Consider the following 70,139-nt stretch of genomic DNA (forward strand, 5'->3'; position numbering starts at 1 on the left):
CGAAGTATCGAAAACAATCTATATCCGACCGAAACCGCAATCGATATTACTCTGCTAATGACCGTTTAACGCCATGCCCAGTCAGTATAACTTGCTGTGAAATAACCGGGACAATAACTTTGGCAATAATCAAGTAATAGATCTATTAAATATCCCATAAAGTTGCTTCGAGACCCGAGGTTATAACATGGAAGTCGATAACACTTCCACGAGTATTGGAGATGTCATGAAAAAAGTTATGTCCTGAAGCGATAGATACTTATATTTTAAGTGCGTGAAGAAAACGTCCATAAAATTATTAGAGGAGCACAGGCAACACTAGAGATTTTTAGAGAGACGAGGTAGGCTGCATCAAAAACTGTCGAAAATATGCAGTGATATGCAGGGTGTCTGTAAACAAAGGCGTAAAGTACTTAGGAAGATGATTCCTCGATGAAAATAATCAGGGGTAGTTCCTATAAATTTTTTTCGAAATCGACCTCCCTTCCAAGATACAGCCTTTGGAAGGCAATGACGAGTTGACAGTTTTGAATTTTTTTTACGGGTTCTAAAAAACACTGCGTCATAAAACTATATACAGAGTGGGCCATTGAAAACGAAACAGACGAGATTACAGACGAAATAAATTTTTTCGATAGAAATGCTCGGACAGGTCGATTTCTGTTTCGAGGGGGACAACTTAAGATATAGGTTACGGACGCATAGCGCTTCAACCCTTGCTACTACAACCCTCACCCCCAATTTTTGAATAGGGAAGATGGGGTGAGTGATACCTCATTTGAAAGGTTTTTTTTTACTGATTTCAGCATAGTAATTGTTTTTTCATTTTATGCATTAGTTCTCGAAATATTCTTAACGAAGTATTTGAAAATGAAGTGGTGTTTTCATGGCACTTGTAGTGTTTTTTTGTGAAAAATCGACATTTTGAGCTTCAAAACAACCATGACTGTGGCTTCCTTCCTCCAATCCACTGACATAGAAATCTTTAATCAAGATGTCGAACAAACAAAGCGTATTGCGAAGGAGCTCAATCTTGCTGAAACTCAATCTAAATTATCTTCGATATAATTTGCAGTATTTCCAAAAACATGCGGTAACACTTGATCGATAGAAATCTCCAAAAAGTCCAAATACGTACATATCTCTAATCAGATTACCAGGTAAGAAAATCAAATCATTAATGATGCCACAGAAATATTCCAGTCCCAATTCGTGAAACGATTTCCGACTTAATTATGAAGTGTTTTCTCAGTTAATCAACAAAATGAAAACATTATTGAAGCCAACTGAGAAAACACTTCATAATTAAGTCGGAAATCGTTTCACGAATTGGGACTGGAATATTTCTGTGGCATCATTAATGATTTGATTCATTTAGATGTGAGATGTGAGAGACAAAGGTTTGTCTCCTCTACAGTTTACACATAACAAGAATAAAAGCAGAACGAAAAGATTGAAGAAATAAAAAACATCAATTTTAATCGAACTTTCAATTTGTTGTGCCAACACTGTTTAAATTTAAATACCTTCCTCGTCCATAATTTGGAAAATTGCAGGAGGTCCAACCAGTCGTCCGAAAAAACAAAAGGCGAGTACGTTCTGCGCAATTCGAAAATGCTAAAACTACAGTTTTAATTATTCAAATGTTCCCAGTAACAATGCGCAATTAATTTTAACATGTTGAACTGGAACGCATAAAACGCAGTACAGAACCGTGAAATACAACCGTAACAAGCGTGAAGATATAAATCCGAGCTCGTATGTCAAATACATATATTTCCATCGTAAACTATTGTACGGCAAAAAAAAATGGGGAAAATTCAATGCGGACAATAGTTATTCATTTGGACGGTAGGGCTTCCATCCGACATAAAAGCTCCAGTAATTCTGCTATTATAAAAGGAACGTTCTTACCAGCTCTACGGCTTCTGGTTAAATAACCTAAGGGGTGCCATAGATCACAGCTCCTTCAATGTTCAGGGTATCTAAAATGCATGCTTGATTTTGGTTGTTTCTGGTTCTTCCAGAATAGATAGGTGAAAACGTTGAAAGGAGTCATAAGCTCGATTTTCATGAAAAGTCCATTGGTGGAAACTGTTTCACGATATCTTCATTTGTCTTTCGACAACGTTTCTTGTAAAACTTCCGCTGATTGGAGCAGAAAGATGAAACCTGAACACGATATTGGGCATGTGACAAAGAGCTACTCGAAGTGAAGCAGCTCCTTGCTACAAGCACTATCAAAAATACGACAAGTCTCACATTCAATTAAGAAGAACCTCGCTCGGTGTTCGACTCCAACAAATACCTAATCAATCCGTATTGGGACCTTGCTTTCATTCCGTTGAAAACTCAGACCTCCTCCTTTTCTTCAGATTCACGGACTGAATGAGTCTCGACAGTCCTTTCAATCTTTCAATGTATATCCGCCTTTAGTCCTGCCATTATGAAGGAGTGAGTCCTTATCTATTCGGCATGTATCCTGCGTTGTGAGCACAATGACGCAGACGAAGATAAAGTGACAGTAAAGAGGGTAGATGTTTGAAGAAGTATAAGTGTGTCTCTCAGGAACATCTGGTATTCGTAGAGTCTTCATAAATAAGGACTTTGCGATAACATGACGCACTCTTTGCGTCAAATCTATCGGCGAGTGAGATCTGACTGGAAATTTCAGGAATATTTCTGGAAGAATGACGCTACATTACCTTGAAGAGAAATTTTGCGTCAAAGGCTATCTAAAGTAAGCAGCAAATGAAGTGGGACACCTGAAAAATTGCCAAGTTTGACTAGCTGAGATGTAAAATATTATCCCTTGTCTGTATGCCAATGCATAGGGGGCACAGGGTGTGAATGCAGTTTTTTGGCTAAGAATTTGGGAATAGTAGAGGGCCTTACAGAATTAGTTTTGGTGCCCAAAAAAAAAACAATTTAAGGCTGATTCTCAGCTATAAGAATGTAAATATTTTGCTTCCATATATTCACACCCTTTATAGAGGACGATCTTGAAAAAAAAATAACCTATTACCAGTTGCGTAAAGACTAAGAATTCTGCTTTGCATCACTGGCGAAAAATTCAACATCGTCGATGAAATGTCGAAGTTATAGCTAGAATTTCAAGAAAAATAGGTGATTTCAGAAAATGGCGACATTTCCGAGTATCGCATTGTACCCGAAAAACGCCAAAAAGGTTCCGAGGCGTTGAGCTAACAATCCACCCAACATGAAAAAAACTTTGTTAAGTCCTCTGCAATTCTCGAATTATTTGCCAAAAAAAGAAAATTTTTGACTGCCTTGCATTCACTCCCTGTACAACAAGAAGAGATTGAAAAAAAAACTACCCTGAGCCAGTGGCATACAGGCGAAATATTAGGATTTGCATCTCGGAGTTATAATCCAACATCATCGAAGTAATGTCGAAGTTACAACTGTTCAAACTTGGGCAATTTCTTAGTTGTCCCACTTCATTTGCTGCTCAGTTCATTCAAACGACATATTCGCACCTTCCTGGAAAAATGGGGGCAATGTTCGAATGTTTCATTGTTTTTGACTGCGTGAAACTCAATTTTCTGATAGGAAAATATAGAGAATTCATGATTTCAAGGTTTTCAAATAAAATTAAAAACTGAAAAATGAATAAGTGACCAGTAGCAAAGAATTGGGTATAAAACTCATATCAGCAATTGAAATATAAGAAATATTCAACCGTTATCCCTCAACCTATCCTGTAAATACTGCAGGTTACCGTATCTGGCGAAGCATGGATAATCTGAAGGATAAAAATATAAAAACAAACCCACAAACCAGCAGTTTTCTATGGTAGAGCCAAGACTGCGTTACCTGCGATCACGAACGAGCATAAAGTATTCCCACTGATAGTATATCAATCACATTTCTACATTAAAATTTCTTCCTGGATTATTTATTAAATTACATCCGGAGATAATGACAGAGATTGTCAAGTGAACACGTACGTTGCGTGACGTCTAGATAGGGGCTTTGATATAGGAGACTTCCCTTTCAAAACTATTTGGCATCAATTCATGTCATTAAAGCTCTTTCGAGTATAATAACACGGGTAACACGGGGCTCCAAAGGCTGAGGTATAATTTAAATTCCCCATTGAATATTCGGGGATACGTGCATCCTCTTTATACCAGCTAGTTTGATGCCTTGAATGCTGTGTGATTGCGTAGCATGCGATTTGATTCGGTTCAGAGCGGGACTGACTGCTTCATGCTGGGAACCCGTGGCTCTGACGATTCTGATTGGAATCGTTTATTATCTGATAAGAAGAGCGGTCTGGGGGAAGGGAAAAACATGGAGGAGATCAGGTCCGCAATTTCTCTCAAAATGAAATTCTACGACCCACAAAAAAAGGTCTTTTGGTGTGCTATTTCAGGTAGGAGATAGGAAATGGAATGATAGTCCTCAGCAGATAGGGCTCTTCGAAGTCAACTCGAAAATGGAAAGTGGAAAAACAAAAAAAATTATTTTCTCGTAAACTGGGCCAGATATTTGAAATTTTGGTGTGAAAATATACGTTTTCGAACACGCTGAATCTATTGCGAGTATTTTCGAAAGCCTATCTCCCTTCGTTTAGATTTACATCTCGGAAATGGCATTTTTTCAAAAATTGCAATTTTCAATCTGCGATATCTCCTGTTATATTCGTCTGATCAAATTGAGATTTTCAGTTACATAATCAACGTTGCCTAGGCTTCCACCCTAGCACAAAAACTCGATTTTGAAAATCTCGATTTTTTTGGGTCAAAAATGAGCAAGGGGTTAGACCCCCCTAAAATCACCTATTTGCTACTCTGCCTGAAAAACAGGAAGTTCTATTACTGTCTTAGGATATGGAGTGCATAGAATTTGTTTTGAAGATTCTATAAAACCAAACAGTTGATGATTCAATAGAGAATTGCACTCCAGAGAGCTCTTCGAAGTCAACTCGAAAATGGAAAGTGGAAAAACAAAAAAACTTATTTTCTCCTAAACTGGGCCAGATATTTGAAATTTTGGTATGAAAATATAGGTTTTCGAACACGCTGAATCTATTGCGAGCAATTTCGAAAGCCTATCTCCCTTCGTTTAGATTTTCATCTCTGAAATGGCATTTTTTCAAAAATTGCAATTTTCAATCTGCGATATCTCCTGTTATATTCGTCTGATCCAAATGGGATTTTTAGTTATATAATCAGCGTTGCCTAGGCTTCCACCCTAGCACAAAAACTCGATTTTGAAAATCTCGATTTTTTGGGTCAAAAATGAGCAAGGGGTTAGACCCCCCTGAAATCACCTATTTGCTACTCTGCCTGAAAAACAGGTAGTTCTATTACTGTCTTAGGATATGGAGTGCATAGAATTTGTTTTGAAGATTCTATAAAACCAAACAGTTGATGATTCAATAGAGAATTGCACTCCAGAGAGTTCTTCGAAGTCAACTCGGAAATGAAAAGTGCAAAAACAAAAAAAATTATTTTCTCCTAAACTGGGCCAGATATTTGAAATTTTGGGATGAAAATATAGGTTTTCGAACACGCTGAATCTATTGCGAGCAATTTCGAAAGCCTATCTCCCTTCGTTTAGATTTTCATCTCTGAAATGGCATTTTTTCAAAAATTGCAATTTTCAATCTGCGATATCTCCTGTTATATTCGTCAGATCCAAATGGGATTTTTAGTTATATAATCAGCGTTGCCTAGGCTTCCACCCTAGCACAAAAACTCGATTTTGAAAATCTCGATTTTTTGGGTCAAAAATGAGCAAGGGGTTAGACCCCCCTGAAATCACCTATTTGCTACTCTGCCTGAAAAACAGGTAGTTCTATTACTGTCTTGGGATATGGAGTGCATAGAATTTGTTTTGAAGATTCTATAAAACCAAACAGTTGATGATTCAATAGAGAATTGCACTCCAGAGAGTTCTTCGAAGTCAACTCGGAAATGAAAAGTGCAAAAACAAAAAAAATTATTTTCTCCTAAACTGGGCCAGATATTTGAAATTTTGGTATGAAAATATAGGTTTTCGAACACGCTGAATCTATTGCGAGCAATTTCGAAAGCCTATCTCCCTTCGTTTAGATTTTCATCTCTGAAATGGCATTTTTTCAAAAATTGCAATTTTCAATCTGCGATATCTCCTGTTATATTCGTCAGATCCAATTGGCATTTTCAGTTATATAATCAGCGTTGCCTAGGCTTCCACCCTAGCAAAAAAACTCGATTTCGAAAATCTCGATTTTTTGGGTCAAAAATGAGCAAGGGGTTAGACCCCCCTAAAATCACCTATTTGCTACTCTGCCTGAAAAACAGGAAGTTCAATTACTGTCTTAGGATATGGAGTGCATAGAATTTGTTTTGAAGATTCTATAAAACCAAACAGTTGATGATTCAAAAGAGAATTGCACTCCAGAGAGCTCTTCGAAGTCAACTCGAAAATGAAAAGTGGAAAAACAAAAAAACTTATTTTCTCCTAAACTGGGCCAGATATTTGAAATTTTGGTATGAAAATATAGGTTTTCGAACACGCTGAATCTATTGCGAGCAATTTCGAAAGCCTATCTCCCTTCGTTTAGATTTTCATCTCTGAAATGGCATTTTTTCAAAAATTGCAATTTTCAATCTGCGATATCTCCTGTTATATTCGTCTGATCCAAATGGGATTTTTAGTTATATAATCAGCGTTGCCTAGGCTTCCACCCTAGCACAAAAACTCGATTTTGAAAATCTCGATTTTTTGGGTCAAAAATGAGCAAGGGGTTAGACCCCCCTGAAATCACCTATTTGCTACTCTGCCTGAAAAACAGGTAGTTCTATTACTGTCTTAGGATATGGAGTGCATAGAATTTGTTTTGAAGATTCTATAAAACCAAACAGTTGATGATTCAATAGAGAATTGCACTCCAGAGAGTTCTTCGAAGTCAACTCGGAAATGAAAAGTGGAAAAACAAAAAAACTTATTTTCTCCTAAACTGGGCCAGATATTTGAAATTTTGGTATGAAAATATAGGTTTTCGAACACGCTGAATCTATTGCGAGCAATTTCGAAAGCCTATCTCCCTTCGTTTAGATTTTCATCTCTGAAATGGCATTTTTTCAAAAATTGCAATTTTCAATCTGCGATATCTCCTGTTATATTCGTCTGATCCAAATGGGATTTTTAGTTATATAATCAGCGTTGCCTAGGCTTCCACCCTAGCACAAAAACTCGATTTTGAAAATCTCGATTTTTTGGGTCAAAAATGAGCAAGGGGTTAGACCCCCCTGAAATCACCTATTTGCTACTCTGCCTGAAAAACAGGTAGTTCTATTACTGTCTTAGGATATGGAGTGCATAGAATTTGTTTTGAAGATTCTATAAAACCAAACAGTTGATGATTCAATAGAGAATTGCACTCCAGAGAGTTCTTCGAAGTCAACTCGGAAATGAAAAGTGCAAAAACAAAAAAAATTATTTTCTCCTAAACTGGGCCAGATATTTGAAATTTTGGTATGAAAATATAGGTTTTCGAACACGCTGAATCTATTGCGAGCAATTTCGAAAGCCTATCTCCCTTCGTTTAGATTTTCATCTCTGAAATGGCATTTTTTCAAAAATTGCAATTTTCAATCTGCGATATCTCCTGTTATATTCGTCTGATCTAATTGGGATTTTCAGTTATATATAATCAGCGTTGCCTAGGCTTCCACTCTAGCAAAAAAACTCGATTTCGAAAATCTCGATTTTTTGGGTCAAAAATGAGCAAGGGGTTAGACCCCCCTGAAATCACCTATTTGCTACTCTGCCTGAAAAACAGGAAGTTCTATTACTGTCTTAGGATATGGAGTGCATAGAATTTGTTTTGAAGATTCTATAAAACCAAACAGTTGATGATTCAAAAGAGAACTGCACTCCAGAGAGCTCTTCGAAGTCAACTCGAAAATGAAAAGTGGAAAAACAAAAAAACTTATTTTCTCCTAAACTGGGCCAGATATTTGAAATTTTGGTATGAAAATATAGGTTTTCGAACACGCTGAATCTATTGCGAGCAATTTCGAAAGCCTATCTCCCTTCGTTTAGATTTTCATCTCTGAAATGGCATTTTTTTAAAAATTGCAATTTTCAATCTGCGATATCTTCTGTTATATTCGTCAGATCCAATTGGGATTTTCAGTTATATAATCAGCGTTGCCTAGGCTTCCACCCTAGCAAAAAAACTCGATTTTGAAAATCTCGATTTTTTGGGTCAAAATGAGCAAGGGGTTAGACCCCCCTAAAATCACCTATTTGCTACTCTGCCTGAAAAACAGGAAGTTCTATTACTGTCTTAGGATATGGAGTGCATAGAATTTGTTTTGAAGATTCTATAAAACCAAACAGTTGATGATTTAACAGAGAATTGCACCCCAGAGAGCTCTTCGAAGTCAACTCGAAAATGAAAAGTGCAAAAACAAAAAAAATCATTTTCTCCTAAACTGAGCCAGATATTTGAAATTTTGGTATGAAAATATAGGTTTTCGAACACGCTGAATCTATTGCGAGCAATTTCGAGAGCCTATCTCCCTTCGTTTAGATTTTCATCTCTGAAATGGCATTTTTTCAAAAATTGCAATTTTCAATCTGCGATATCTCCTGTTATATTCGTCTGATCCAAATGGGATTTTTAGTTATATAATCAGCGTTGCCTAGGCTTCCACCCTAGCACAAAAACTCGATTTTGAAAATCTCGATTTTTTGGGTCAAAAATGAGCAAGGGGTTAGACCCCCCTGAAATCACCTATTTGCTACTCTGCCTGAAAAACAGGAAGTTCTATTACTGTCTTAGGATATGGAGTGCATAGAATTTGTTTTGAAGATTCTATAAAACTAAACAGTTGATGATTCAATAGAGAATTGCACTCCAGAGAGCTCTTCGAAGTCAACTCGGAAATGAAAAGTGCAAAAACAAAAAAATTATTTTCTCCTAAACTGGGCCAGATATTTGAAATTTTGGTATGAAAATATAGGTTTTCGAACACGCTGAATCTATTGCGAGCAATTTCGAAAGCCTATCTCCATTCGTTTAGATTTTCATCTCTGAAATGGCATTTTTTCAAAAATTGCAATTTTCAATCTGCGATATCTCCTGTTATATTCGTCAGATCCAATTGGGATTTTCAGTTATATAATCAGCGTTGCCTAGGCTTCCACCCTAGCAAAAAAACTCGATTTCGAAAATGTCGATTTTTTGGGTCAAAAATGAGCAAGGGGTTAGACCCCCCTGAAATCACCTATTTGCTACTCTGCCTGAAAAACAGGAAGTTCAATTACTGTCTCAGGATATGGAATGCATAGAATTTGTTTTGAAGATTCTATAAAACCAAACAGTTGATGATTCAATAGAGAATTGCACTCCAGAGAGCTCTTCGAAGTCAACTCGAAAATGAAAAGTGCAAAAACAAAAAAAATTATTTTCTCCTAAACTGAGCCAGATATTTGAAATTTTGGTATGAAAATATAGGTTTTCGAACACGCTGAATCTATTGCGAGCAATTTCGAAAGCCTATCTCCCTTCGTTTAGATTTTCATCTCTGAAATGGCATTTTTTCAAAAATTGCAATTTTCAATCTGCGATATCTCCTGTTATATTCGTCAGATCCAATTGGGATTTTCAGTTATATAATCAGCGTTGCCTAGGCTTCCACCCTAGCAAAAAAACTCGATTTCGAAAATGTCGATTTTTTGGGTCAAAAATGAGCAAGGGGTTAGACCCCCCTAAAATCACCTATTTGCTACTCTGCCTGAAAAACAGGAAGTTCAATTACTGTCTCAGGATATGGAATGCATAGAATTTGTTTTGAAGATTCTATAAAACCAAACAGTTGATGATTCAATAGAGAATTGCACTCCAGAGAGCTCTTCGAAGTCAACTCGAAAATGAAAAGTGCAAAAACAAAAAAAATTATTTTCTCCTAAACTGAGCCAGATATTTGAAATTTTGGTATGAAAATATAGGTTTTCGAACACGCTGAATCTACTGCGAGCAATTTCGAAAGCCTATCTCCCTTCGTTTAGATTTTCATCTCTGAAATGGCATTTTTTCAAAAATTGCAATTTTCAATCTGCGATATCTCCTGTTATATTCGTCTGATCCAAATGGGATTTTTAGTTATATAATCAGCGTTGCCTAGGCTTCCACCCTAGCATAAAAACTCGATTTTGAAAATGTCGATTTTTTGGGTCAAAAATGAGCAAGGGGTTAGACCCCCCTGAAATCACCTATTTGCTACTCTGCCTGAAAAACAGGAAGTTCTATTACTGTCTTAGGATATGGAGTGCATAGAATTTGTTTTGAAGATTCTATAAAACCAAACAGTTGATGATTCAAAAGAGAATTGCACTCCAGAGAGCTCTTCGAAGTCAACTCGAAAATGAAAAGTGGAAAAACAAAAAAACTTATTTTCTCCTAAACTGGGCCAGATATTTGAAATTTTGGTATGAAAATATAGGTTTTCGAACACGCTGAATCTATTGCGAGCAATTTCGAAAGCCTATCTCCCTTCGTTTAGATTTTCATCTCTGAAATGGCATTTTTTCAAAAATTGCAATTTTCAATCTGCGATATCTCCTGTTATATTCGTCAGATCCAATTGGGATTTTCAGTTATATAATCAGCGTTGCCTAGGCTTCCACCCTAGCAAAAAAACTCGATTTTGAAAATCTCGATTTTTTGGGTCAAAATGAGCAAGGGGTTAGACCCCCCTAAAATCACCTATTTGCTACTCTGCCTGAAAAACAGGAAGTTCTATTACTGTCTTAGGATATGGAGTGCATAGAATTTGTTTTGAAGATTCTATAAAACCAAACAGTTGATGATTTAACAGAGAATTGCACCCCAGAGAGCTCTTCGAAGTCAACTCGAAAATGAAAAGTGCAAAAACAAAAAAAATTATTTTCTCCTAAACTGAGCCAGATATTTGAAATTTTGGTATGAAAATATAGGTTTTCGAACACGCTGAATCTATTGCGAGCAATTTCGAGAGCCTATCTCCCTTCGTTTAGATTTTCATCTCTGAAATCCCATTTTTTCAAAAATTGCAATTTTCAATCTGCGATATCTCCTGTTATATTCGTCTGATCCAAATGGGATTTTTAGTTATATAATCAGCGTTGCCTAGGCTTCCACCCTAGCACAAAAACTCGATTTTGAAAATCTCGATTTTTTGGGTCAAAAATGAGCAAGGGGTTAGACCCCCCTGAAATCACCTATTTGCTACTCTGCCTGAAAAACAGGAAGTTCTATTACTGTCTTAGGATATGGAGTGCATAGAATTTGTTTTGAAGATTCTATAAAACTAAACAGTTGATAATTCAATAGAGAATTGCACTCCAGAGAGCTCTTCGAAGTCAACTCGGAAATGAAAAGTGCAAAAACAAAAAAATTATTTTCTCCTAAACTGGGCCAGATATTTGAAATTTTGGTATGAAAATATAGGTTTTCGAACACGCTGAATCTATTGCGAGCAATTTCGAAAGCCTATCTCCCTTCGTTTAGATATTCATCTCTGAAATGGCATTTTTTCAAAAATTGCAATTTTCAATCTGCGATATCTTCTGTTATATTCGTCAGATACAATTGGGATTTTCAGTTATATAATCAGCCTTGCCTAGGCTTCCACCCTAGCAAAAAAATTCGATTTCGAAAATCTCGATTTTTTGGGTCAAAAATGAGCAAGGGGTTAGACCCCCCTAAAATCACCTATTTGCTACTCTGCCTGAAAAACAGGAAGTTCAATTACTGTCTTAGGATATGGAGTGCATAGAATTTGTTTTGAAGATTCTATAAAACCAAACAGTTGATGATTCAAAAGAGAATTGCACTCCAGAGAGCTCTTCGAAGTCAACTCGAAAATGAAAAGTGGAAAAACAAAAAAACTTATTTTCTCCTAAACTGGGCCAGATATTTGAAATTTTGGTATGAAAATATAGGTTTTCGAACACGCTGAATCTATTGCGAGCAATTTCGAAAGCCTATCTCCCTTCGTTTAGATTTTCATCTCTGAAATGGCATTTTTTCAAAAATTGCAATTTTCAATCTGCGATATCTCCTGTTATATTCGTCAGATCCAATTGGGATTTTCAGTTATATAATCAGCGTTGCCTAGGCTTCCACCCTAGCAAAAAAACTCGATTTCGAAAATGTCGATTTTTTGGGTCAAAAATGAGCAAGGGGTTAGACCCCCCTGAAATCACCTATTTGCTACTCTGCCTGAAAAACAGGAAGTTCAATTACTGTCTCAGGATATGGAATGCATAGAATTTGTTTTGAAGATTCTATAAAACCAAACAGTTGATGATTCAATAGAGAATTGCACTCCAGAGAGCTCTTCGAAGTCAACTCGAAAATGAAAAGTGCAAAAACAAAAAAAATTATTTTCTCCTAAACTGAGCCAGATATTTGAAATTTTGGTATGAAAATATAGGTTTTCGAACACGCTGAATCTATTGCGAGCAATTTCGAAAGCCTATCTCCCTTCGTTTAGATTTTCATCTCTGAAATGGCATTTTTTCAAAAATTGCAATTTTCAATCTGCGATATCTCCTGTTATATTCGTCAGATCCAATTGGGATTTTCAGTTATATAATCAGCGTTGCCTAGGCTTCCACCCTAGCAAAAAAACTCGATTTCGAAAATGTCGATTTTTTGGGTCAAAAATGAGCAAGGGGTTAGACCCCCCTAAAATCACCTATTTGCTACTCTGCCTGAAAAACAGGAAGTTCAATTACTGTCTCAGGATATGGAATGCATAGAATTTGTTTTGAAGATTCTATAAAACCAAACAGTTGATGATTCAATAGAGAATTGCACTCCAGAGAGCTCTTCGAAGTCAACTCGAAAATGAAAAGTGCAAAAACAAAAAAAATTATTTTCTCCTAAACTGAGCCAGATATTTGAAATTTTGGTATGAAAATATAGGTTTTCGAACACGCTGAATCTACTGCGAGCAATTTCGAAAGCCTATCTCCCTTCGTTTAGATTTTCATCTCTGAAATGGCATTTTTTCAAAAATTGCAATTTTCAATCTGCGATATCTCCTGTTATATTCGTCTGATCCAAATGGGATTTTTAGTTATATAATCAGCGTTGCCTAGGCTTCCACCCTAGCATAAAAACTCGATTTTGAAAATGTCGATTTTTTGGGTCAAAAATGAGCAAGGGGTTAGACCCCCCTGAAATCACCTATTTGCTACTCTGCCTGAAAAACAGGAAGTTCTATTACTGTCTTAGGATATGGAGTGCATAGAATTTGTTTTGAAGATTCTATAAAACCAAACAGTTGATGATTTAACAGAGAATTGCACCCCAGAGAGCTCTTCGAAGTCAACTCGAAAATGAAAAGTGCAAAAACAAAAAAAATTATTTTCTCCTAAACTGAGCCAGATATTTGAAATTTTGGTATGAAAATATAGGTTTTCGAACACGCTGAATCTATTGCGAGCAATTTCGAGAGCCTATCTCCCTTCGTTTAGATTTTCATCTCTGAAATGGCATTTTTTCAAAAATTGCAATTTTCAATCTGCGATATCTCCTGTTATATTCGTCTGATCCAAATGGGATTTTTAGTTATATAATCAGCGTTGCCTAGGCTTCCACCCTAGCACAAAAACTCGATTTTGAAAATCTCGATTTTTTGGGTCAAAAATGAGCAAGGGGTTAGACCCCCCTGAAATCACCTATTTGCTACTCTGCCTGAAAAACAGGAAGTTCTATTACTGTCTTAGGATATGGAGTGCATAGAATTTGTTTTGAAGATTCTATAAAACTAAACAGTTGATAATTCAATAGAGAATTGCACTCCAGAGAGCTCTTCGAAGTCAACTCGGAAATGAAAAGTGCAAAAACAAAAAAATTATTTTCTCCTAAACTGGGCCAGATATTTGAAATTTTGGTATGAAAATATAGGTTTTCGAACACGCTGAATCTATTGCGAGCAATTTCGAAAGCCTATCTCCCTTCGTTTAGATATTCATCTCTGAAATGGCATTTTTTCAAAAATTGCAATTTTCAATCTGCGATATCTCCTGTTATATTCGTCAGATACAATTGGGATTTTCAGTTATATAATCAGCCTTGCCTAGGCTTCCACCCTAGCAAAAAAATTCGATTTCGAAAATCTCGATTTTTTGGGTCAAAAATGAGCAAGGGGTTAGACCCCCCTAAAATCACCTATTTGCTACTCTGCCTGAAAAACAGGAAGTTCAATTACTGTCTTAGGATATGGAGTGCATAGAATTTGTTTTGAAGATTCTATAAAACCAAACAGTTGATGATTCAAAAGAGAATTGCACTCCAGAGAGCTCTTCGAAGTCAACTCGAAAATGAAAAGTGGAAAAACAAAAAAACTTATTTTCTCCTAAACTGGGCCAGATATTTGAAATTTTGGTATGAAAATATAGGTTTTCGAACACGCTGAATCTATTGCGAGCAATTTCGAAAGCCTATCTCCCTTCGTTTAGATTTTCATCTCTGAAATGGCATTTTTTCAAAAATTGCAATTTTCAATCTGCGATATCTCCTGTTATATTCGTCAGATCTAATTGGGATTTTCAGTTATATAATCAGCGTTGCCTAGGCTTCCACCCTAGCAAAAAAACTCGATTTCGAAAATGTCGATTTTTTGGGTCAAAAATGAGCAAGGGGTTAGACCCCCCTAAAATCACCTATTTGCTACTCTGCCTGAAAAACAGGAAGTTCAATTACTGTCTCAGGATATGGAGTGCATAGAATTTGTTTTGAAGATTCTATAAAACCAAACAGTTGATGATTTAATAGAGATTGCACTCCAGAGAGCTCTTCGATGTCAACTCGAAAATGAAAAGTGCAAAAACAAAAAAAATTATTTTCTCCTAAACTGGGCCAGATATTTGAAATTTTGGTATGAAAATATAGGTTTTCGAACACGCTGAATCTATTGCGAGCAATTTCGAAAGCCTATCTCCCTTCGTTTAGATTTTCATCTCTGAAATGGCATTTTTTCAAAAATTGCAATTTTCAATCTGCGATATCTCCTGTTATATTCGTCAGATACAATTGGGATTTTCAGTTATATAATCAGTCTTGCCTAGGCTTCCACCCTAGCAAAAAAAGTCGATTTCGAAAATCTCGATTTTTTGGGTCAAAAATGAGCAAGGGGTTAGACCCCCCAAAAATCACCTATTTGCTACTCTGCCTGAAAAACAGGAAGTTCAATTACTGTCTTAGGATATGGAGTGCATAGAATTTGTTTTGAAGATTCTATAAAACCAAACAGTTGATGATTCAAAAGAGAATTGCACTCCAGAGAGCTCTTCGAAGTCAACTTGAAAATGAAAAGTGGAAAAACAAAAAAACTTATTTTCTCCTAAACTGGGCCAGATATTTGAAATTTTGGTATGAAAATATAGGTTTTCGAACACGCTGAATCTATTGCGAGCAATTTCGAAAGCCTATCTCCCTTCGTTTAGATTTTCATCTCTGAAATGGCATTTTTTCAAAAATTGCAATTTTCAATCTGCGATATCTCCTGTTATATTCGTCAGATCCAATTGGGATTTTCAGTTATATAATCAGCGTTGCCTAGGCTTCCACCCTATCAAAAAAACTCGATTTCGAAAATCTCGATTTTTTGGGTCAAAAATGAGCAAGGGGTTAGACCCCCCTAAAATCACCCATTTGCTACTCTGCCTGAAAAACAGGAAATTCTATTACTGTCTTAGGATATGGAGTGCATAGAATTTGTTTTGAAGATTCTATAAAACCAAACAGTTGATGATTCAAAAGAGAATTGCACTCCAGAGAGCTCTTCGAAGTCAACTCGAAAATGAAAAGTGGAAAAACAACAAAAATTATTTTCTCCTAAACTGGGCCAGATATTCGAAATTTTGGTATGAAAATATAGGTTTTCGAACACGCTGAATCTATTGCGAGCATTTTCGAAAGCCTATCTCCCTTCGTTTAGATTTTCATCTCTGAAATGGCATTTTTTCAAAAATTGCAATTTTCAATCTGCGATATCTCCTGTTATATTCGTCAGAGCCAATTGGGATTTTCAGTTATATAATTAGCGTTGCCTAGGCTTCCACCCTAGCAAAAAAACTCGATTTTGAAAATCTCGATTTTTTGGGTCAAAAATGAGCAAGGGGTTAGACCCCCCTGAAATCACCTATTTGCTACTATGCCTGAAAAACAGGAAGTTCTATTACTGTCTTAGGATATGGAGTGCATAGAATTTGTTTTGAAGATTCTATAAAACCAAACAGTTGATGATTCAATAGAGAATTGCACTCCAGAGAGCTCTTCGAAGTCAACTCTGAAATGAAAAGGGCAAAAGAAAAAAAAATTATTTTCTCCTAAACTGGGCCAGATATTTGAAATTTTGGTATGAAAATATAGGTTTTCGAACACGCTGAATCTATTGCGAGCAATTTCGAAAGCCTATCTCCCTTCGTTTAGATTTTCATCTCTGAAATGGCATTTTTTCAAAAATTGCAATTTTCAATCTGCGATATCTCCTATTATATTCGTCTGATCCAAATGGGATTTTTAGTTATATAATCAGCGTTGGCTAGGCTTTCACCCTAGCAAAAAAACTCGATTTCGAAAATCTCGATTTTTTGGGTCAAAAATGAGCAAGGGGTTAGACCCCCCTAAAATCACCTATTTGCTACTCTGCCTGAAAAACAGGAAGTTCTATTACTGTCTTAGGATATGGAGTGCATGAAATTTGTTTTGAAGATTCTATAAAACCGAACAGTTGATGATTCAAAAGAGAATTGCACTCCAGAGAGCTCTTCGAAGTCAACTCGAAAATGAAAAGTGGAAAAACAAAAAAACTTATTTTCTCCTAAACTGGGCCAGATATTTGAAATTTTGGTATGAAAATATAGGTTTTCGAACACGCTGAATCTATTGCGAGCAATTTCGAAAGCCTTTCTCCCTTCGTTTAGATTTTCATGTCTGAAATGGCATTTTTTCAAAAATTGCAATTTTCAATCTGCGATATCTCCTGTTATATTCGTCAGATCCAATTGGGATTTTCAGTTATATAATCAGCGTTGCCTAGGCTTCCACCCTAGCAAAAAAACTCGATCTCGAAAATGTCGATTTTTTGGGTCAAAAATGAGCAAGGGGTTAGACCCCCCTAAAATCACCTATTTGCTACTCTGCCTGAAAAACAGGGAGTTCTATTACTGTCTTAGGATATGGAGTGCATAGAATTTGTTTTGAAGATTCTATAAAACCAAACAGTTGATGATTCAATAGAGAATTGCACTCCAGAGAGCTCTTCGAAGTCAACTCGAAAATGAAAAGTGCAAAAACAAAAAAAATTATTTTCTCCTAAACTGGGCCTGATATTTGAAATTTTGGTATGAAAATGTAGGTTTTTGAACACGCTGAATCTATTGCGAGCAATTTCGAAAGCCTATCTCGCTTTGTTGAGATTTTCAACTAGGAAATCGGATTTTTCAAAAATTGCGAATTTCACCTAAGAATTCGTCAAGACCGAACGGTTATGCCCAGATGGATGAAATTTGTTACTAGAGGATTTGCTCTTTCAGGATATATATCACGTTTAGATCTACGATCATTTTCCTGGCAGATAAATTACTCTAAAGGTGACCTTCGAAAAATTCCCAAAAAGTTAAAACTTCCTTAAGATCGAATGGTTGCGCCGGGGTGGATGAAATGTCGAGATTTATCATTAGAAAGGTTGCTTTTTCAGATTATGCATCATACTGCAATTTCCACTCTGACCGTTAGGAAAGTGAAGTGAGATGGTTTCCTCGTTTCCTGTCAAATGTCGCAAAAGTGTAGTCCTACATCTTATGCACTACTGATATCGAATAAAGAGCCGTGGACCCTCAATACATTCCATTTCCGTTTGGCTATGAGTTGTGTTGCTCTGACGAGATCAAATGAGATCGAAACCATAGTCAGCATGTAAAAAATTTTACAATATTATCACTAGCGTTTACTTACAAGCACGTATTCAGAACTATATGCTATAGGCCACGGGCGTAGCCAGGGGGAGGGTTTTGGGGGTTCAAACCCCCCCCGAAATAATATAGTTACATAATATTAGTTTCAAAAAGTCTCAATTTATATGTCAAAATCAGAAAAATTTCATTTAAAAACCCCCCCCGAAACTCAACCCTGGCTACGCCTATGCTATAGGCTTCAACTTTTCTTCGGGAAATGATTTTTCTGCCTCTCAACTGCAAATTACTCTTGGAAATTACATTCTAGCGATCCCTCACGTAGACGAGGGTCCGTTTTTACCAACATGCAACGTGCTTCTATCGCATGGTGTCAGACCATCCTTATTCTCTTTGTTTAGGCCTTTTGCACCTTGACGCATATTGTATAGGGAATATTCGACCTCTCAAGAAACAACAAATCGATTCATTCTTAGAACAAAGGGGACCATCATCCTAGAAGAAAATGGCTTTCGGTTAAATTTACTCAAGGTTTTATCGTTAATTTACAGTTGTCTCGAAAAGCGGCGGCTCCAGGCATTTCTGTGCGCGGGTGCGAAAAATACATCAAAATTTTTCCAAATCAGAACGTCGATCCAAGAGCAGAAATCTCAACGGATTCCTCCGTTTCTAGTTCCTAGAAAGTTAAACAATGGAGCGAACAATAGGGCCCTAATTAATATTCATTCTACGCTATCGTGCCACCACATAATACAATATAACTTCTTCACGCTCGCGCAGATAAACCAAACAAACTCCACAAAGTTGCGGTTATGAATAGACATGAAAATGAAACACAAAGGTCATCTGTGCTCCAAAGATGCAACTTTCCTCGGCGTACGCGTCGTTACTTTTCAAAGAACGAAACCCGAGACGACCCGCTGTTATTTTAATGAATCCACTCTGGAAATATAAAAGGGTCCACCTTTGCGCGTTTCAGGAATGCCTAATCTTTTCGTGGTCTTCAGTTGGAAGTAATTCCATGCTACATAAACATGCGGGCTGGCTGCTTTCTACACTGTGCGTAATGACATGTCAACCGACCTGTTTGGCGGGAAAATGCCGAAATTAATTTCACGGATGGTGGGAAATATCGGACGTTGATGCTGCGTGGGTCTTTTGGTCTTTCAAAAGTTCAGGTTCAGACAACACTTTCGGTGTGATACAAATTACTCATACAAAAAAGGGAATTCACTCTGCAGACAACGTAACACTGGAAAGAGTACAAGAAAAATGTTAATATTTACATCATATACGAGGTTGTATTGATATCTAGTTAGCCTAGACCAGTTCCATGCATAAAAAAAATATTGCGTTACCATAGCAACGAACAATAACTCATTAGAAATGTCAGTGTGAAGTTTGAGGTCAAATAAGTAAACCAGAGTTACGCAATAAATTAAAAGAAAGAAGATGTCCAACGAAATTGTAAAAATCGAAAAATTGGAGTATCGAGCCATCATCAAGTACCTGTATTTAAAAGGGTTAAGAGGTAAGCAGATTCACGAAGATATGCTTAATATCCTTAGTGATCAATGTCCTTCGTATGCGACTGTGAAAAATTGGACTGCAAGTTTCAAAAGTGGTAAATTTTCCATTGAAGATGATGACCGATCGGTAAGGCCAGTTTCTGTGTCAGTCCCCGAAAATATCGATGCAGTTCATGACATGATTTTATCAGACCGTCGAATTGGGCTAAAACGGATATCTGCACTGAATATTTCATACGAACGCTTTCATCATATAGTTTACGTCAATTTGGACATGAAAAAATTGCTGCAAAATGGATCATCAAATGTTTGAATTTTGACCAAAAGCGTGCAAGTGTAGAAGCATCGCGTTTGATCTGTGCTCGATTTGAAAACGATTTAGACTTCTTAAACCGAATTGTTACTATGGATGAGACTTGGGTACATTTCTACGATCCAGAAACAAAGCAACAATCGATGGAATGGCGATACTCTGGTTCTCCAAGACCTAAGAAGTTTCGTGTCCAAAAATCTGCTGGAAAAGTTCTTTCTTCAGTTTTTTGGAATTGCCATGGAGTAATCATGATTGATTCTTTGGATAAGGGTACAACAAGAACCGGAGATTTCTATTCAACATTACTGACCACTTTACGGGAAAAAGTTAAGGAAAAAAGACGCGGAAAGCTATCCAAAGGTGTTTTGTTTTTGCGGGACAATACCCCTGCACACAAATCTCATGTAGCCATGCGAAAAATTCGAAATTTAGTGTTTGAATTAGTAGAACACGCCCCTTATTCACCAGATTTGGCTCCATCCGACTATCATCTCTTACCTCAACTGAAAAAAAGGTTAAAAGCTCGTAAATTTTCTTCCAACGAGCAGGTAATAAAAGCTGTGAAGGTTTGGTTTGCAGAGCAAGAAGAAACAATTTTTTTTAAAAGGTCTAGAGACGTTGCAAATTCGCAACGTCAGTGGTGCTAAGACCGGACCTGGTTTCTTTTTTCGTAATTCATCCTAAACTTTCTCGCTTCCTTCATTTCTATTTCACACAAATGTTCATAAAGTGCAACGGCTTCCGAAGAAAAACGGTTCTGTCGGTTCTTAAGTTCATATCTCGAATAAGGAAACGAGAATTTAGTTGTGGCTGTACATTACCAATTATAATAACGCGAACGAAGATGTGGCGTGCAAAAACAAGCTTCACAATTTAAAAGTTTCCAAGTCTAAGACTGTCATTACACAGATAGCGAATCAAGACGACGTTTTATATAAGCACCCTGTTGAAGTAGAAGCCTCGAACCAATGAGTAAACTCAGTATCGATGTCGTTACTACCCTATATAACCGATAACGTGAGCAATAATCGTAAATATTTTGATAACGACAAATGGAATTGACTTCCACGAATCCAAATGGCGTTTTGGTTTTTCATGACTTCAGAGATAGGCTCGCGCCTACGGTTTGCAACTCTGGGGTTTCACATTGAAATTAAGGTTCAGTAGCTGTGAACTGATCGAAAGACGTATAGAACGATATTTTACATTAATTTCCAAGTCAGTTTTCCAAGAAACGACGTAATTGGAAAATACATACCATAAAAAACGAATAGCTTATTTGGGGTTTCCGCTAGGTTCGAAAATACGATGCCATCAGAATTTTATGTTAAAATATTCAGATGGAGATTGTGATATCGTAAGTTGGAGATACGGTAACAAAAAATATCCATGGAGTATCAGCATCACACCGATACATAAGTTTTTTGGTGCCAAAAGTCAATTAGTATGCTCCTCCCAAAATATCTTTTTTCTGAAACTGTTTGAGAATGGTTACGTCAGCAACGATAACATTTACCAATAAGGAATACTCCTTCTGACGAAAATTATGTATTTTTTATGAAATATCTTTGAAACATCACATTTTTAAATAACCATTTCAACCGTTTCCCAAAAAAATTATTTCAAGCACTTTAAAGTTTAAAGCGATTTGTGAGAATTGCACAAGCTGGCAACATCGACTGAAATATGCCTTGATAATAAAGGACAACAAATGCATTATTATAGATGGCTGCGACGAACGAGGAAGGTCGTAAAATTTTATGGGATTTTTATGGCCGGTTGCAGTTGAAGATGGCCAGTAAGTACGCACCTGTAGGTCAACAGCTGTTATTTTATAAACTTATCGGACATTGTTCTTTTCATTGTCTTGTAGACGCTGTTGCCAAATCGTAAACTTGGAACCAAGCGATTTAAATTTTAAAACCCCATATTTGAAGGATGATTTTGAATAGTTTCCGCGGTGAATTTGAAAAAATCATGAATGAAACTCATAATTATTCAGTTTAAACTTGCATATGTACCCAGTTTCAAATACAGAATCGGTAGGCGGTCACCGTTCGATCTTGGATTAAAAATTTTCAATAACCTAAATGAGGATATAAAAAGTTCTTGTAACATAAAAGTTTTCAAAAACAAATTAAAGCAGTATCTACTGGAAATATTTTATTATAAGGTTGAGGATATTTTTTTGTAGTTCTCTTTGTAGTGTACTTTTTTGTATTTTTTCTTTTTTTCAAATTGATTCATTCACCTGTGCCTATTGTAATTCTACTTTTGTAGTTCTCTTTGTAATGTACTTTTTTGTATTTTTTCTTTTTTTCAAATTGATTCATTCACCTGTGCCTATTGTAATTCTACTGACCTTTTCTATAATGATGTGATCATTCGAATGGAAATAAAGTATTTTGTTCTTGTTTGTTGTTGTTGTTGTTATATGCAGTGATAACCCAAATTGAGGAGAACCCCATTCTGGTGGTGTTCCGAACATCGAAATATCATCATGACTATCCATTTCAAACAATTTTGGAAGATTAGTTGATATTGAAGCTTTGAGTTTATAATCGAAAATCATCCCAAAAAACGATCCAAGATCAAAAAAATTTCTTTTAACATAACGAGTTTTACTTTTTTCTTTGTTTTGTTTCCTTTGTCGCGTCCAACAATCGCTCCAATTATTCATTCAATAATGGGACTTGAGAAAACTGGCGTAGAAGACCTAAAGGAATGTGGGATGTTTGAAGAAGAAAACACAAAAACGGCAGAAGGCGGACTTTATCATTCGTAACATAATAAACGAAGCTCGAAAACTGGAACCCCAGCTCTCATAACTTATTCAATTCCGTTTGCACAGAACCGAGTCTGAGGCAAACAATATAAACTGGGAAATGGGGAGCAGTAAATAAGCTACATTGTCAGTAAATTTGAAAAGAATCGGAAAGAAAACTTTATCCGTCCCACATTTTATTGGAAATGCCCGTTCGAGCCAGTCGACACGGGTACCATTATCGTGCGAGTATTGAACTTTTAGAATATTATTTACCATTCATTGTACCTTATCATGGAAACCCGGGGAATAAATAATGATTACAGATAGCCCGATCCGTGGGAAGGAGGTAACATATGGGGCAATAAAATAAAAATGGATCTAGCCTTTATTCTAATCATTCGCCTGAATTGTTTCATTGCCGCTTCATGCGACAATTCAACAATGAAAAACATCATTTTCATTCGTTGTAAATTGCGGCCATTGTTCTTTCGTGCACGTCAGAGTTACATCCATTGAATGGGAAGCGACCTGGTATTGAGGCAACACATGCAAATGAATTGTATATCTTTATGCGATGACAAACCCATTTCTCTCTAATTGTGTATGGAACGCAGCAATTTGTGAGTTTCCACCACGATGGATGTGAATTCGTTTTGTGGGAATCTCTTCTCAGAAAAAATTCATTTCCACAATGTTGATCGAATAACGAGGGAATAAGTGATCTCCCTATCAGATCACCCCCACAACTGCTTCACTAACAAAGGAAGTAGCACTGTAAAGGATCCTTGACTGGGCCAAATACTTGGTAGACCTCCCTGACAATCTGTGACACAAAAATCCCATACCAAAGGCTACAAGAGAATTAGACACTACTGCAGAAAAGCTCTGCAGTGGTCCATGATCTCAGCCTATCATAGCAGTTGCAAGCCCTAGTTTCGTGGACAGTATCAGACGAAATTAATGGTGGACACTTGAGCTGAGTGATTCCAGACTCACTAGTAGGCATCTCTTCAACCAGGTGATGTTGAAAAGATACAAAAGAAAAGCCAACCGGATAAGGAGGATATTCTCTTCGCCAGTGGACTACTTAGAACTTCAAACTGGGCTTGATTGAACATTATCAGAGGAAGAATGCTTGGAACATCTCCTTACTCCTTAGAACAACAACAGGAAGGATGAGTACCAACGACATATATGGTAGGTACACGAGAAGATTGAGAAGGTGGTTTCACAAGTGGTAACACTGTCGAATATCAACGGATTCGAGCCCTACAAGGCGGCTGGTGAGGACGGTATTGTTCCGACACTCCTAATTGAGAGGCTGGACGTGTTGTCCTCCCCATTGCTTCACATAGTCCGAGGAATTCTAGCTCTGGGACACATGCCGTTGCCATGGACTGCGTGCTGTTTTCATATCCAAACCTGGCAAACCATGGCATACAATATAGCGAACGATTTTCGTCTAATAAGCTTCTCTTCATTCCTAGTTAAAACAATAGAGGGATTGGTAGAAAGACACATAAGGGATGGTGCCAAATGCACCCTTGATAGAATGTATACCAGCTAGGCAAATCAATAAATTCTGTCCTTCACTCGATGTTTTACTGTATTGAGGATGGACTACACCACAAAGAATGAACAATGGCTATTTTTCGAGATAGAGAAAGTGCATTTAACAACACAGAAGCCTTTTGAGTTCGACATCCATTTAGTCTTTTTCGAGTTTGAGAAATTTGCCGGAATTTCAGGTTCATTTTGGAGATTTTTGCTCGTCTAGAATGGGGTAGTTTGGGAGTAATAGGTAGATTTCCTTCATTTAGATAACTCAATACTCTGCGCCACCTGGTGTCAACTTTGTGGCTGGACTGGAGTAAGCTTGTTCAGATCGAGAAACGAAAAGACTTTTGGTGTTTTAATAATGATGGATTCATGAAGAGTTGTTAAGAACTAAGAAATCATAAATTTATCGCGGCTTCTGGGAGGAGAACCTAAGAAATTGACCCTTCAGAGTTTTCATAAACTCATGAAGCGCCTCGTTTCTGGGTCTTGTGAATCCTCTGGGTCAAAGCCATTGTATTAAATCTACCAAACTTCTGGTTCCAACTCCGAAAGATCTTTCAATCTTTTTTTCAAGAGACAAAAATAAGGAATCCTGATAAGTTCCCCGACCTGGGATATTGGGTCACATGACAATGGACCAGCTTCTTACACGCAGACACCAACATTGAAATAAAACACCATATGATTTGGTAAAATAATATTCAATAAACAATATACATGCCGTAAGTTGGGAAAATGTACATTCTTAAGGTTCTTTAAAGAATAAACAAAGATTTAAAAATTGAAAAAAAAAAAAGAATACAACCAACGCGTTTACATTTCAGGAAGTCCTCCTACTTGTGTAGAAATTCATAACGAAGAGTATTATTTGACTTTGATATAATTGTAAAATGTACAAATCGAACTAACAAAAGATATGGGATAACAACTGGTGGTAACAATAAAATCATTCTTATCGCGAAATGAAATGTTCAACAAATAAATAATCCCCTCCGGCAAAATCCCTCACAAAATTGATCTTCAAGTATTTTCCCAGAAGTTTAAGCCAACTTGAGGTTCTTTCAACAGGCAGTCGATAATACATAATTGAATCTTAAATAATCATTAAGTGGAGCATTAACTTAACACAGAATAAATTTGGAAGGAAATAAATTAAAACGTAGCCAAGAATGTCTTGGAATTGGAAGAATTTCTTCCCTAACTCAATGAATGGTGCTTATCATTTTTGAAGTGAGCTCCTTCACGATGAATTACTTTTTTCACTTAAAGACCAGCTAAGATAATACGAGGATCTTCCACAGCATCCTTGATTTTACGAAGGAAGAGAACAGCCTCGCGGCCGTCAATAAGTCGATGATCGTAGGTTAACGCTACATACATCATTGGCCTGACTACAACCTGAAAATAGAATAAATCATTATTCAGTATAAAGTTCGGAGTGTACAATGAAAAATTACCTGTCCTTTAACAACAACCGGTCTCTCCTGTGTTTTGTGCATACCCAAGATGGCAGACTGAGGAGGATTTATGATAGGGGTACCCATCAATGAACCAAAAACTCCACCATTGCTGACAGTAAAAGTTCCACCATCCATATCTTCAACTGCCAAATTTCCTATAAAAAAAATATTACATAATCAAATTCATTATTATAACTGAAGTATTTAATTATGAAGAGAAAATCATAAATTCACACCTTTTCTAGCCTTTTCACTCATAGCATTCAGAGCCAATTCGATATCGGCATAAGACATTCTTTCGACATTCCTGATGATGGGGACAACCAAACCTTTCGGGGTGGCAACAGCAACAGATATATCAACGTAATCCCTGTATAGAATGTCAGTACCATCGATAACTGCATTGACAACAGGTTGATCTTGAAGGGCGTACGCCGAAGCCTTGAGGAAGAAAGACATGAAGCCTAGTTTGATGCCATATTTCTTCTGGAAAGCCTCCTTATTCGTATTACGAAAATCAATGATATTTCTGCAAATAAACAAAAGGATACAATAAAAATTCAGTCTTTGTTTCTCAAATTTTCACTAAAACTATTGGAAAGATAGTAAATATCCAGAAAAAAAAAAATACTAAAAAACCCCAAAACTTACGACATGTCTATTTCATTGATGGTTGTCAGCATGGCATTGGTGTTTTGTGCCTGCTTCAATCTTTCCGCGATCTTCAGCCTCATCCTGCTCATCTTTATCCGTTGTTCTGTCCTAGTGCCTGTTATCTCTTTGGTGGGGTCCTGTGGGGGTAACTTCACAGTAGCAGCTTCAATTGCTTGAGCGTGCCTGATGGCAGCTACTGGAATTGAAGTCATGGGGGCCGATGGTCTTGGAGCAGCTGCAGCTGGTGGGGGTTTGGGGGCCGCTGCAGGTGGAGCGGCGGCCGGTGGTGGTGCAGCTTTGGGAGCTGAAGCAAATCAAATCAAAAATAGAGGATCAAACTTTGTGGATTTTCTCAGCTGTTAGTATTTGGTTATGTCCAATAGATTAAAATGTCTCTGTATACTCAATAATAAATTCAGAAATAAGCGATACTGGAAACTTTCATTTGTGGCCTTATATACAGAAAAAATATGATGTATTGACTCTGTCTTCACTGAAAATTCTTTTGAACCAGAATACAGCTTCTCCTGAGTCATAACAAAAAATATTCAAAAGCTGAATTTATACGAATTATTAGAAAGCCCCTGAAATTATTCTTGATAATTTCATGATAACAAAAACATTTGACCTTGATGATGAATAAAGAATTATCTCCAATATTGACTGAATTTTGATACCACCAGCACCAACCATTCAAAACAATAATAAATAATATCTCTCACGAATATGATTGATTTTTGACTAACTTTCGATTTCAATGTTTATAGTATAATACATCTCATACCTCCAATATTAAGACCAGGAATGATGTTCAAAATTTTACTGAGTTTTCCTTTCTCCACAGCATCATCAGCTGCATGCATAAAAAAATGAAACTATTGAGAAGTACTATGCAAGTAAAAATTTACCCTTTCAGATATTTATGGTTCAGCAAAATGTGTTTTGTGTCACCTTCAACTCATCCTATCGGTAATGATATCTAATGAAGCAAATTAAAAAATATGTTCGCCTAGCTTACCTGCAGCTGGTGGTGGGGGTGCAGCAGCAGCTGGAGGTGGAGCAGCAGCAGCTGGTTGTGGAGCAGATTTTGTAGGTGCCTGACCAGTGACATCAATACTGAAAAGATCTTGACCGGCCTTAACAGTGGCACCATTTTCCACAAAAGTATCTACTATAGTACCACTGCCAGGGGCCGGTACAGGTACTGAAGTTTTATCAGTTTCAATTTCTAAAACTACTTCATCCTCTGCCACTTGGTCTCCCTTCTTTTTCTCCCACCTAAACGAAATAAAATTGTTACCATTACGTTAGAACTTTATTCAAAAACCATTACCTCACATCACCTTCAGAAACAGAATCAGCAAATGGTGGTACTTTAACAACCCTCACATCGAAAAGAGTAACAGAGGCTCTAAAATACCTTTCAGTGCAAGTGCAAATATTTTTGGACCTAAAATGCAAATGTATGAAAATATTTTATTCTCAAGTCGTATTCATTATGCGATTGTTCATTATAGAGTTAAAAATGAAAATTAACTGAATTTTTGGTAAGCCGAATTTTCACTAACTTAAGATTCAAAGCGCAGCCTTCATTGGATAAAATGGATAAATTCCTGGAAAACACCCCTCCTGCATGTTTCAATGGAATCTGAAAAGAGAGAAAATGTTACATAACTAACTGTTTGAAAGCTAAACCAAAAATAGTATAATTGCATAATAGCCAGAATTTTCATACTCTATTTAAGAAAATATTTGGTCATTTAAACTCACTTCAGTTGCACCCACTTCCAAATGTTTCAATATTCTTATACATTGCGGTATTCGACGAGAATATATTTTGAGAATACCAGACATCCTTAGCAACTTAGATTTTCTATGCAGTTCGTTTTATCAGTCGCTCAATTAAAAAACCAGAATTCACTAGAACATTGGCTGCAATTACCAAAATTAATTGCCTTCCACAAGACCCAAAAGGCACAAGGCACGTCAAGCAAAAACAACTAGAGCAAATTTGCCAAATTTTCCTGGTGAGATCATAGAAAGTGAAACTTAAGTCAACAATCTACGCTAAAACTTCCAGGAAATTTCAGCTGGAAAAAATTGCTGGACACTGGAAATCTTGAATGATACTTTTTTTCATTAAGAATGTTTCTCTGTGTGATAACTGCGATATGATTACAAACCTAAATTTTCCTGAAAATCGCTAGGAAAATTTTAAGATCTATGAATCTCACTTGACTTGACAAGTTCTCTTAACCTGTTCTTTTCCACCTTCTCATTATTCAGTCTGTTTCTGTTATCTGTGTCATTAATTACTATTTATATTGAATAATATTGCGTATTCAGAAATGTTATAATATGGCTGCTGCTACTGGTTGTTTCAAAAGAATTCTGCAAGTGTTAGAAAAATGGCCAATTGATGAGACCAAGGCAGGAAGGTTAATTTTCTGATTTTAAAAATAATAAGCGAATAAACTCATGATTCTTTTAGGGATCTGGGACAATTCCTGAGGGAGAAAGTTAACAAGGCTTATAAAACGAATCAATTCGAAGCTGACATAAAGCACTGGGATAAGCAATATTTATCGTTACAGAAATTAGTGAATAACGAGTACTGTAGGAGATATCCTAGAAGTGCAACATCTTCTGCTACAGGATTAACTAGGGAACAGTGCCAAATAGCATTATCGAATGAATTTTTAGAAGAGATCAACGAAGAAAAAGGCAGTTTTTTGCGTCGGTTATTCTCTTTCAAATCTAATGAAAAAAACTAAAATGACCCTATTATCAAGCAAAAGGATTTTCAATAACCTCTTTCTTAGAAGAATGTGCAGTGTGTGTGCAGGTTCCAGAGACCCCCATATTCCAGTTATGTTAAATGAAGCAGTTGAATACCTAAAACCAGGTGAAAAACAAACTATCTTAGATATGACGTTTGGAGCAGGAGGTCACAGTCGAAAACTGCTTGAATCAGCACCACAAATAAAAATTTTAGCATTAGACCGAGACCCCACTGCATATAATTACGCACTTACTCTATCCAAAGAATATCCCGATCAAGTTATACCATTGCTGGGAAAATTTTCAGATTTACCAAAACTTTTGAATACACATAAATTTGGTAAAAATTCAATTGATGGAATTTTAATGGATTGTGGTTGCTCTTCAATGCAATTTGATAATGAAGAGCGGGGATTTTCCATTTCTAAAAATGGTCCTCTTGATATGAGGATGGACTCAAATAGATGTGAAAATGTACCAACTGCTGCTGATGTTCTAGCTAAGGCAAGTGAAGGTGACTTATATAAAATTTTGAAAATATACGGGGAAGAGAAACAAGCAAAAAAAATTGCTAGGACTATAGTAGAAGCTAGGTACCTCTTTAAGAAACTCCAAACCACTGAAGAATTAGCAGATTTGGTTGATTCTTGTTTCACTTCTGAATATCGATTAGATAAGCTACAGAGGCGCAGTCATAATGCCACAAAAACCTTTCAAGCTATCAGGATATTCGTCAACAATGAGTTGAATGAATTAAATTATGGTATGATATTAGCTCATCACTATTTGAAACTAGGCGGTAGACTTATAACCATAACGTTTCATTCCTTGGAAGACACTATTGTAAAGAGACATCTCATGGGCAATTTAGTAGAAAATACAGCTAATCCCATTCCCCTCAAATTCTGCAGCCACATGGTCAATGCAGGAGAAGAAATGATGAAACAACTGATGGAAAAAAACTGGAAAATGCTGCATAAACACGTACTTACACCCACTATGGAAGAAGTTGAGAAAAATCCTAGAAGTCGTTCTGCCAAGCTTCGAGCAGCCGCTAAAATTAATTAGCTCCAAGTAAGTTGAACTATAGTCAGTTTTTTTGTTCACAAATAATGAACAACAAGAATAGTATTATGAAAATGGTGAAATAACTAAATAAATTTTTTTTTGTTCCTTCCAATATTTTTTTCTTTTGTTCCTTTGTTTTCATGAAAATAGATTAGTAGAACATTCTTGTCATTCTTTTGTTTTTCATGTTTAGTATTTTGGAGGTTTTTTTGGGAATAGCATTATTATCATGTCATATGTTCAATTGGGAAGAATGAAAAACAATGTCTTAAAAAAATATGTTTCATATCAACAGGATAAACAATTCATATTTCAAAATAGTCCTTCTACTACCCCACTTTCTGTATCTAAATCGATATCATAGATGGATGGTCTTGTTGGCAATCCAGGCATGGTGGAAATCTGAAATAATGAAGAAGTAATATATGAACATAGTTTTAAGGTTAGGAATTACCTCTCCGGATATCGGGATTATGAATCCTGCACCGACAGATACAGTGATATCGTGTATGTCCAAAGTAAAACCAGTGGGTGCTCCTTTGATATTAGGGTTTCCAGTAAGGGAGTTGGAAGTCTTGGCCATACAAATAGGCAAGGTACCAAAGCCCTAAAAAACAAGTTTTCACTAACTGTGTATCTGGACAAAATATTCCAAATTACCTGTTTTTCATATTGCTCAATTTTCTTCGAAACATTGTCAGAATATGAAACATCTCCAGCTCCATACATCTCTCTGGCAATAGTGGATATTTTGGTTTTAATAGGCATCTCAAGACTGTACAGAAATTCAAATTTGCTTTGTTCTTTGGAAGCTTTCACAACAGCATCTGCTAGCTTCACACAACCAGCCCCACCGTCTGACCAGTTAGTAGAAACAACTGCGTCATATGCTCCATTTTCCACAGCTGTTTTACGAACCAGCTCCAGCTCAGCTTCTGTGTCGGTTCTAAAAGGCAACTTATTGGAAATGCGAGGGTTCAGAAAGAATGAAAGTGAATTTTTTTGTAGAATGTATCACTACTAGCAGTCTAAAAATGAAGTTTTCATAACCAATATGTATTCACTTACGAATGTCTGTTGATGGATACTACTACAGGCACTCCAAATCTTCTTCCATTGCTGATATGTTTGATCAAGTTGCATAAACCTTTCTGGACTAATTCTAAGTTTTCTTGGTAATATTCTGGCTTCAATGTAGCTCCTGGAGTAACGGGTGGTCCTCCCCCATGCATTTTCAAAGCTCTTACTGTACATACCAAAACTACCACATTCGGTACATCTCCAGAAGCTCTGCATTTTATATCGAAGAATTTCTCCATACCTTCAATAAAATGAAAGTTGAGGAGTGTTTAAGCTAATTTCTAGAAGTGTTGTTACCTATGTCAGAACCGAAACCTGCTTCTGTTACAACATATCCTTCTTCCCCGACTAGTTTAAGACCAATTTTATCAGCGATTATCGATGATGCACCATGAGCAATATTGGCGAAAGGACCAGCATGCACCAACACTGGACTCCCTTCCAAAGTTTGCATCAAAGTGGGTTCTATGCTTTCTTTGAGCAACACCAGTAAAGCTCCAGTAGCACCCAGGTCATCGGCTGTCACAGGATTTCCCTGTTTGTCAAAAGCAACAACCATGTTGGCTAATCGCTGTTTAAAATCTGACATGTTTTTGGCCAACGCCAATATAGCCATTATTTCGCTAGCTACGCTGATTGTGAAACTTGTTTCTCTAGTATGTCCCTTTTCGGTTGGTGATTGTCCAACTGTTATTTTACGTAAATACCTATCGTTTATATCCACAACTGCAATTGAAAAAGTTTACACTTTGAATAAATCAAAGAAGTATGGAAATCTCACCTCTCTTCCAAACTATGTTATTGGGGTCGATGTTGAGCCTGGCGAATTTTTCTTCTTCTTCCGGTGTTAAAGTGTTAGGATCAGTTTTGTTGATTCCAAGTTTCTCAAGTCTCCTCAGTTGAATGTTACTGAATTGCCTCACGCCCTTTTTAGTTGGTACCAGCCTGTTATAAAGTGCTTTAGTTTCTTGGGTAGCTTCATGGAACATCCTAGCGTCCAGTTGTGCAGCCAGTAGGTTGTTGGCAGCAGATACGGCATGTATGTCCCCTGTTAAATGAAGGTTGAAGTCTTCCATTGGAATAACTTGGGAGTAACCTCCACCAGCGGCGCCTCCTTTGATACCAAACGTTGGACCTTGAGATGGCTGTCTCAAGGTAGCAAAAGCATTCAGATTTTTATGGGCTGTTAATGCCTGGACAAGACCTACAAGGGTTGTACTTTTTCCTTCTCCTAAAGGTGTCGGGGTCATTCTGAAAATCCATATTGATTGATAATGAAAACTTCAGACCTGTATGGTCTTACCCTACGACAACCACATATTTTCCATTTTTTCTTGAATGTAATCTGTTGAGGACAGAAAGGGAAATTTTTGCTTTCTTTGTTCCATATTGTGAAACTTCATTTGGACATAGACCAATTTCTTGAGCCAATTGAGAGATGTTCTTTGGTTCTTGAGCCCTAGCTATCTCGATATCACTGAAATAATATCAATGTAGCAAAAAGTATTTGAGTGAATGGCGAAAAATAAGTATTGTATCTCATACCTTGGTACGGGCCGTTTCAGATCCAAAGGAAGTGGCCTTAAATTCCATGATGTTTTCAACAAACGCTCGGCAGCTTTTTGGGCGCTTTGAACTGTATTTTTCATCAACATAGCAACTGTCATCGGACCTACTCCTCCAGGTACTGGTGTTATGTATGAAGCGTTCTTCGCTGCTTCTATGTATTCAACGTCACCAACCAATCTCTGACCAGTTTTTTTTGTTGGATCTGAATTATTATATTTGTTAATACATAATTACAAGTGTCAAAGATTAAATTAACACTTCAGTTTGAATGGGGACTACCATAAATATCGTTAGATGTTAGAACACTTTATCTTGAACTATTTTTCAACAGTTAATCAGAAATCCATTGTTCTTGACCTTATCAAATGTTTAATAATGATATGTACCTGGAATGGCATTGATTCCGCAATCTATAACTACTGCTCCTGGTTTTACCCAATCGCCTTTCACAAGTTCAGGTTGACCGATGGCCACAACTAAAATATCGGCTTTCTGGCACTGGAAGGAAGAATATTCAGTTTGAGCAGTTTCAAAAATTTGATATCTCTTTAAAATTGAAAACTTGTTGTGAACAGAAATTTCATCTAGAGTAGACCGATGTTATATCTCACTTTTTCTTTTAAATCTTTGGTTTTCGAATGGCAAACTGTAACTGTAGCATGATTCCATTTCAATAATTCCGATACCGGAGTCCCCACTATTTTACTTCTGCCTAGGACAACTGCTTCTGCCCCAGCCAGCTTGATCCCAGATCGCTTTGCAAGTTCTATGACTCCGTTCGGGGTGCATGGGATGAAAGCTGATAAGTCACCAACAGCCACCCTCCCTTCGTTGATAGTATTCAACCTGAAATTCAAGAATGATTGAAAAAAAATTTGTTCATTCATATTTGCTCAAATTATCCTTGAAGAAAATGGAATAAAAAAAAGAGAAGATACTCAAGCACCTCTTTTCTGGTGCTGGTTAAGATTTTGATAAATATCCTTACCCATCCACATCTTTTTCAGGGGATACTGAATCTGTTATGAGATGAGAATTTATATCATTTTCTGAATCCAGTGGCATTTGCACTATAATACCATGGACATTGGGATCATTATTCAGTTGTTCTAGTTTGGAAAGTAGCTAAAAAAAAATTATTACCGAAATTAATTTCTTTTTTTTTCAATAGATAATAATAAAGTGTACCTGACTTTCTGTTGTGTTTCTTGGTAACTTGACATGTTCCGAGTTGATGCCTATTTCACTAGCAGCCTTTATTTTCATTCGGATATATACATTTGAGTCTTCCCTTCCTCCCACTTGAACAATAGCTAATCCTGGCTTGAAGTCGGGAAGTAAATTCTTCAATTTGCTCACATCTTGCTTCAGATTTTCACGAATTTCTCTGAAAATTTATACTGAATAATTAAAACAATCAATGTGTCCTGATAAATTTTGATTTACCGTGCAATATCTGTGCCTGATAGAATTTGGCCCCTTGTTGTTGTCATGTTGAATGCAAGATCTGAAGTAATGAATTAATTCCTTCTATTAGGAGATAAATGAGATGGGTCAGAAGTTATCGTGCATATGATAAGTCTAAGGCAGTTATTCTATAATCATCATAACAAGTTAATATACCTTCAATTATCTTCAAGGCTTGGGTATTTCTTGCATTAGGTATTACAATTCAGTGAATGGCATTTCATTTGAGAGCCAGTAATATCAAAAAGGTATCAAATGGTAGATTGACTTTAGATTGAGATATAATAAGTTTTGAATTCATTATGAAAATTCTTTCTTGATCGTTTCACTTATTCTATATAATTGCTTATTCATCAAATTCTTCGCGAATACTATTTTAGAAGAACATTTGAATTCTAGCAACAAGAAGAATGCTTGAAATGCAAAAAAAATAATAATTATCATCCTTAGTCATTTCATTGTTCAGGATTGCAATTTGCTTGTTATGTGCAAAGGGGAAAAATTTGTTTAAAAATAAGTTTTTTTCAGTTTCTCAGGCTGGTAGGTACCCCCCATAGCGAACCACCATATCCCTGAAGACGCCAAGCGAATATTAGCCGAAACGTCAGAAATACCTAAACACGGAGATAAATCGCCCAAATAACAATCTATTAAATATTCCATAAAAAAAATCATAAAATCGTTTGAAACCGGATGGAATGCATGCCATGCATGGGTCTTTCATGTCTGTTCTTAAATTGTTGAAAAAATAATGATAGGTAGTCATAAAGATCTACAGCAATTCGAAAGCGATTCTAGTTTTATATATTGTCATATGGTATTTTTATTTTTAGAACAAAAATACAATTACCCTTGCCAAAACATTTTAGCGGCAAATATTTTTCCAGATACAATCTCAAAATACGCACAAATTCATTATGAAAAAGGTAATATATAAAGAAACTCCTAATGTCACTGAACATTTCTATAATAAAAATGCGTTTTCAAATAAATTTTATTATACTTTGAAAAAGTTCTCGAAAGGTTCGAACAGTACTTATTAGGTTAGATTGCGCGGGAAAAATGCTACAGAATATTCGCATCTTCGCAATTTCACGGACTTCGGGAAATGAAATCTAGCTCAAATATTTCCTATTCAGAATCAATTCTCGAATAGAAATGGATAATTTCAAAGCAAGAAGGTAATTTCACTATCTTTAGACAATAAAAAATATTCTCAACAAATAATACTTTAATAATATTGGAAATACTTGAAAAAAATCATATCATTTTAATATGGCACTCACTTCTAATCAATACCACCTCGGTTGAACTTAGCATTCGGCCACAACCATATAGTACAGTAAACATTATTGTTTTCCATGTGCTAGAATCAATTTTATTTGATATGTGCGTTATCGACTAATACATATTGTTTTGAACTAGAATCTTTCCAACCATATTGGAATAATGAGAAAAATTTTTCAACTCTGCTAGGGGCCTTATGTAATCTCTAGTTGACCATATAGGTTATCGTTGGGGAAAACAATTTTGAAATCTTCCTGCGTCCAACTTATTATTTGTCCCCACAACTGATGCTTCTTTCCCAATCATTTCGAAACCTTATTGAATAAATATCAATGAAGGGTCATTTGAATTTATTTTCTGTTTCATATGAATACGCGATAATTCTCAAAATTTTTTATTATGTTACAGAAAAATGCTATTAATTCGTTCATAAATTAAAAAAAGACAATAACTTCCATTCCTTTATTGATACCCATAAATATATGAGGAACAATTCAACAAAATTCGAAAAAATTAAAAATTAGCATCATTAATATTATACTATATATACAAGTATCTTTATACATATATGTAGGTACAACTTTATATCAAATCATGTTAATATTATTATGCGAATTATGCAATGTGAAAACAACTTGCTTAATGCCTTTTTTACGAACTCGGGCCTAAAGCGTTATCATTTTTGCCAAAAAAAATGTCTACTATTTGCAAATTCTGGGCCGATAATGTTTTCGTTTCAAACAATTGGGCTGAACTAAACTGATGAAGGATCCGTGTTCCAGTTCAAATTTGTCGCGCATCCCGTAAATATTTTAGCTTCCGAAAAAAAGGCCAGAGACTTGAGATTTTTAGGATAGGTTTAGTAAACACTAGTGAAAAGTTACTAGTTCACTGGAATTAATATATGACTAGATGACTTTATTGTATGGTTCTCAGTAGTATTTCTTATTGAATGAGGGGGTCGAAGCAGAGAATGGTTGGAGCTTTCAGGAAAAGCGATAGGATTCTAAAGGTAGCCCCTAATCTCCCATTAATAAATAGTAGTCATAAGCTGCTTTCGTTTTTAAAAACCCCACAAAATTTAAAATTTCGGTGCTCTAGAATCACGGTAGATAATTATTCCATTTCTATGAGAGAGTGCTTATCCCACAGAACATCATATATATCCAAGTTGCCTGTCAGTGTCAGTGGGCTGCCAGCTGTCACAGGTTAGCAGCTGTCGAATTCGAATGTCAGTCAATTCTACAAAATTATATAAGAAGTGGGATTGATCGAACGGAAAAGGTAACTTTACCAAAATTATTGAACTATTTGAATACAACATAAAAATCCACTAAATTGTCTCACTTATTCTTCAAAAACTGAATATCTTTCGGGGACGGGTTACCCAACTTTTGAAATTCTAAAAAACCCATTTTTCAACTTCCTCAGCTCCTCGAGCGATTTCTTATAACAAGAAATACATAATTATTTAAACCCTTAGTTGCAGAAATGGCAGACAAACCACCAAGTAGACCAATGAAATACCCTTACACAACTGCTGCTCAAATAGCCCAATTTCCATTAAAATTCCATGTGAAGAACCAATGGATTTGGAAGTACTACTTCGTATCACTAGTAGTCTGCTTTCCAGTTTTCTACAAAATCAACAGTCTAGGTATTTCTTATTGCTTTTCATTGTGAATGCGACTCTACTGGTTCATATTTTCAGTGAACTCTCCTGGTAACGTAGAGAAATGGGAAGCGGCTAAGAAGAAGGAACGGGAGGAAGCTGCCCACGGACACCACTAGTTCAGCTGGGTTAGAGGAATACAATATGAATGATAGATTCTAGCTTATTATTTAAGTCCAAGTGAATAAATTGTCGTGGGCCAATTTAGTTGTATTTTCTTTCTAATGCACAAATTCTTACTATATATATTTGGGGCTGTCCTAGCCGGAAGTAGCATTTCAGAATTTCAAATCCTATATTTTGTACTGAAAAACAATATCTGAGGAAAAATCCATAGTCTCTGAATTGGAAACAAATAATAATTGCAAATTTGGCAGTTCTAGTATGGAATTTATTCATAAAAGTTTTGTAAATTCGATTATGGTACATAAAAATAACGTTTCGTGAGCACAATATGTCGTGGTAATTTTCACTGGGAAATTCAGCGAGTTTTTCGACTGTGTGTATGATCGATCACGTTTAGAGAGGTGTTGGCGAAAGCCGGCAGGCTACAGAACAGGTTATGGTAATGTTTGTTGCCTATCTCTGTTCAAGGTTTCCTCTTCCAAGAAATCAAAAAGGCTCGAAATTCACAACGCGATGATTGTTGTTCGTTGTTCCATTCCACTCAGATTTCCTTGAGAAACACAGGTTCCATTCATTTACCTGAAAAAATAAAGTTCTAGTCTATGTTAACTCCATAATTTCCGCCAATATCAGCTTCTTCCCACTCAAGAAAACCAGCATCTCGCGAGGAGAAAGTATGAAAACGCGCACGTGAAGAAAATATTCAAATTGCAACAAATACACTTAGTATTACTCATTCGCTGTTGCCTCACCTTTGCCGTGAATCGCTAGTAGGCAGACGGTCACTTAAATTACAGGTGCTAGGACTATGTAAGCAATGACGTAAACAGGGATTTTGGAAAAGGCAGTTTCCATAAGGCGCGATAGTGATTCCTATACGAATAATATTTTACACGTTGGTGGTGAAAATGTGAACCAAAATGTAGATTTTCAAATAGCCATGGCTTTAGTGAATTCGTGTTTTTGCTGTGGTGTGCCTATAGCTGCTGGATTTTTCACTGTTTACCTTTTGGTGAGTTTGAAAAAAATTTTTAAGCTGTAGTTAAATTCGATAACATTCAAAGCCGTCTATAGGGTACTTTTAGGTGGCTGTGTAACAATAGATGGAAAGAATATTTTTGCATCAAAATTTATTTGTTTCTTATTTTATTATACTCTCCGCACAAAAGTTGCACGAAAGTCTTCAAGTTATTAATTGCTGAAAATTTGAGGAAACACATTGGTTTTGTATGGCGCTGGTCGCTGTTTGAGCGCTTTTTTTAGAGCCATATAAATAACATCAGAGTATAAGATTTCAGCTTTGGAAGTATACTCCTCTAATCAACTTGAGGATTTTCAGGTACTCATTCAAATTATTCAAAAGCAGGCATATAACTGCTATAGGGCAGTTGCATGTTCGCTACCCCAACTTTGCCATTTCAAACCATATATTGTCGAGACAAGAGCGTTCCTCCTAGGCTGAATTATTTAAAAAATAGAATTGGTTGTAGTTCTCTAGGGGTGGGGTAAATTACCCCCTTTACCCGCCGTAGGACCGCCCTTGTGTCGAGAAATGGAAAACAAGAAAAGAAAATTCATGAAGTGGGTTTTTCATTCTTATATCGGATATCGGGTAGTTATTCAAGATTTTAAAACCTTGTTGTGTAGAAACTAGTAAAAATACTTAATCATTGAAGATTAAAATCAGATATATTGAATGGAATCTTAAAAAGCTATTGTAAAGCGCAACACGTGGAAAAAACTCAATCTAGCTAGAAAAAGTAATTCAGTCTCTTTATTTTTTAATATTACAATAATCAGTATGACTCAACCAAAAATGAATGAAAACGTTATGGACTTATTGTCAGGTATTCAATAAAGTTCTTTCATGTATTTCAGTCTATTGCTATGTTTACTAAAGTTCTACAAGGAATTCGGATTGGGTAACTGAAACTGTTCTTTTGAAACCACTAATTAACGGTGGTTGTTCTTGAAGAACTATTTAATGCATACACGATGTAGGGGATATTTTAATTGGCAGGAGAATTGTCCTGAATAAAAATCAGCATATCGAACAACGTTTTAAAAATCAATTAACTATTGAAAAAAATAACAATAACCGTAAATAGAGGAGGTTTCTCTTTGAAATGATGACCTAAAGTAAAGTAGGTATTCAGTTACATAATAACAAGAGTTATTTATTTATACACTTATGATGAAGTCTGAACTAAGTGAGAACTTTGACTGGAATAGAATGTTTCATATCTTTCATTTGTTGATCATTATTGACTTCCTAAGTAACCCCAATTAATACACATATATCAATATGATTATACGTCATGCATCATTCTAATAGTTTGTTTTGTTGGATCCATACGATTAGCCATAACTTGGCAATAAATATTGATTTCATTAATGTCAAGATCGATGCCATCGAACATTTTCGAAAATTTAAGAATATAAATTTCAGAATTTCTAGCTGTTCTTCTTATTTTTGTGTTTGGGCAGCAGAGGAAGCAAATTTTGTTGAGCTGAACAGACTATGACGAATCTGAAAAAAATTGCTGCTCAACTCAACTACCATATATCATATTTATCATATTCATAAGGATATATAGAGGAAGTTTTCATTATCACAGGAACGAAATATTCGCCAATTAACAGTTTGAGAATGCGGACAAGAAGTAAACTCCGAAATAATCAATAAAACATATAGTGAAAACGAAATCGCAGTTATTCTTTTGTATTCTCTTTCGAACGAACAACTACCTGCTCATTACATCGTTAGACCATATTTTGAAACGGTAGTATGTAGTCTATTGCCTTTTCAGTCAATAACAAACAACTGGAATTTCTTTGTCTTCAAATCACTTCAAAATGACAGGGCAATACAATGAAAATTTTTTCAGAAACTTTCACTAGTTACGAAATATTGTTTGGGTAATAATTCATAAATGATATTATTGTTGATTCAAGGCTGGGGAAACTGAATAGGTGTAAATTGTTAAACTACTTCTATTGTCTCCAGAGATTCGTAGTGCAATTCTCAATTGGTCCAAAGAATTGGCGTGGGAATCGTGGAAAACATTAGGCAATCATCATGTAGGTAATTTGCAAGGATTGGTTCCATTTTCATAAATGTTTGGCGTAGGTATTGGAAACTATGCGATTTTACCCATTTGTTGTTGTTTTCATTTTATTCAGTTAGTATACGAAACAGTCAGAACAGTCTTCATACTATCAACTAGGTATACAATTTGTTTAAATTATATCACCATCTAATTATTGCGCTTATAACTTAGAGCAGCAAAAATTGTCCAAATAACTAAAATATGTGAGTCGTGGGTTTTCTTATATTCTTTGGTATGAATATTAAGAATAATTTTGTTTAGGTGTGGTCGACAATAGATCAAGGAGATCAAGGAGCTACCTAAGAAATACTAATTTGATAATGATGTCTAATATTTTGTCAACTGAGGGAGTAAAATTACTGTTAAGTTGTTTGAAATTCTGAGATTTTTATATCTGCTCTACTTTACAATTCATATAACATTTTTGTATGGGATTTCTTGTTGAATTTAAGGAATCTCTTCAGCGGTTTGTAGCTTGTTTTCGCGATTGTTTCATATGGGTGATTGAAAGAATAGCTGTTGAACAATTCACGCTCTAACCTTGGTTTTATCAATGAGAAGCAGGTTTCATACCAAGAACCCATGTTGACTCATAACGTTATTGTATACCATATCAATATCATAATTTACATTTATGAGAAATGACTAATTTTTACCATTATGGAAGGTTATTTTAAAAGTTGCTCATATGGAATTCATGAGTTTATTCGAGAAAAATAAATAACCAGTAAACAGTTCTTTGAATTGGCGAAGAAAAAAAAACGAATAGTAAATCAGTATTGTTTTTGCATCTCTTTATTGCATTAATAATAAGAAATTAATGATAAAAGCTCATAGGGGCTCACGAAAATAACACTGAAAGTATATAGAATAAATGTATAGGTATACCTTTTTCAACATTGGGTCCAGAAAAACAATATTTCAATGATGAATCCACGCAATAGACGGCTGTGTAAAAACTTCATCACTGCGGTATAGGTAGGATACGTGTCTGAGTTGAGGAAAATACCTCTTATTCTGTCTTACAACTTTTCCTGAGGACTGCAAGACAGTCGTAGGACAAAACTGAGGAAGACCATCCTATCTCACCCACTAAAGATCTACCAATACTGAGTAGAGAGCAGATCAGATCTGTCCAGAGACAGGTTATCTATGGATCTATCTTTCTTCAGTTTGAGAAAACACATGGTCACTTTTGGCATTTAGTATAGAACCATTAGATATGTATGCCTCCCATGTCATCTCAGAATGATGGAAAATTGCTTTTCGTTGGAGCCTCATAAAATTAGATTCATTGACATACAACCTTCTCGCATATAACTGATCACCAAGAAAACGCAAAGTTTACCGGCTACAATGTTATCGGCACAAACCTCATCCTCCATCTGCTAAATCTGAATCTGGGTATACCCAGAAGAAAAGTGACTTATTTCGTACTCCTATATCTACAAATACGTTTTTTATTGATTGAGAATCAGTAGCTTTACTTTCTTCATAATGAACAGATGTTATTAATTATGCAGTTTCCAATCTATATACTCTCAGATCAATTACCGATGTTCATTGAACATATGTTATTGAAAAAAGCTTCTCATGGCATCTCGAAGTTTCACCCATGCGTTAACAAGTCACAAATCGAAACCCGGTTAATGAAGAAAAATTCTCGAGTACGTGATTGTATTATTCTGGTACCATGATGGTCTGAGGACCTACTTCAACGTAATTATACCAGCAAAATAGTGCTACTTATGGAACAATGCGATAACGTTAATTGCAATGGCTAATTGGCAGGCATTGTTTCATGTACAATCGCTGTTTTATGCGCCCACTAAAAGATCTTGGAATAGACTGAATTTTTCTGCGATTATTCATTGATAGGTACTCATACTGTTGGTAAAAATACCATCAATCGTTGCTTAGTCACTAAAATGACTATACAATATGGAATGGTTGGCTTTTTTGCACTATCTCTTATGGTTGTATTAAAGAGTCCCTGTGTATAGAGGAGTGTCACATTTACAGGATTTCATACAAAAATTGAGAAAATTTAAACTGTGACCAAACGGTTGCATCAAGATTGATGAAAATTCGAGATTAATTTCACAAGAGTGTTGCTCTTTCAGAATATGTATAACACTTGGATCTAAGATGATTTTTTTGGGAGATATACGCGTGTCGAAAGTTGACCTTAGAAAATTTCCAAAAAGATGGGGTCAGTTAAAAATTCGTCAAGACCAAACGGTTGGATAGAGGTCGAAGAAATTTCGAGATTTATTACTAGAAGTATATTATAATATACAAGTATTATACCATCTCGCTTCAGTTCCGTTCCAATGATATTGGGCGACTCGACATAGAAATTACAATTAGTTGAATTTCTCATACATGCTATAAAAATAAATTTATATTCATTAGGATATGGAAGGTATTTCCTATCAAGTTGTGAAGCAATGTCATGATCAAAATTCCGTTAGACAGGCGGAGTAAGAATTGAAATATCGTTATTTGATAGTCCATTCGTATACTTATTTGGACTTTCCTCGATTGATGTGAGAGAATTATAATCAATCATTTGGATATACAAGGTGTCCATACGGCACAAAAAACTTCCATGAAATATTGATGAATTCGTGAAATCTTCTTCCAGAAATTAAGAATACTAAGATATAAGAAAACTCATTTCTTCATATTATATCCAGTGAGTTGGTCTGGGTAGCATAGGTCTCAAATTCGTGATGATCTTGGAGAAAATGCTTCAGTGGATACGGATCAGGTGACCTAGGGCTGGCCAATCAATATATGCCCATTTTTTCGAAGCAGTTTTTTTCTAAATATTGTAACGGGTTGTACACAATATTTGTGCTATTATCATTTTCCAATAAGGAGGAATTATGTAAAAATCACATTTTAACACATTTAACCAACCCATAGATAATTATTTCGTAATCTTCCGATTGGTGAAACATGCTAACAAGATTGTACCATTAATACTTCATATCCCTCGTTAAATCATAATAAGAACCGTCGGAAAGATCAATAAAGATTAAAGAAGCTTGATCAACTCCCGTACTGACCATTAAGTAAAAGACTTTCTCTTTCGTTTAGCGGAATTCATAAGCTGGGAATATTTTTTCTTGCAGATCGCCTACCTTATAGCGTTCGCTTTCGAGCTGCTATGGATTCTGGAATCCAGTTCCAATCTTCCAGTTGCAGCAATTCTGCTATGCGCTGGTTATTTCACAATGGCACTGTTTGCGGCCTTGCTTGTACACGGTTTGGCAACGGTAAGTTAAAATTTTTCAGAAAAGTGTATTAGCAGGCATCTAAGAATGTTTTCTCAAGAGGATGTTGAAAATATGAAGATAAATATTGAAGAGGAGTCTCCGAAATGTAATAGTAGTAAAAGAAGACATACATCTGAATTCGAGACATTTTGCATTTTCAGTTTTGAAAAATACATATACCTAAAATTAAATCACTTGAGTTAAGTTAAAATCTTTGTTTCCTCCCATATGTCCTTTCCTGTGAAATGATAAGGATGAAGGCAAGAATATAGAACTTGCTTGCTCATCTTTCATAAATATAAAGTACCATACCTATGTACTTGTTCAAGAAATTCAATAGGTCATGACCTTTCAGAGAGTGTATTGTAGTAACTTCTGTCGTTTAGCAGAGATTACAATAAATATTCAGAATATGATACACATAGCACATAGTTATAGTAGACAAAAGCTGTCGATATCCAGAGGGTTTTTCTTTGTATAAGGATGTTGACCTTTGGTAATTATATTTAGAAGGACACATCTAGCGAATGTTTGCATACGCACAAGCGTACCTTATTACTACTTTTTTTCGTAGAATTTCTAATAACTATGTGGCAAATACGTTATTGATACTTCGTTGATTAATTAATGCAAGGTTTCACCAAGCTTGAACATAAAATCAAATCAAGTGACATAGCTGCTGAGATCCTAATCTTCCTGATGAATACCATTGTTATGGTCTGCAGTTCGTAATCTGATATGATGAAATTCCGATTCGAATTGAAAAATATGCAGTTCGCATTGAAGACAAAACCAGTCCTAAATAAATTGCACCATAATTCACCTCTAAAAGTTGCCACATAACCCGTACGGTCATTTTCACTAATCGAGAGATTTAATCGTTGGAGGCAAAACAATTTGTTCCCCTGTCAGCGTCGATTTATTAACTGAATCCGCGCCACTGGAATGGCCAACCCACTTCATTAATCCTTGCAATTACGGAGGTGCATCATTCTCGGTTCTGCTAATGATGATGATTTCTTCTCTACGTTATCGATCTGATCTGGCAAAACTTGAATGAATTTGTTGAGCAATTGATGAACGTTTACGTTTCAAGGGCAACCTGTGCATTTGTAATTGGCCAAGTTCATCATTTGTAGTTTGTCTCTACTTATATGGTGGAATTATGGATGCTGTATGATGGGTATACCCAACTGGATGTGGATATCATACGCCTCCTATTCATTGCAATTATTTTCATTATTTTCCTACACCGGATGATTCACGGTGTCCACCTTCACTGTGTCATCCGTTATATCAAACATATACAAGGTTTAAATTAATATAGCTTTGAAAAAATTCCAGACAATTGTGGGGGTTTTTCATATAACTTTTTTTTGAGCAGCTCCTACGTAGATACGGCCCCTAAAGATGACCCCGAGAAGCAATTTTTCTTTTTTTTACGCCAGAAACTTGACAAATGAAATTGAGCAGACTTTCCTTTGGAGCGAGAAGGCAATAAAAAAATGTAATGGCCGTAATACTTTCGGTGTTCACTGTTTTATATATTGTAGAAAGAGTATCAGTTTATTCCCATTACTGTATACGTTTTTTTGGCAAAAAATCACGTTTTCTCTGACAGTGGAGCTATTTTATAATTCGGACGCGTAAGCAGGATGCATACGCGAGTTTGAAGTAGTTCCAGTAAAACTACCAGGAAGTTGTATTAATTAATTCAATTTGGACTCCTATCACTCTTTAGAAAGTGATTCATTACCGATATACAGAATTTCACCGAAATGGTATACAACCATACTAGAATATGATTAGGTAAAGCTTGAATATTAATGTAGGTAATGAATGTATGGATATAACAAACGTTTCATTGAAGTGGATTGCAGATGTCCACATTGTCTACGGTTAACAGGATGTATATACTTAGGGGTATCTTAAAATTTCACTATCCTGTAGACATTTGTAGACCTATGTTTACCCTAATGTTTTTTCATGAATTTTTCTCTTCAGAGAAATACCCTATGCCTAGTGGCATGGATGTTTGCTGTGACGATACTTACTTTCCCAGAAGCTGGCTTAGTCTTCTACATGAGCGTTCAGTATTGGGTAAGAATACCAGCTGATTTTCCGTATTCTTCCCCAAAACCACGTCTTGTCCTTTACAGAAAGTAGAGAGCCTTTACGGTCTCACAGAATTGATATGTTGGTTTGTGAGAATCGTGGTGAACGTTGTCCAGTTGGTGCTAGTCCAATCTTTATATACGATGTGGAAAGATGAGGAACTGGTACAGAAACGACTGAGGGAATTGAACGTCCAAGGGGTACCAGTGCAATTGGAGAGGACAGCAACTTTGAACAGTCAATATTACCAGAACAATGCGTATGCCCAATCCGTTGAGAGTCTAAATTCGATTGGCATGAAGAGGTGAGGGTGCGATGTCGAAATTTTGGCTGATTCGATTGAAATATTAAATTTTTTTATGTTTTTGTAGAACATTATCCACGTCCCACGTGTGGAATGGTGCAAATATGGCAAATAACATCAACGTACCACTAGAAAACTACTATTTCACAACTCAGAGCGAATTCAACGCCAGTGTTTTCGTACCTAATCATGCAGAACACGATGATTCTGGTAAGGTCTGCATGGATTGCTTGAAATTATTTATACAGAGGGTATTTCCTAACTAGGGTACGTAATTTCAGATGGTTATTCGTTAGGTCGTTTGAGAGAAATGTTTGTTTTGGACATATTATTATGGCATCAATTCTATTTTGTCAACCTCTGAAGTTTCGCATCGTAGTAAGGAAATACCGCGCTACCTGTTTCCTTCATTTGTTGCCTAAATTCCAAATATTTTTAACGCGCGGCTATAAGTATAAGACTGCGCAACTGCTTGAGCTCAAAAGTTTCAGTGTACCTTTTATTTCAATGGTTATTGTGAACCACTGAGATAAGCTGCCCATGAAAATACACCAATCTAGGATTTGGTAGTTTACGGTAGCCTGAAAACTATAAAAATGCCATCTAGATATACAAATACCAGTATTCCTATACTGTGAGGTGCCTATCTTTAGATCTGGCATTAGCTCAAGCGCTACAGTCTTCGATCTTCCTTAAGAACTTCAATAATATACAGTGATCTGATAATTTTTCATTACAGTACCTATCTCCAAAAAGTCCCAATCCATGATGGATCTTCGTGCTATAGACGACAACGGTTCCCTGTCAAACTACAGACTAAATAGGTGGACTCAGTACCCTCCACCAGTTAGGGAAACTAGATCGGCAGTGCCACCCAATTATAATCTCAGTTTGCGGAGCAATATGAATCGTCAGCAAAGGACCAAATTGCCCAGGTTTGCATCCATGGATGCCTTGGACAGCACCGATAAAAACGGCCATATCATAAGGAATCGCACAGGTTTCTACGCTCAACCCATTGAAAATTACGGTGTTCCTATCTATTACGGACCGCTTGACGGTCCAGATTTCTTAATTTATAAAAAACAGATGGACAAATTGACGAGTAAAAACTCCTTGAGCAACGCTTCGGTCGATGACGTTCAGAAATATAGGGACGTTGCTTTATAAAAAGTATAATCAAATACCTACAGTACAGTCGCAATAAGTTATGTATATTCATATTTATGTCTACACTACGAATTAATTTGATGGACCAGAATCTCCTATGCGGAAAGTACATTGTATGTAAACCCAGAAACTTTCTTCTTGATCAATAGTTTGTTTATCATTTTCGTAATCAAAGATGTTCAACAGGTTCGAAATAGTGTATCTACATAATATATGGAAAATAAAACAGATCAGCGAAGCAAAGAACGATTTTGACTCGGTCATAAACACAATGTAAAAAAAAAGATTTTTTAAAAGGAAAATCAAATTCGTATGTTTATGAAAAGTATTATATAACTAGTCCAAAATGCGAGCTCAATATATTATCAGCTGTTATTGAATGTCGCCTATCTTATGAATGGGTTATCGATTTGATCATGCTGAAGGTCCAACCATTCTTTGTAAAAAGGAGGTAAATTCCTCAATAGGTATATTCATCTAAGTATGGTGCTATTTATAATAACGAAAAAAAAGTGTTTTTAGTGTAAATAATGGTTCAGTTAACCAATAGCGGAATAATGTTAGCTTGTTAAAGTTCCGCTAATAGGGTAAAGAAATCTGTGATAATGTGATAGTACCCTCCCAAATTAACTTTTAGAATATCACTTATATAACTACTGTTGCAGTAGTGTGAGCTATTTTCTATTAGTGACAATATTATTTGAATAATAGCTCATACTACAGAGTGCCATGTTATACTGGGAAGTTTAACTCATGATATGTTCTTCATTGTCTACATTTGCACTGTATATTATGTGAGAATAAATGATTTTATTAGTTGAAATTCTTATGTAGGTATCAAGTGTTATCTTTTTATCCAACTTTATTTGAATTCCTGCTCAAACAACAAAAACAATTGTATTTATCCAAAATTTCTCAGTTCATTATTGAAACCCATGGTGGAGTCATAGGCTGTGGATTCTGTAGATAAGACATTACAATGGCAGAAATTGATAACATGAAGGAACTGAGCACCTGAAAATAAAAGTGAACCAATCAATTCTTGCATAAAGATATCATCTAAAATTTTTAGAGTCCACATGAGCCCATCTTCCCTTTTTTCGGGCATAATTCAATGTTAACTGTACATACAAACTGATAATCAATTAACTTTTGGTTAGTCGTTCTTCGACAGAATTTACTGATAAAAAAAATGGAATGGGAATGGCAAAATGATAAAACATTGCAAGCTGGGAAAAAGTATCTTCCACTTACTTGTTTAGTGTCGTCAGATAATCGAGTATTGGCAAAACTGATGCAGGAACAGTACAAGGCCACCCAAGCACACCATTTCAACCTCATCATCAAAGCACACATGCTAAAAATCATACCTAGACCGAAAGAAAAGAGTTACACTAAATTATCATACATGACAATAAACGAGTATTGGAAATCGCAGTTTTTATGTTCATTTTGATAATAAATCGATTCGTTTTCAGATACAATTGAAAGAAAAATTAACTCTCCGCCAACAAATTATTAAATTCTGGAAAAAGTAGCTATCCGGTTATGAGAAATATGCGTCCGCAACTTCGAAGAATCGCATACCCCAAGATTTCAATGTACTAGTAGCGTTACCCCGCCAACATATGCTTTCAATGATTTAAGATTCTTTTACCCTGCAACCGTAGCGTCTTTCAATTGTATTTATCAGAGACATTGAACTCTCTTCTTGTCTTTAGATATAATCCAAATATTCAACAGAGAGAAAAAAAATTATTCAACTGATGAATGGAAAAGTTGCATACATTCTTTCAACAAAAATAAACCACAATATCATCACTATAGTGTTTATTTTGTATATTTGTAATAGCGTAATAAAATATAGTTTACCTTATGTGATTTGAATAAAAACGTATTCCATAGAAAAACAATACAACACATATATTATTTTATAGTTTATATATAATCGATAGGGTAGGAAAAGAAATATGTATACACATATAATACCTTGTGATGGCCATAAAAAAGAAATCTGAAATATTCAGTATTTCGTCAGATCGAAAAAAAGAAAATGCAAATAATCAAACTGAATTAAAGATGAATCCACTACATATAGATCTTAAGACAACTCCACTCACAAATACAATATCTGAAATTACATAATATATGGAAAATAACAAAAAAAATATTAATATGCTTCAATAAACATAGGCCAGTCTTTTAAACTAAAAAGCTTGGGAATATTAATCTGATGAGCATATCACATGGATCTTTTAAAAAATAATTTTCCATAATGAAAACAAAAAGATCACGACTAGCACATACAATTTAATGGCTTATTGAAGAACTACTCCACTGAAGGAATTTTGTTCTATCTAATATTTCCAAGAGAGAAGGGCATTAATCATTAGAAATTCACAATATATTACCAATAAATATACAATTTTTTTTTATCAGTCTCTTTCCAACTCATTGATATATTTATTGTAATCACAAAAACAAAATTTTCCCACAATAATGAACTAATTCAGTAGGAGAAATTCAAACTCCACAATTCACCTCATGCATATTTATTTAACATATTATTCCCTACACATTTTTTCATTATTAAACAAAAACAATTTCATAATGTAACACAGCCATAATAATCTACATTTCTTCTTAGACGTTGCAAATGCTCTACCTACTGATTTAAGGGTGCCACAGCAATGAATGTGGAGTATATAAGTATTATATACTATAATTTTTGGGCTACATAACGTTTCCAACATAGACTTTGTTTATTCTAAGATCATTGTTTTCATGATCTTTTATCCTTTAAATTGCTAGTTGAATCATATGAAGCAGGTAGGGGAATTTTCAATATATGACAGAAGCATTGGGAAAATGCTATTTTACAAGACTTCAAGAAAACCAGTTTTCATTCAGCTGTCACCTTAAATTTAGAGATAGATGGATTTATCCGGCAGTTCAACACCGAGAAATTATATTGAACAAATATGCATAAAAAATTGCTATATGATTAATGTCACAAATCTGTACACCAATAGACATCATTACGTTTATTACTTACACATTTGCTATGATAGCATACAGAGATTTGATTTAGTTTTAACATGTATAATATATAACTGATATAATTTCATTTCGACAAATCAATTTTTACAAAAATAGTATAGCAATTCATTTTGAAATCAACCAACAAAATAAATAATAATAATCACAGTTCCAGTAGCACCAAATCAAAAATTTGGTTTCATGCTATAATCCAATTCAATTTTTTGTTCACTTTTTCTTCAATTTACATAATTTACAACATTGTACAAAATTTACAACAATTTCAATTAAATCGGCCAATCAAAAATGTCAAATTGAACAAACATTTCGCAGTAATTCCTGATATTTGAGAAGAATCAAATCGCAGAAGAATAAAATAAAAAATTGAAGGTTGAGCTGAAAAAAAAGGCTTCTATTTTTACCAGTCATGTAAATCTTCTGTTTGGGACAGGAAAGTTATTAAATTTTATATCAACCATACCAATTGAAATTTATAAGTCAAGGAATAACAGTACAGTTATCAGCTCCTTCCATGTCCATGTCACCATTTGTTCAAGGAAGAATAAATTACAACATTTTTGAAGAGATATTTGTCTCTGAAATATCAAGGTTACAGCGAAAAAATTAAAATAATAATAAATATGTATGCAAACTGACTAGAAAGCCACTTAATTTTTTTCTTTCGAAAAACTGATGTGGTGCCAAATTATTGCAATATTGTAAATGTGAATTTGAATTTCTTTCATTAATACTGAAAAATATGCACTTCATGAATCGATTTTGAAAAACAAAAGAATTATATTGAAGTTGAATTTGGTCACCACTATCAAAAGTCATTCATTAGAATATCATAAATATTTTAGGTGAAGAGCTTTGATCAAGAAAAAATTATCTTTCACTTTAATATTTAATCTATTATTGCTTAAAACAAAAAAGCATCAATCAGAATCACCAGAATTTATTTCCCTGCTCATGCGAATGCTTCAGATCAAAAATATAAAGAATTCAGAAGCAAATACTTAGTAGAATTCAAGAATAATGGTATTTTAGTGGGTGCTGTGGTGAGAGTATCAAAAAATTTATTGAGATTGTATTCTTGCAAAAAAAAATAAAATAATTGCCAATTTCAACTGGTAATTTTATACATAATTGACAGTTTAAACTGGTAACTGTATATAATTGACAACTGTCCGTTCAAACTGTCAATTAGGTACAACTTCCAGTTCAAATTGACAATAATGTATAATAGGCAACTAATTTTTTTTTCTGCATGTCCGCTCGGCGCTTTAGTATATACTACTGTAATATCAATCCAATATCCTCCTTTATATTCTGTAATTTCATTGAAAATTTTTCAATTCCAAGTTACTCGCAATACCAGCGCAACAATATCAATTATGAAATGAAGCAAGCAGGGCTAAAAATTCCCATAAAATCTGAAGAAGTAATCTAGCGAGTGCAACTTCTACTAGCTCGAAATTGCTCGAAAACTTAAGGGTAAATACAACATGTTACAAAACCAGATTTTCAACTGGCCGAAACGAAAGGTAAACAAAATCAACAGCTAAATCTATTGCTGTATTTCAGTCGTGATATTATTTTGGTTAGATGTGTTAGTACTTTGACTTGCAGTGACTAATGGAACTGTGTTTTGGGACGTAGTGGTGCTGGAAGAAGCAACGGGCGTGTTGGTGCTGGATGTGGGCATACTGAGCACATGATTTTTTGGTATCTGCGAACGAAGGTAATTATTTTCAGTCTCCAATTGTTGTATCCTCTCCATCAATTCCGCGATTTTTTCCTTGAGCACCTCCACTTCTTCCCTAACCGTATACATCAAATGACTCTTCACCAAATCCATGGCCTGCTCGATTTTATTATCTATCGCATTAACAACAGGATTCGTCTTTGCAGGATCGTCCGGATTATCACCACTAGCTTCGGTCGTACTCACGTTCTCGTTTATGTTCTCCGAGGAATTCTCGACATTCTCTAAAATCGTTAAACTGTTCACACTCGTTGCGAATTGGGGATTAGTATACACGTTACTGGCTATGCTTTGGTCGAAATTCTGTGATGAAATCGCCACAACTTGCTGAACTGGCTGCATGTTGTGCTGTTGCACAGACATTATCGGATGATTAGAGTTGGTGTTCTGAGTTTGTTGTTGCTGAAACTGCTGACTTTGTACAACAGAGACAGGTTGGGAGTTGGTTTGCATCGTCATCTGGTTCTGCATGTTCTGTTGTGTCAACTGAGACTGACTGACCACCGGCTGTTGCACTGCGGAATTTAAGATCACATTTTTTGCATTTTGTGTAGGTAAACTGTTTGCGTTTTGTTCATTCTGCTGTGGATACGCGTGCCCATTCACAATAGGCTGCGAGATGTTTGCCTGACCCACATTAGGTTGACCGGCAAAGGTTTGACTCTGTTGAAAATTCATCGGTAGTTGAATACTCTGCGAAGTAGGCACAAAAGCACTATTCTGACTTTGTATCATATTGGCTGGTACATACTGAATATTCTGGTAATTCTGAGGTATCGTAAAAGTACTTGAATTTGGAACCATATGAGGCTGGAAATATTGCTGGGAAGTATTGATAAATTGGGTAGGCATACTGCTTGGCACTCCTCCGGAATTCACAATCTGCTGTTGCATGTTCTGCTGGGGTATACTAGTACCAGCCGGGTAAAAATATTGAGTTTGAGGCAACATTTGTGCTGGAACGTTTTGAAAAAACTGAGTGCCATTTGTGTAACCTCCCTGCATCAGGATCTGTTGTATCTGTTGTGGGGGCAAGCTCTGGGTTTGCATATAAAGACCTCCAACTTGCAGGTTACCTGCTGACTGAGTGATTTTTGAAGGTTGGCTGGTTTGTGGTGGCACTTCATCCACATAATCCATGCATTTCCATCTTCCTCTTTTGAAAGGTTCTAAACTAGCAATTTTCACTACTTTAAACCTATCGTTCCTACTTGGTGTCGACTGGGGGTCTTTTATGTCATCTGGTGGTTTGGACAGAATGTCTGGAACAACCTCCGTCGCTGGCACGTTATTTTCTGAAGAAGTTTCTGTTATAGCGGCATTGGAAATAATCGCAACACCATATTGAGGGCTTGTGGGTATCACGTTAGTAGCATTAGTAGTGGTAATTGAAACACACTCATGACCTTCTTCGTGGGGCTCCTCCATTTGGGGTTCACCACCAGCATTTATTTCATGGGACTCCACTGCATTTGCCGTGGTCGCCTGGTGACCTACGGAATGCAAAAATTAATCACTCTAAACACACTAAGTGTACCCAACTCACACTCAATATGGCTGCTTTTTATTACGTATCGTACATAATACATTGTCAAATTTTGAACAAGTCACCAAGGACTTCTTCAAAATTTGAAAATTCTTGCTTTTGACAAGAATTTTCGACAATTTTAACTTCAACTACAAAACTAGGGAAACCTTAAATAACCACAAAAATGGTCAAAAACCATAGATATGTTTTATAAGTGATTGAAATTTTTCCTACTGATTATTTCTAATGTTGGTATTACTGTTCTAAAATTAACATTTTAAATGAATACACTAAAATGCTATTCAAAGTAAAATGGAGTTAATTTTTTAAAATATTAGTATGTCTATCCAATTTTGCTCATTTTCACAGAACGCCACATAATAATGGACTAAAATAATATCTTGTTGCTTTGGGGCAACTCTCAAGAAAAAAATTCTTCTTATTTATATATATATATATATATATATTTATTATTCAAATTGGAAGTATATATTCTATTAATCTATCTGAATTCTTCAAAAATGAGGATAAAATGAGAAACTATATTAAAACAAAAAAGACTCGAAGAATTTTCCTTATGAAACATAACTGAATGCAATTAATACACACCCACTTGGACTAGACAATATACAAATTATAATTCCTAACAATGGTTACCTAGTCAAACAAGATCAATTATCACTAATGAATTCCAACCAAATGTCGATAATCCGGAGGTATCATATAATTTTGATGAAGGAAATTGGAATCAAATAACCAATAGGAAGGAGAAGATAATATAAGAAAACTCAAGTTTAACAACAAATATGTTATGAGATTTTAATGCAAACACTTGACACTTGAATCTTTTCTAAACAGTTAAAGAGATAAGAATTCATAGAGCCAAGTAATTATGTCCTGAATTTCGTCAGAAATCAAACAATGATTTTAAGGAATGAATCTTTCATATTTATTGGTTATTGGTTTTACTAAATAGATTAATTCATTAACTATTACTAGAATAATGTAAAGAAAACAACAAACCTGTTACCTTGAGACTAATAGGAAAGTATGCATAAAAATAAACAAGTACAGTCACACTTACCCAAAATATTCATATAGTCAGGGGTGAGATCTTCGCCTTGACCATTTGCACTAACTGGGCTAGGTTTATATCTTTGCACTTTATCAGGTCTTCGTGGATCAACATTCCCAGGTATCATTGTGAACTAGATTAAAATGGAAATACTATAAACACTGTGGAGAAATGTTTGTTTCATGTAGTGAAACAGGAGAATTGAAGATACAATAATTCTTTCTGTCAAAAAATGGTATTGAATTAATCAACAACCACATCGATCCGACTATCGGATGAATAAGTAACTATTTTTAACATAGCATTTCCATCTAATTTATTAAACTACTAACTACTGCGATTCTTCATAGACTGAAAAAATTGCTAAAACTTACAAAATCTTCTGATGATAATTAAGACTTTTCACAAATGGCGACTACACTTGACCAAATGACATAGACCAGTGGCGTAGATTAGGTTAAAAAAGAAAGAGTGGATTAAGGAACTCTTTATCTTATTAATGAATTCGTCTGATTGTCTTCGAACTATTGATTAAAATACCTACAGACAAGTTACGACTCTTCTGAATAATTCAAATATAACACACAACGTTAATGTAATGTGAATGTGAAAAAAACAAGAATTCTATTTAAAAGATGAGAATTCAATTTTCTGTAGTGTAGTGCTAATGTACCAAATCAAATTTGACAATCATATGACAGTGACAATTATATAATCCCGCATCAAGTTGTTTTGAATTCATTTATAAAAAAATAAAAAACAAGAACAATTGTAATTTTACGAGGGATTTCGACAAATTTTGTTTCTTAAATAGAAAAAAAATAAGAAATAATTTCTGCATCGATTATGGATACGTTAAAAGAAGTTTTCAATCGATACGAAAATATTATGGACCAGGAAATTGTGGGGGTTCAAGTAAATATATATACATAAATTTTGATCTCTTAATGAGAATCTAATTTCGAACCATTTTTCAGCTTGGTTGTTATTCAGTGGCTCTAATAGGTCTCAGTGCAGCAATTCGTAAAGTTAGACCAGTAAGTTCAAAGGTGTTTGTATATGTAATATTTTAACATTTTGAATGTTATAGTTCAGCAGATTCAAAAAACCCCAAGATATACCTAATAGGTTTATAGCAGAAAGAAGAGAACTGGCAGGTTATGTAAAAAGAATAGATCCTAATGGAGCACTTTTAATGGTTGAACATAAGCCATTGATCTCGCTTCCTATAGTTCCTAGAGGAGAGCTTCCAGTAAAAATATTGGGGGTTGAAGTAACTGGTTTAGGAATGAGTTGGTTACAAACTGTTGTTGTCAATTCAGAAGTTACATTTATTCCAGTCAAAAAAGAGAAAGAATTCATTCATTGTAAAGTTCTCCTTCCTAACATAAAACCAGTAAGTATGATGAAGTATCTTATGACCTTAAGTCAGCATATTCAATTTTTAGATGGTTGGGAAAACTGCAACAAGAAAGAAGGAAAGTAAGATTATCAAAATGTTATCAAAAAGGAATGAAAGTCCTTATTTAAATGTTGGTGAAAATTTAGTAAGGATAGGATTTGCCAGATTAACAACTTCAGATCCATCTATTTTCAAAGGAGCAGAAGACTATTGTAAATCATTGCATTCTGCTGAACTATATGCTTTGAAGAAAAAATTAGGAATGAAATACTACTGGATTCCAGTTAAGGATATCTTGAATGCTTTACTTTTAAAGTTAACAAATTATGGAAAGGAGCTTATGGCCAAGGTTGTCCTTAATGTTCGAAGTATTCCAGCTAAACTTACTCCTGCATAGCAATTATTAATTTATCAAGTCGTTGTTATTTGTCTTCAATTCATAGCAGCATTCAGAATCGGTCGATACTTTTATACTTTAGAATTTGAGAGGAAGGATTTTGAATGGAAAAGGAGATCCCATCAGCATCCACTTTTTGATATTGATTGAATATTTTTTGGTTTTTAGCACTGGTTAAGATTATAGTAAAATGAAAACCTATTATGACGAATATGGATAGAATTTATTGAGATAATGCAAGAGTCTAGACCTCGTTTTTCACATGAAGATTAACAAAAGTGTTTATTTCGAAATTTTGTTATGTTTTCTTAGTTTATACCCATGAATTTTTTTGCTCCATTGGAAGTCATAAGTAATGTAGTTGGCACTGATTCAAGGTGCTGTGATGATTATTTTTGCCATATTGCATCATGAACTGAAGTTCAAGCCAAGATTTGTTCTGTTAACATGACTGATATTGTACTTAGTCTATTCCAATAGTTCTGTTATGTAATTTCAATTATATGAAGATGTTAAAAATAAGTTCAATTCAGCCTTGTTGAAATGAATTGTATAAAGTGAATTTTTGGAATTTAGTATGGCTTAGAGTACCTATATTTTTTCAATAAATTTATTTTCTAAATACCTGGTTTTATTCAACCATTCTTGATAGCAAAAAATAAAAAAAAATATCTTGTTAATTACTGAAATAAAATTATTGGGGACAAATTAAAATTGGGAGAAGTGAAAGGATAAAACACAGCTTTAGTTTTTGTCATTTCATGTTGGAAATATTGCAATATTACATAAATATTATAAAAGGGGAGTTAGGAGGAAGGGATTAAACTTCAGGAGATTTATGTAGGCCTGAAAATAATGAAATGATAAAAAAAACTCTGATTTCCTATTCAGTACAGTACAATGATTGTACTATTTATTTTTACTGACATCTGCGGGATTATTCTACCAATTAGAGAAAAATAAAGGTGGAATGCTGATGTTTATGGAATTTTCTCGAAAAATTATTCAATTAATAGTCGAAAGAATGAAAACTTGCGCATTTAATCGTGAATCGAACAATAATTTCTGAGTTTTTACTGATATTCAAAAATTTCTTCAGCATTTTCATTTATACTTTGTAGGGTGGGCACTAGATGGCAGTGAGTGTATTGAATGAGAAGATACTCTCAAAAAGCGAAAACTAAGTTTGTCGAAGGACCAACAGATTTTTCCCAAAAGTTTTTGGAATTTGGAAGATTTATACACAAGCTATCAATATGAACCGTATTTCTGGCCATAACACCAACCAAATCTCATCAAACTACCACCGTATTCCCTTGATATAACTCTGATTTTTATCTCATTTCGAAACTCAAATCACATGGCACCTGTTTCAAGTCGATAACGGATGAGAGAACTTCTGAGATGCGTTTAAAAATTTTTTCATAATTGGATTATATATGAAAAATATGATTCTAATAAAATTTCTTTATCAAATTCAATTTTGTCCCGACGTAAATACTTCAAAAAGTACAAGGCACTTAAAATTTAGAATGTTAGAATGTGTGCTTTGAGTTGCCTATGGTCAAGATCTGTTCGGTGGTTTGGTAGTTAGTCATCTGATTTTTCTGTCAATATTTGAAAAGTTCCTATTGAATGGAATTGATAGGTACTCAATTTATCGAAAAAACATCTAGGTATAATAAATCAGAGCTAATGAAAGCAAAAAAAATATAATTTGCATATTATATGCAGAAATTTATCCCATCCAATTAGAAATCCTAATGAAATCATTAAAATTCAAATCGAAATCGATATTATAGTACCCATAAACTTCAAATTCATTATTCTCGTTCTTATAACCATCATATAATACAAATTTGAGACGATTAAAAATTGAAATCATAAACGAATTCTGCCAATTATTTCACGTATCTCATTTTTACCCAATCTTCTATTTGAAGAGTCTGTTTAGGCAGTAAGCCCCATTTCGTTCGCTGAAAATAAACATTGAAAATCTGCCTCTCCAAGAGTTCGAATTACCAGTTAACAGAAATGAATCTAGATTTGAAATATTTAGTGAGCTTATTATTTTAGATTCCATTTATCACATTGTGAATATAAGATGTTTGATACTGGCTTTTTTCAGATCTCCGGTGTACTCATGGTGGTTTTTGTAGTGAAGGCAGTACCAGTACACGAACTAAGGCATGCACTAGTTCTACCACCCTTTGGTTTCGGGAAATAATTAGCCAAAGTATGTGCAATGTATGAGTTTTATTGACCTTGAAAATCTGAATAAAATGTTCAGACTCAGAAAGGATGATGCTTGTTTGAAATCTTTGAGCAACAGTGTTAATTACTGATGCGAACATAAAAATAAAGTTTTACAGAAATGTTTGATCAACACTTAGTTTGAAATACTAAACATGGAAATACAAACATAGGTATACGTAACATTTTAACTTAAGAAGAAAGTAAATAACATATGAGAATTAATTATTCAATTACTATGAGCATACAATTCAGTTTTTATAATATAAAAATGTTTTCTCGAGTTTGAAAAAGCACATATAGATTTTATTAAGAATAGTGATAGTGAGAATAAAAATTAAAAAATGATATCCTCAATTTTTGTGGAAAGACATGTGCATCACACTGTTTCAATGATGGTATATGGGGGGCTATTGCTCATGGAAGTTGGTCACGGGAAATTAAATACAGTTTTTTGCCTGTTTGTTTGTTCAGTACCTAGCTTGGGGGGCGTGCCCACCCTGGTCCTTACCATCTACGCCCATGACAATTATAATATCGGAGGATCTTGGTCTACATCGATTATTTTTTATTATCATCTACTTTTTTGGGATTCTATTGTTTTTAGTGAGAAAATGATCTGCAGACTTCTGAATGAAGTATTAGGCATTATAAATCTTACAATGGTAAAATGGTTTTTCCATAATCAAATAGTCCACGTCAATAAATGTCATCGGAACCGTCGATCACCTGAAGAAGTTTTGGGAAACTTATCCCTGTCCATGCTAGATGACCATCAGATAGTCGAAAATTAATTAAAACCGAAGTGGCGGTACATTTGCAGACATCAATGGAAATTTCGGCACCTTTGTGGCCCGCCGAAGTTAGCAGCAACTACTGCAGATAGAGATGAAAGTCTGAGAGTCCCTTCGGGTGTCATCCTCGTCATGATTCAATTAATGGACCATCTTACGCCAGACGAGGACTCCTTGCTTGCCTGTCCTATCGGCTAAATTGATTAGGTGGAAGGTGGGCAGAGGGGTCTGTTAGGCCGACTTGTTACATGTCTTCGAAGAATGACTGGCATGAATTTCTGTTTGGGGAAATATTTTCCTCCTCTCCTTGGTTTCTTCGAGTCGATTTGATCAATATATAATATAATTTTAATTCTTACTAATAAATGTGGGTTTGAAAATTTTTTTTAGAAGAAATGAGCTGTAGGCTAGAAAAAAGCCCCCTCTGGTGGGATTTTGTGAGATTTTGCTTGATCCTCTCTCCCCTCAGTAATCTACCGTGAAATTTTTAATTTACTGCGATCTATTCTGATTGCATTCGATGCAAAAAGACGTGTTTCAGAAGTTCATACAGCAATTTTTGGGAAATATATTCCCTGAATACTCTTGAGGCAATATATGATATAAACACAGGTCCCTAAACTGCAAAAGTTCAATTTTTGAGGTCAAAAAAGTGAAGCAGAGTTAGGCAATAAATTAAAAGAAAGAAGATGTTCACCGAAATTGTGAATATCGAAAAATTTGAGTATCGAGCCATCATCAAGGACCTGATGTATTTAAAAGGGTTGAGAGGTAAGCAGATTTACGAAGATATATATGCTTAACTACCCTTGGTGATCAATGTTCTTCGTATGCGACCGTGAAAAATTGGGCTAAAAGCTACAAAATAGGTAAATTTTCCATTGAAGATGATGATCGATCGGGAAGGCCAGTTTCTGTGTCAGTCCCCGAAAATATCGATGCATTTCATGACATGATTTTATCAGACCGTCGATTTGGTCTAAAACGGATATCTGAACTGAATATTTTATACGAACGCGTTCATCATATAGTTCACGTCAATTTGGACATGAGAAAAATTGCTGCAAAATGGATCCCCAAATGTTTGAATCTTGACCAAAAGCGTGCAAGGGTAGAAGCATCGCGTTCGATCTGTGCTCGATTTGAAAACTATGTAGACTTCTTAAACCAAATTGTAACTATGGATGAGACTTGGGTACATTTACACGATCCAGAAACAAAGCAACAATCGATGGAATGGCGACACTCTGGTTCTCCAAGACCTAAGAAGATTAGCGTCCAAAAATCTGCTGGAAAAGTTCTTGCTTCAGTTTTTTGGGATTGCCATGGAGTAATCATGATTGATTTTTTGGATAAGGGTAGAACAATAACCGGAGATTACTATTCGACATTACTGACCACTCTACAGAAAAAAATTAAAGAGAAAAGACTCGGAAAGCTATCCAAAGGTGTTTTGTTTTTGCAGGACAACGCTCCTGCATACAAATCTCATGTTACCATGCAAAAAATTCGTGATATAGGGTACTAGGTACTAGAATACCCCCCTTATTCACGAGAATTGGCTCCATCCGACTATCATCTCTTTCCTCAACTGAAAGAAATTTGAAATGGTCGTAAATTTTCTTCCAACGAGGAGGTAATAAAAGCTGTGGAGGTCTGGTTTGCAGAGAGAGGTCTAGAGACGTTGCAGATTCGCTGTAATAAATGTATCCAATTAAGAAGGGAATATGTTGAGTAATATTTTGACATTGAAATTTTGTTTGGTTCTAAAGTAGGCTAAGAATTTTTGAATATATCCTCGTATGCTGAATGTTTGAAAGAAAACTACTTGGAAACTCATTCATATTTGAAGATCCCCAGATTCAAAGCAAAAAAGACGAGGATCCATCCTCCTCTGCCACGTGAAAAAATTCTGGCATCGACCTCCATCAATTCGAACTTTCCAACAATCGCCGCGTAAGCCGATATGGGGAAAGATGCAAGTGGGCTAAGTTTAATTAGTTCGACAAGCGTAATGTATGTATTACCTCCCGTTGAACGAAGAAGACCTGGGGGCAACTCTGGTCCGTTCCGCCGTAACGAACCGTCTAAGAGTTTGACAGTTTTGCCGAAGCTTCAACTCGTCCGAAACGGGCGGAGCCTCGCTGACTTTGCAACTTCTCTAAGCCCTCCTAAGCTAAGAGTTTAGTTACTAATTTCTGCATAAAGCACACACAAACCCTGCAGGTTGCAAAGTTTTCTTGGTAATACTTGTTCCTTATTCCAGAAGGAAATTCGCTCCTGGCATTATACATTATTTATTGGCCATATTAATATTGTATTACGGGAACACGTAGCGGCTTGATAGATGCGAGAAACTGTTTATGATTGTATCTAATTTGAGCTTGGAGGTGATCATCTTTCATGAGGTAATGGTTAACTATCAAATAACGTTTTTTTGGGGGGATAAAGTGCTTAGAACTCTAATGAAACACACAGTAATAATGGTTATCCAACTTTCTTGATCGGATCAATAATTTGATGCCTTTATCACGAGGATATATTGAAAAATTCTTAGCCTACTATAAAACCAAACCAAATTTCAATGTCATAATATTTTATTACTCAACATATTCTCCTCTTAATTGGATTCATTTATTACAGCGAACCTGCAACGTCTCTAGACCTTTGAAAAAAAATGTTTTTTCTTGCTCTGCAAACCAGACCTCCACAGCTTTTATTACCTCCTCGTTGGAAGAAAATTTACGACCTTTTAAACTTTTTTTTAGTTGAGGAAAGAGATGATCATCGAATGGAGCCAAATCTGGTGAATAAGGGGGGAGTTCTAGTAATTCAAACACTAAAACACAATTTTTTTGCATGGCAACATGAGATTTGTGTGCAGGGGCTCCTTTTGGATAGCTTTCCGCGTCTTTTCTCTTCAATTTTTTCCCGTAGAGTTGTCAGTAATGTCGAATAGTAATCATTGGTGTTGTTCCACCCTTATCCAGAAAATCAATCACGATTACTCCAAGGCAATCCCAAAATACTGAAGCAAGAACTTTTCCAGCAGATTTTCGGACACGAAACATCTTAGGTCTTGGAGAACCAGAGTGTCGCCATTCCATCGATTGTTGCTTTATTTCTGGATCGTAGAAATGTACCCAAGTCTCATCCATAGTAATAATTCGGTTTAAGAAGTCAACATCGTTTTCAAATCGAGCACAGGTCGAACGCGGTCTACCCTTGCAAGCTTTTGGTCAACATTCAAACATTTGGGGATCCATTTTGCAGCAATTTTTCTCATGTCCAAATTGACGTGAACTATATATATGATGAACGCGTTCGTATGAAATATTCAGTGCTTCAGTTATGCGTTTTAGCCCAATTCGACGGTCTGATAAAATCATGTCATGAATTGCATCGATATTTTCGGGGACTGACACAGAAACTGGCCTTCCCGATAGGTCATCATCATCAATGGAAAATTTACCTCTTTTCAAGCTTGCAGTCCAATTTTTCACGGTCGCTTATGAAGGACATTGACACCAAGGGTATTAAGCATATCTTCGTAAATCTGCTTACCTCTTAACCCTTTTGAATACAGGTACTTGATGATGGCTCGATACTACCATTTTTCGATTTTCACAATTTAAAGAAATCATTTAAACATTCTGTAGCACTTGTGAGGTTGATATAATTACAGAATGGATATAAAATACAGTGTGGATATATACTGAGCAGTAAATGAAGTGGGACTCCAAACAAATAGCCCAAGTTTGACTAGTTTGAGTAGTTCTAACTTCGACTTTACTTTAGTGATCTTGGATGTTCCTGGCCTGCGTATGCCACTGGCATAGTTTTCTGAAATCAAATATTTTCCTTGAAATTCTAGCTATATCTCCGATGTTTGGATTTTTCTCTGGTGTGTAGAAACATTCTTGGTCTATATTCAACTGCTGAATCAAGGTATATACGATCTCTCCTGGAAACTTACCATATTTTTGGTTAGGAATTTAGCAATGGTGTGATCTTCACAAAGATTTTTAGATGGGGATAGAAATTCGTGAATCAATACATCTTTATTTAAAATCGCGACCGTTTTATTAATGTACAAAAGTTATAAAATATTAACGACATAGGCGCGTCCATGTAACTCTGTCTATTTGAATTCCTCATTCCTCGAACAGCCTGTACATCCGGAAGGTCCTAACTCAATTATGAACTATTCGTTCGTATCGAACTCGGCTCCCTTAAGGTATCCCAAGGAATCTTATGTTGATTAATTCCATACCTAGCGGTCGTGCCAATATTCATAACGCTGGCATCGTAATTGTGGAAGTTGGCCCTCAACTTGTAACATCTCAGAATTTGGACCCTTGCAATGTGGGGTCCCCCTATCCACCCCAGGCCTTCCCTGCGTCCTAACCGCCATTTTTATCCGATACAATTACTCTATCGATGATTCAGGGAATGACCTTTATAGCCGCTTCGGGGTTTGGCTTTCGGCAAAGGGCGAGCATCCTGAGTATTTGGCATATTCAAGGTGTCACTATTCTTGAAGGTCCATACATCTTGGGGGGAAGTTATTGGAACTATTGCGTGGTAAATCTGGAAAAAATAAAGTCTGTATTACTATTTTGTAAATCCTATTTTGAAGATTAAAGACTCATTTTGAGCTTCATTATATCATTAACATGATATAAAACGTTGGATGTGGACAAGCCAGATTTCTGACTCGTATCTCAGAATTCCGACTTTCAGAATCTCAGGAATCCGACACTTAACTCAGAATTCTAACTTTTATCTCAGAATTCCGACTTGTACTTCAGAACTCTGACTTATATTTTGAAATTCCGACTTTCAGCTTAAAACTCCAACTTACATCTCAGAAATCCCACTTGCAACTCAGAATTCTGACTTGCATCTCAGAATTCCGACTTGTAATTTAGAACTCTGACTTATATCTTGGAATTCCGTTTTTCAGCTCAAAATTCCAACTTACATCTCAGAAATCCCACTTGTAACTCAGAATTCTGACTTGCATCTCAGAATTCCGACTTGTAATGTAGAATACTGACTTATATCTCGGAATTCCTACTTTCAGAATCTAAGGAATACGACTATTAACTCAGAATTCTAACTTTTATCTCAGATTCCGACTTTCAATTTAGAATTCTGACTTATATCTTGGAATTTCGACTTTCAGCTCAACATTCGAACTTACATCTCAGAAATCCCACTTATAACTCAGAATTCTGACTTTCATCTCAGAATTCCGACTTGTACTTTAGAACTCTGACTTATATTTTGAAATTCCGACTTTCAGCTTAAAACTCCAACTTACATCTCAGAAATCCCACTTGCAACTCAGAATTCTGACTTGCATCTCAGAATTCCGACTTGTAATGTAGAATACTGACTTATATCTCGGAATTCCTACTTTCAGAATCTCAGGAATACGACTATTAACTCAGAATTCTAACTTTTATCTCAGATTCCGACTTTCAATTTAGAATTCTGACTTATATCTTGGAATTCCGACTTTCAGCTCAAAATTCCAACTTACATCTCAGTAATCCCACTTATAACTCAGAATTCTGACTTTCATCTCAGAATTCCGACTTGTAATTTAGAACTCTGACTTATATCTTGGAATTCCGACTTTCAGCTCAAAATTCCAACTTACATCTCAGAAATCCCACTTGTAACTCAGAATTCTGACTTGCATCTCAGAATTCCGACTTGTAATGTAGAATACTGACTTATATCTCGGAATTCCTACTTTCAGAATCTCAGAAATCCGACTTTTAACTCAGAATTCTAACTTTTATCTCAGAATTCCGACTTTTAATTTAGAATTCTGACTTATATCTTGGAATTTCGACTTTCAGCTCAACATTCGAACTTACATCTCAGAAATCCCACTTATAACTCAGAATTCTGACTTTCATCTCAGAATTCCGACTTGTAATTTAGAACTCTGACTTATATCTTGGAATTCCGACTTTCAGCTCAGAATTCCAATTTACATCTCAGAAATCCCACTTGTAACTCAGAATTCTGATTGTATCTCAGAATTCCGACTTGTAATTAAGAATTCTGACTTATATCTCGGAATTCTGACTTGTATCTCAGAATTCCGACTCACAACCCAGATTTCTACATTTGGATAAAATAATAACGCTTTTGTAGGTATGTGGAAAAAAACGTAAGTTGAAAAACGTCCTTAGTTTTTGTTTGACACAAAATGATGAACGAATACTTCTTGATTCTCCATTTTTGAATTGCCAGAATATCATTGAGTTGATTTCCTTCATTTTCGAATTAGTTGAGGCTTGATGAATATTTTTTTAATGACATGGAGGGAATAAGAATTCGATCTTTGGGATGCTTGAGAGCTTTTGTAATAGATATAACTACTCAAGCCACACAAAAACTATATAAGATTGCCATTAAAAAAAACAGTAATCGATAGCGTCATATTTCAAATTTGGGACACGTTGTATGACATTTTATAATATCAAAAAGATCGTTACTTGAAATACTAGCCGACCTATTCGCAACAGATAACTATAAACTCTCAAAAACCCTTGAAATCTATCGAAACCGACTAAAAACGATTCTTTTAGTTGAAAAATCGTTTTACACAAGATGGCGTTTGAACTAATTTAGAACAGGTGACCTCTGCTCAATCCTCGCACACCGAGAACCTTGCTCGAAAAAAGTTGTAGAAATTTGAAGGATGTTCCCATGCATTTTCATTTTTAAGGGGGTGCAACCTTTATTAAGGAGATGGTACTTCTCCAAAAAATCATGATTAATATCTTCGATTGGAAATATTCAGAATGGAGTGGACTGTTTTATGTGCCACCCTGTCTTCGGCCATTACTCCGTCGGTCTTCTTGCTCGGACCGGCAATCCAATCTAACCAGCAAACTGCGGTAATCAAGCATGAATGTAACGACTGTAAAACTTGGACTGGAAGGGCGTAACGACATCTCCAAGCCAGCGGAGTCGACCAAAACGGTCTGGAGAAATAACTGGCGACTACTGTGTGATTATGAGTGAGGCTAATCCAAGTTGAAATCTCTTACGGAACGATTCAAACAGTCATGTAGTGGAAGGCTATGAATAAATTAGGGTAGTAACGGAAGCGGGGTAAGGGTGTCGTTTCTTGGAGAGATGGCTCCTTAGGGATGCTGCTTTGCCGGGATGGTGTTGATAAGTGGCGCATAGTAGGGAAATTGAAGGGAACAGCTAGAGGAATGAATGGAACCTTCTACCCAGTTTTTTGCTCCTCATATTTTTGTCATCTTGAAGTGAATTTATCAATATCTTCTTTAGAAACCGAAAATAGTGTTTTATACCAATTAAGGGTACACCTTTTCTGAAGCTGATGAGCATTCAAGGCAAGTTATGAATAGGACAGTAATAAATCTAGACGAAAACTTCTAATCGACTAACAAATCATCAAAAACTGCAACGGACCAGCAAGAACAACAAGGCAATGTATTGAACATGATTCATTATGCTATAAACAGCCTCTTAGTTGAAGTAAGAGGAATCAGCTCCAAGTTGAGATCAAATTTCAGAAGATTCTTCGCCAAATAAGTCGAAACCAATTAATGAAAAACAGAAACGTAAGAACTCCAAATATAGAGAAGAAATATCACCGCCATGAGAAGATCTCTAACCACAATATAAAAAATAGAGACATAACTAAGTTTCTAATAGCAGATCACATATGTTTTACAGACGGTTATCACAGGATGGATTGAAATGATGAAAAAATTCTGATGATAGAGCTTGATGTTGAAGGAAATAATTTTGTCGTCTGTTCAATGAGAATATAATGCATTTTTGACTAAATTTATAACAATGTTCTTCTCATTTTGAGTGAATCAAACACATGCCAATGATGACGAAATTTTTTTGAATAGGACGACAGTAAATTCTGAAGATTTTCAAGTTATTATCTGATTCTGCTGCACCATTTTCCAATAAAAAAATAAAACTGTCAATTTGGCGTTCAGGATTATTATTATATTGAAATTATTATCAGGAAATTATACAGGTGGTTCTGACCGACGTGCAAAAACCATTTATTATTGACTCTTTCTTCAGAAATGGAGAAAATAGAAGAAGAATAGATATATTATACTGCTAAATGTTTTAGCTACTTTGGGATGGAGTATTCCAATATTGCTGTAGATTATTATTATTATTATAGCTTTTTCAATGAGTGGAGTGAAGAAAAAAATGAAGTGATCGATCAAAAAAAGAGAACCCTCTGTACATATAATTGAAAAAAAGACATAGTGAAGTAAACACTTCATACTTAGTGATTTATTTGCCAGAATACTGATCCTAGAAAAAATCTTATTGCATATTCGTGTTCTACGACCTCGAATTAGTGAGTAAAATGACCCGGGTCGATATAGCCAATTGAAATAATTTTTTGTTCGGACTTAAAAAAATTTCGGTGGTGGAGCGCGGGTAAACAAGTAGCAGACGAAATTATTCTAAATCTGAAAATTTTTCATTTTTCGAACTATATCGACCCAGGTCAATTTTTTTACTGATTCGAGGTCGTAGATTACGAATATCCGATTGGATTTTTCCTAGGATCATTATTTCAAGAAATAAATCACTTCTAGTGGAAAATTTCGAAAAAATTGATCAACTTTGAAGAGCCATAGCAGCCAGAAAAAAGTCACTGGCTATATGCTGATTTTTTTGGTGATATATCGATCCTTTGCTAATGAAAAAATACAACTTTCATTTACAAACCGCAAACAGTTCAGATTTTATGATTTTTACGCGAAGGTCCAAAATTTTTCATCGACCATAACCTGAAAACTAATCCCTTCAGCCAAATTGTTTGCATCTTCGTGATGTACGCCCTCGATTTAGTCTAATTTTGGTGAAAATTGGGGAGATCGAAAATTTTTCAAATTTTCCATACATATGTATGGAAAAATTGCGATTTTAAAAAAAAAATTTTTGGTCTCCGATCAAAACCAAATTTATACTGTCGACTAATTCGAGGGCGTAGATAACGAATCTGGGGAAAGATATTTTTTCAAAAATTTATTTTTCAAGTTATGGCCGATGAAGAATTGGAAATTCTGGACCTTCGCGGAAAAAATCATAAAATCGAAACTGTTGGCGGTAGATTGATGAAAATTGAAATTTTATATTCGCAAAGGATCAGTCTTTCATCAAAAAAGTAAGCATATGTCTAATGCTCTTCTTCTGGCTGCTACAGCTCCTTAAAGTTGACCAAATTTTTCACTTAAAGTGATTAGGTACCTATCAATAAGGGGTATTTTGAAACGCTGCAGCAAACAGTCCGCAGTCAAGAAAGGTTGATATCCCTTACGATAAGGACATCCCCACAATAAACACCGTAAACCTTGATCTCCTTTTTTTTTCATTTTATTGTCCCGAATCCCGTTATGTCCGAAGTTCCGAAGTCTTAGTTGTAGCTTATCCAGCCGTGGCCATTCCACAAGCGTCTAATCAGTGTGGGTCTTGTCGTATCCTTAGGGAACGCTTCCCGATTGCGTCTTACGCTATCTCCAGTAATTGCCTCAGCCTCCTAGATCCAACTGTTTCGGGATGCTCTTGTAACTTCGGGGTCTCAGATACGAGCGTCGATGTAATCGGCCAGACAGGGGCGAATCCCAGGATAGAGAAGGGATCGGGACGTTCTATTTTTCCCTTCTTGATACACGGAAAAAATAGGGTTAGTTCTGGAAAACATGGCTGATGCTGAGGCAGGGAACAGTGTACATGTCTCGAGTATGTCGAGATTTTACGAAATTATTGAATTCTTAGCTGTGAATCGAGGTATGATCAAGACGAACAGGGATGAAAAGTGTTTGCGGACGGAAAGTACTTGTCTTCAAAAAGAGTCTACTTTTCGTTCGGAAATTAGTACGTTAAATGTCATTTTTTGTTCAGTTCGATGGAAAAATATATTATGAGCACTCTTTTTCTTTTATAAACTAACAACCAAGCGGTAGTCAAAGCTATAAAGGACATTTTCCATCAGGAATAAATACCTAAAAACTATAATGAATTAATTCAAAAACATCTTCAAATGAGACATTAATTCGAATTGGATTTACAGATTGAAAACTTGTTAATGTAGGTTATTTCATTGAACTTGATCTTTTTTCTCCATCTCTTATTATAGTCTCAGCGTCGGTCAGCTACAAAAGTTTGAACATTATCATCGTCTGTAAGTTGTTAATGATTAAAATTTTTTCTGTTTCTGTTTAAGTATTTTTCTTCAGCGTACAACTTAAGAAGAAATATTCATATATTTATATTCGATGCCTGAAATAACGAAAACATACTTGATATAGCTTCCGATTTTCATCATCCCAAAAATGTTGTGTTGAATTCGACTCTGTTTCAAACAAGAGAAATGTTACGATCATATTTGTGCTATATAATCTTACGCTCTGGGACTTCTCCCTATCTGATACCGAGTCTATAGTTATGTCCAATAAAACGACGAACTACTGTCACTATTATGCACAACACAGATTACACTATAAAGCTTATCAAGTTTATGTTTCATTTTTTAATAAGGAATAGTTGAGAATTCTGGGTGGTTGGTGGATATACTAAGATGCAT

General features: G+C 35.5%; 8 protein-coding genes and 1 long non-coding RNA gene across 13 annotated transcripts; 6 read left to right on the plus strand and 3 right to left on the minus strand.

The window, feature by feature from the left end:
- Positions 1-24,788: 24,788 nt before the first annotated feature.
- On the minus strand, positions 24,789-28,218 carry LOC123306470 (dihydrolipoyllysine-residue succinyltransferase component of 2-oxoglutarate dehydrogenase complex, mitochondrial). The gene is made up of 8 exons (XM_044888491.1): positions 27,991-28,218; positions 27,789-27,868; positions 27,554-27,670; positions 27,239-27,498; positions 26,218-26,524; positions 25,803-26,095; positions 25,564-25,721; positions 24,789-25,504 (listed from the first exon to the last, which is right to left on the minus strand). Exons 1-8 carry the CDS (start codon positions 28,072-28,074, stop codon positions 25,370-25,372), a joined length of 1,434 nt encoding a protein of 477 aa, XP_044744426.1. The 5' UTR covers positions 28,075-28,218; the 3' UTR covers positions 24,789-25,369.
- A 231-nt stretch (positions 28,219-28,449) lies between these two features.
- On the plus strand, positions 28,450-29,041 carry LOC123306474 (ubiquinol-cytochrome-c reductase complex assembly factor 2). 2 transcript variants are annotated; one of them, XM_044888496.1, is made up of 2 exons: positions 28,450-28,658; positions 28,712-29,041. In XM_044888496.1, exons 1-2 carry the CDS (start codon positions 28,579-28,581, stop codon positions 28,992-28,994), a joined length of 363 nt encoding a protein of 120 aa, XP_044744431.1. In that variant the 5' UTR covers positions 28,450-28,578; the 3' UTR covers positions 28,995-29,041. The 2 variants fall into 2 exon arrangements, with proteins under 2 accessions (XP_044744431.1, XP_044744432.1); XM_044888497.1 differs by having other exon boundaries at positions 28,504-28,650.
- Positions 28,996-30,181, plus strand: LOC123306472 (probable methyltransferase-like protein 15 homolog). The gene has a single exon (XM_044888493.1). It carries the CDS (start codon positions 28,996-28,998, stop codon positions 30,067-30,069), a length of 1,074 nt encoding a protein of 357 aa, XP_044744428.1. The 3' UTR covers positions 30,070-30,181.
- A 154-nt stretch (positions 30,182-30,335) lies between these two features.
- LOC123306468 (C-1-tetrahydrofolate synthase, cytoplasmic) lies at positions 30,336-35,625 on the minus strand. Of its 2 annotated transcripts, none has more exons than XM_044888488.1 (14): positions 35,472-35,625; positions 34,165-34,225; positions 33,907-34,105; positions 33,707-33,843; positions 33,330-33,564; positions 33,105-33,216; positions 32,695-32,920; positions 32,453-32,626; positions 31,931-32,400; positions 31,447-31,875; positions 31,138-31,390; positions 30,730-31,015; positions 30,524-30,676; positions 30,336-30,471 (listed from the first exon to the last, which is right to left on the minus strand). In XM_044888488.1, exons 1-14 carry the CDS (start codon positions 35,533-35,535, stop codon positions 30,382-30,384), a joined length of 2,889 nt encoding a protein of 962 aa, XP_044744423.1. In that variant the 5' UTR covers positions 35,536-35,625; the 3' UTR covers positions 30,336-30,381. The 2 variants fall into 2 exon arrangements, with proteins under 2 accessions (XP_044744423.1, XP_044744422.1); XM_044888487.1 differs by lacking the exon at positions 35,472-35,625 and adding an exon at positions 35,036-35,054.
- A 1,039-nt stretch (positions 35,626-36,664) lies between these two features.
- LOC123306475 lies at positions 36,665-37,347 on the plus strand. Its single transcript, XM_044888498.1, has 3 exons — positions 36,665-36,756; positions 36,956-37,129; positions 37,184-37,347. The coding sequence occupies exons 2-3, from the start codon at positions 36,964-36,966 to the stop codon at positions 37,261-37,263; spliced, it is 246 nt and encodes an 81-aa protein (XP_044744433.1). The 5' UTR covers positions 36,665-36,756; positions 36,956-36,963; the 3' UTR covers positions 37,264-37,347.
- A 189-nt stretch (positions 37,348-37,536) lies between these two features.
- Positions 37,537-48,076, plus strand: LOC123306471. The gene is made up of 6 exons (XM_044888492.1): positions 37,537-38,282; positions 43,521-43,664; positions 45,669-45,764; positions 45,824-46,083; positions 46,151-46,293; positions 46,823-48,076. The coding sequence occupies exons 1-6, from the start codon at positions 38,211-38,213 to the stop codon at positions 47,251-47,253; spliced, it is 1,146 nt and encodes a 381-aa protein (XP_044744427.1). The 5' UTR covers positions 37,537-38,210; the 3' UTR covers positions 47,254-48,076.
- A 21-nt stretch (positions 48,077-48,097) lies between these two features.
- Positions 48,098-55,192, minus strand: LOC123306469 (PAT complex subunit Asterix). Of its 2 annotated transcripts, XM_044888490.1 has the most exons (4): positions 55,038-55,191; positions 54,673-54,796; positions 48,508-48,623; positions 48,098-48,267 (listed from the first exon to the last, which is right to left on the minus strand). In XM_044888490.1, the coding sequence occupies exons 2-4, from the start codon at positions 54,788-54,790 to the stop codon at positions 48,169-48,171; spliced, it is 333 nt and encodes a 110-aa protein (XP_044744425.1). In that variant the 5' UTR covers positions 54,791-54,796; positions 55,038-55,191; the 3' UTR covers positions 48,098-48,168. The 2 variants fall into 2 exon arrangements, with proteins under 2 accessions (XP_044744425.1, XP_044744424.1); XM_044888489.1 differs by lacking the exons at positions 48,098-48,267; positions 48,508-48,623 and adding an exon at positions 49,069-53,553 and having other exon boundaries at positions 55,038-55,192.
- Positions 55,193-55,352: 160 nt separating this feature from the next.
- Positions 55,353-57,084, plus strand: LOC123306473. 2 transcript variants are annotated; one of them, XM_044888495.1, is made up of 5 exons: positions 55,353-55,578; positions 55,641-55,700; positions 55,754-56,059; positions 56,112-56,414; positions 56,631-57,084. In XM_044888495.1, exons 1-5 carry the CDS (start codon positions 55,510-55,512, stop codon positions 56,646-56,648), a joined length of 756 nt encoding a protein of 251 aa, XP_044744430.1. In that variant the 5' UTR covers positions 55,353-55,509; the 3' UTR covers positions 56,649-57,084. The 2 variants fall into 2 exon arrangements, with proteins under 2 accessions (XP_044744430.1, XP_044744429.1); XM_044888494.1 differs by having other exon boundaries at positions 55,354-55,578; positions 56,112-57,084.
- A 1,271-nt stretch (positions 57,085-58,355) lies between these two features.
- On the plus strand, positions 58,356-58,761 carry LOC123308477. The gene is made up of 2 exons (XR_006537130.1): positions 58,356-58,520; positions 58,591-58,761. It is a non-coding gene; the product is annotated as an uncharacterized LOC123308477 (long non-coding RNA).
- The last annotated feature ends 11,378 nt before the right edge of the window (positions 58,762-70,139 follow it).

This window comes from Coccinella septempunctata, chromosome 2 (genome assembly GCF_907165205.1).
Source record: "Coccinella septempunctata chromosome 2, icCocSept1.1, whole genome shotgun sequence".
In the NCBI taxonomy this organism is placed as follows: Eukaryota; Metazoa; Arthropoda; class Insecta; order Coleoptera; family Coccinellidae; genus Coccinella; species Coccinella septempunctata.

Bases quoted from the DNA above. Each gene is read 5' to 3' on its own strand.
- LOC123306470 (XM_044888491.1), bottom strand. From the start codon at position 28,074: ATGTCTGGTATTCTCAAAATATATTCTCGTCGAATACCGCAATGTATA. The intron at 27,869-27,990 runs GTGAGTTTAAAT...CTCTCTTTTCAG, and splicing joins TGGAAGTGGGTGCAACTGAA to ATTCCATTGAAACATGCAGG. The intron at 26,525-27,238 runs GTAAGCTAGGCG...GATTTGCTTCAG, and splicing joins ACCCCCACCACCAGCTGCAG to CTCCCAAAGCTGCACCACCA.
- LOC123306474 (XM_044888496.1), top strand. From the start codon at position 28,579: ATGGCTGCTGCTACTGGTTGTTTCAAAAGAATTCTGCAAGTGTTAGAA. The intron at 28,659-28,711 runs GTTAATTTTCTG...TGATTCTTTTAG, and splicing joins GATGAGACCAAGGCAGGAAG to GGATCTGGGACAATTCCTGA.
- LOC123306472 (XM_044888493.1), top strand. From the start codon at position 28,996: ATGACCCTATTATCAAGCAAAAGGATTTTCAATAACCTCTTTCTTAGA.
- LOC123306468 (XM_044888488.1), bottom strand. From the start codon at position 35,535: ATGTTTACTGTACTATATGGTTGTGGCCGAATGCTAAGTTCAACCGAG. The intron at 34,226-35,471 runs GTGAGTGCCATA...TCATTACTTCAG, and splicing joins CGAGGTGGTATTGATTAGAA to ATCTTGCATTCAACATGACA. The intron at 31,016-31,137 runs GTAAGTGAATAC...GTTGCCTTTTAG, and splicing joins GTATCCATCAACAGACATTC to AACCGACACAGAAGCTGAGC.
- LOC123306475 (XM_044888498.1), top strand. From the start codon at position 36,964: ATGGCAGACAAACCACCAAGTAGACCAATGAAATACCCTTACACAACT. The intron at 37,130-37,183 runs GTATTTCTTATT...TCATATTTTCAG, and splicing joins CTACAAAATCAACAGTCTAG to TGAACTCTCCTGGTAACGTA.
- LOC123306471 (XM_044888492.1), top strand. From the start codon at position 38,211: ATGGCTTTAGTGAATTCGTGTTTTTGCTGTGGTGTGCCTATAGCTGCT. The intron at 38,283-43,520 runs GTGAGTTTGAAA...TTTTTCTTGCAG, and splicing joins TTTTCACTGTTTACCTTTTG to ATCGCCTACCTTATAGCGTT. The intron at 46,084-46,150 runs GTGAGGGTGCGA...ATGTTTTTGTAG, and splicing joins AATTCGATTGGCATGAAGAG to AACATTATCCACGTCCCACG.
- LOC123306469 (XM_044888489.1), bottom strand. From the start codon at position 54,790: ATGATACCTGGGAATGTTGATCCACGAAGACCTGATAAAGTGCAAAGA. The intron at 53,554-54,672 runs GTAAGTGTGACT...TGCATTCCGTAG, and splicing joins TGACTATATGAATATTTTGG to GTCACCAGGCGACCACGGCA.
- LOC123306473 (XM_044888494.1), top strand. From the start codon at position 55,510: ATGGATACGTTAAAAGAAGTTTTCAATCGATACGAAAATATTATGGAC. The intron at 55,579-55,640 runs GTAAATATATAT...ACCATTTTTCAG, and splicing joins AGGAAATTGTGGGGGTTCAA to CTTGGTTGTTATTCAGTGGC. The intron at 55,701-55,753 runs GTAAGTTCAAAG...TGAATGTTATAG, and splicing joins CAATTCGTAAAGTTAGACCA to TTCAGCAGATTCAAAAAACC.